The sequence below is a fragment of the Emys orbicularis genome, unplaced genomic scaffold (genome assembly GCF_028017835.1).
Source record: "Emys orbicularis isolate rEmyOrb1 unplaced genomic scaffold, rEmyOrb1.hap1 scaffold_78, whole genome shotgun sequence".
Classification (NCBI taxonomy): domain Eukaryota; kingdom Metazoa; phylum Chordata; order Testudines; family Emydidae; genus Emys; species Emys orbicularis.
The window spans coordinates 26,459-87,722 of NW_027045196.1; the positions used below are offsets into that span (position 1 = coordinate 26,459).

Genomic DNA, 61,264 nt, shown 5'->3' on the forward strand with positions numbered 1-61,264 from the left:
GCCTGGTGGAACCAACGGAGACCAAACAAAATCTGCGGGGCCAATGACTAGAAGCAGGGCGAGAGAGTGACACGGTACCTTTAGGAGCGGAGTTGGAGATTGAGTCTGAGGAGCCACAGGGAGACTCAGAAGAGGAAGCGAGCAGAGCAGAAGCTCCCGGCCGTCTGCAGGTAGGAAAGGAAGTCTCCGGGTGGCACCACAGGAGCTGGAGTTGAGTGTCATCATGGAGGAGGTGACTACTAATGTAAAGGATGAACAAAGCAAAGGGGGAGGAAATATCCTCTCCTCTGTTAGCGGCCGCCCCATTCAGGGACTAGAAGATGCAGTGACACGAATAGTTAGTGCATGTGATGTCGTAATCTCTAAATTACAACAGAGAGAGATACAACACCCAAGGAATAGAATTCCTGCTCCTCCACCCAACATTACATTAGCACCGTATGAAGTAGAAGATCCAGCCCCTTTGGGTCAACATTTATTGGTATTTGGGCAATCAACATTGCCTAGACCCCGAGAATTTTGTGGATATGAGTCAGTGGTGTGCCCTTGTTGCCAAGAAGGCTAACGGCATTTTGGGCTGTATAAGTAGGGGCATTGGCAGCAGATCGAGGGACGTGATCATTCCCCTCTATTCGACATTGGTGAGGCCTCACCTGGAGTACTGTGTCCAGTTTGGGGCCCCACACTACAAGAAGGATGTGGAAAAATTGGAGAGAGTCCAGCAGAGGGCAACAAAAATGCTTAGGGGGCTGGAGCACATGACTTATGAGGAGAGGCTGAGGGAACTGGGATTGTTTAGTCTGCAGAAGAGAAGAATGAGGGGGGATTTGATAGCTGCTTTCAACTACCTGAAGGGGGGTTCCAAAGAGGATGGAGCTCGGCTGTTCTCGGTGGTGGCAGATGACAGAACAAGGAGTAATGGTCTCAAGTTGCAGTGGGGGAGGTCTAGGTTGGATATTAGGAAAAACTTTTTCCACTAGGAGGGTGGTGAAGCACTGGAATGGCTTCCCTAGGGAGGTGGTGGAATCTCCTTCCTTAGAGGTTTTTAAGGCCCAGCTTGACAAAGCCCTGGCTGGGATGATTTAGTTGGGGATTGGTCCTGCTTTGAGCAGGGGGTTGGACTAGATACCTCCTGAGGTCCCTTCCAACCCTGATCTTCTATGATTCTATGACACTCTACACCCCCTTGGTATATGCTGGTATCACCTGGTGTACCGGTAGAACACCCTACTACACCAAACCTTAGCGGACTAAGTGATGTCCTGCGTCAGTGTGGAGATGCCTTGAGTGTCAGACGTAGAGGTTTTATGGAAAATGATCCTGCATATCCAGGATTCTCTCCAGTGGAAGGTTCTACTAGCTCAGATGAGGAAAATGTGAATTTGGGCAGAAGAAGTCAAAACAGAAATTATAAATTCAAGCTCAGATAAAAGTCCAAATCCTGATCCGGAAGGAGGCTCCTCAGAGTCTAATTCTGATTGTCTTGTAGCAGTTGTTACAGATATTAAGACCCTAGACCTGGTAGCCAGGGCCGGCTCTGGCTTTTTTGCCGCCCCAGGCAAAAAAGCCTCCCGCTGCCCTCCCCCCCGGCAGGGGAGGGCGGCGAGCCCCGCTGGGGAGAGCGGAGCCCCAGCGGCCAGAGCGCCGGGGGGAGGGCGGCGAGCCCTGCCGGGGCTCTGCTCTCCCCGGCGGCCAGAGCGCCGGGGGGAGGGCGGCGAGCCCGGCCGGGGCTCCGCTCTCCCCGGCGGCCAGAGCGCCGCGGGGAGGGCGGCGAGCCCGGCCGGGGCTCCGCTCTCCCCGGCGGCCAGAGCGCCGGGGGTAGGGCGGCGAGCCCGGCCGGGTCTCCGCTCTCCGCGGCGGCCAGGGGCAGCACTGGGGGGAGGGCGGCGAGCCCTGCCGGGGCTCCGCTCTCCGCGGCAGCCAGAGGCAGCGCTGGGGGGAGGGCGGCGAGCCCTGCCGGGGCTCCGCTCTCCGCGGCAGCCAGAGGCAGCGCTGGGGGGAGGGCGGCGAGCCCGGCCGGGGCTCTGCTCTCCCCGGCGGCCAGAGCGCCGGGGGGAGGGCGGCGAGCCCGGCCGGGGCTCCGCTCTCCCCGGCGGCCAGAGCGCTGGGGGGAGGGCGGCGAGCCCTGCCGGGGCTCCGCTCTCCGCGGCAGCCAGAGGCAGCGCTGGGGGGAGGGCGGCGAGCCCTGCCGGGGCTCCGCTCTCCGCGGCAGCCAGAGGCAGCGCTGGGGGGAGGGCGGCGAGCCCGGCCGGGGCTCCGCTCTCCCCAGCGGGGAGAGCGCCGGGGGTAGGGCGGCGAGCCCGGCCGGGTCTCCGCTCTCCGCGGCGGCCAGGGGCAGCACTGGGGGGAGGGTGGCGAGCCCGCCACGGCTCCGCTCTCCGCGGCAGCCAGAGGCAGCGCTGGGGGGAGGGCGGCGAGCCCGGCCGGGGCTCCGCTCTCCACGGAGGCCAGAGGCAGCGCTGGGGGGAGGGCGGCGAGTCCTGCCGGGGCTCCGCTCTCCGCGGCAGCCAGAGGCAGCGCTGGGGGGAGGGCGGAGAGCCCGGCCGGGGCTCCGCTCTCCGCGGAGGCCAGAGGCAGCGCTGGGGGGAGGGCGGCGAGCCCTGCCGGGGCTCCGCTCTCCGCGGCAGCCAGAGGCAGCGCTGGGGGGAGGGCGGCGAGCCCGGCCGGGGCTCCGCTCTCCCCGGCGGCCAGAGCGCCGGGGGGAGGGCGGCGAGCCCGGCCGGGGCTCCGCTCTCCACGGAGGCCAGAGGCAGCGCTGGGGGGAGGGCGGCGAGCCCTGCCGGGGCTCCGCTCTCCGCGGCAGCCAGAGGCAGCGCTGGGGGGAGGGCGGCGAGCCCGGCCGGGGCTCCGCTCTCCCCGGCGGCCAGAGCGCCGCGGGGAGTGCGGCGAGCCCCGCCGGGGCTCCGCTCTCCCCGGCGGCCAGAGGCTGCACCGCGGGGAGGGCGGCGAGCCCGGCCGGGGCTCCGCTCTCCCCGGCGGCCAGAGCGCCGGGGGTAGGGCGGCGAGCCCGGCCGGGTCTCCGCTCTCCGCGGCGGCCAGGGGCAGCACTGGGGGGAGGGCGGCGAGCCCGCCACGGCTCCGCTCTCCCCGGCGGCCAGAGCGCCGGGGGAGGGCGGCGAGCCCAGTCGCGGCCCCGCTCTGGGGCCGGAGCGCCGCGCCACCCCCCTCCAGGTGCCGCCACAAGCACCAGCTTGGTGGGCTGGTGCCTGGAGCCGGCCCTGCTGGTAGCTAAGCAAGTAGGAATGCATGCACAACGTGTGCAAAAAAATAGCAAGAGTGTTTGGCTTACCAAGGGATGATGGGTTAAAATCTTACAACCTAAACTGCTCAAGATAGTTAAGACCAAACAGACTGTGAAGAACTTCAGAAAGATCTCAAAAAAATAAGTGATTGGGCAACAAAATGGCAAATGAAGTTTAATGTGGATAAATGTAAAGTAATGCACATTGGGAAAAATAACCCCAACTATACATACAATACGATGGGGGCTAATTTAGCTACAATAAATCAGGAAAAAGATCTTGGCGTCATTGTGGATAGTTCTCTGAAGACGTCCACGCAGTGTGCAGCGGCAGTCAAAAAAGCAAACAGGATGTTAGGAATCATAAAAAAGGGGATAGAGAAGAAGACGCAGAATATCTTATTGCCCTTGTATAAATCCATGGTACGCCCACACCTTGAATACTGCGTGCAGATGTGGTCTCCTCATCTCAGAAAAGATATACTGGCATTAGAAAAGGTTCAGAGAAGGGCAACTAAAATGATTAGGGGTTTGGAACGGGTCCCATATGAGGAGAGATTAAAGAGGCTGGGACTTTTCAGCTTGGAAAAGAGGAGACTAAGGGGGGATATGATAGAGGTCTATAAAATCACAAGTGGTGTGGAGAAAGTGAATAAGGAAAAGTTATTTACTTGTTCCCATAATACAAGAACTAGGGGCCACCAAATGAAATTAATAGGCAGGAGGTTTAAAACAAATAAAAAAAGTTCTTCACGCAGCGCACAGTCAACCTGTGGAACTCCTTGCCTGAGGAGGTTGTGAAGGCCAGGACTAGGACAGGGTGTAAGAGAGAACTGGATAAATTCATGGAGGTTAAGTCCATTAATGGCTATTAGCCAGGATGGGTAAGGAATGGTGACCCTAGCCTCTGTCTGTCAGAGGGTGGAGATAGATGGCAGAAGAGAGATCACTTGATCATTACCTGTTAGGTTCATTCCCTCTGGGGCACGTGGCACTGGCCACTGTCGGTAGACAGGATACTGGGCTAGATGGACCTTTGGTCTGACCCAGTGCGGCCATTCTTATGTTCTTGAGTACTTTGCCACCTGAGTAGAGAGTAGGAGAAAAAACTTTTAATGACACAGTAGCCCTATTGGAACATAATCAGCATCTGGGGTGGCAATTCTGTCTAACCTAAAGCAGAGGTCTAATCATAGAATATCAGGGTTGGAAGGGACCTCAGAAGGTATCTAGTCCAACCCCCTGCTCAAAGCAGGACCAACCCCCAGACAGATTTTTGCCCCAGATCCCTAAATGGCCCCTTTAAGGATTGAACTCACAACCCTGGGTTTAGCAGGCCAATGCTCAAGCCACTGAGCTATCCCTCCCCCCTAAAAACACCAACCCAGGAACCAAACCCTGCTACAAACCCTGGTGCCAACTCTGCCCATGTATCTATTCAAGGGACCCCATCATAGGCCCTAACCACATCTGCCACACCATCCGGGGCAATGAGTCGAATGAGTCTCCACATCAGGTTCATCTGCGGTTAGGTGCAGCCTGGCACAGTCATATGAAAGAGGAAACAGATGGGCCACCACACGTTCATTTGCCGGTTAATAACGCTCTTCCCCATTGACGGGAAATGGTTAATGAGCATATACCTGATGGCACTTTGAAGGAGGCATTAGCCTTACTGGCCAAGGCATATGCTCAGGGAGGCCCTAAAACAGGAGCCCCTGTTGCAGTATTTCAGGAACCACGAACTAATCCCACTGTGAGGCTTGAGGGACCTCAACCTCAACCAGGGTTAGGCCGAGGGCTTCCCTGGGTACCAGCGTTGGCAAAATGACCCTAACCCACGTCATAAACCTGGACCTTCGAGCGGGCAGGCCCCTCGACAGGGTTATGTGTTTGGATCCCACGTCGGGGGCCGGGACCATGTTCCTGTCTTTTCAAATACCTCACAGAACAATTCGCGGCCGCACAGCCCCAGGTCACCGGCTCCCCACAAAGCTCAGTGGTAAGGATGTCTAAGACAACGCAGCAGATGCTTGAGGCTCAACGACAGGATGAGCGGATGATGGAAGGCCAAGGACCAGCACCCTTGGACCATCCAGTGGCCTCCGTTGACCCATTTCCTTCTCTCCGGTGGACAGCCTCTCCTCCTCCAGAGATGGCTGCCTCCGAAGAGATAGAGGAAGACCCCATAAATTACTTCTCTGCATATGCTGCATGACATCAATCAACCCCGAGTGTAGTCATAACCCCGTTAGGCAGGGATGCAAGGGGGAGACTCACAATATCTGCAGTGGTAGGGGGCCTCCACGGGAATTTTATTATAGATACTGAGGCAGCAATTAGCATTATCCATGTCAAGGATTGTGACGAACTGGGACTGTTCTTACTGTGGTCTGTGAGTGCTGACAGGGGAGTGTGGCTGGGATGGTCTGCATTGGGGGATGGGAGAATGACTGAAGGGAAATACCTGCGCCTGTAACATGAGAACCCAGGAGGGGGCTGGGGCGAGGTGACACCTTTGCCCGGGAAACTGAACAAAGGCTGGGGGAGGGGTCGCTGAAGGCAGGGTCTGGGAAGCTGGCTGGTGAGGTGGCTGGAGGCAGGGAGGGCTCTGACCTCTGGAGGGGGCTGGGGTGCCCGAGGACCCCAAGATGGACCTAACTGAGGGGTATCCTGTTGTCTGTGCCTGCAAGACCTGTCTCGGACTGTATTCCCATCGTCTAAATAAACCTTCTGCTTTACTGGCTGGCTGAGAGTCATGGTGAATCGCAGGAAGCCGGGGGTGCAGGGCCCTGAGTCCCCCCATACTCCGTGACAACTGGTGGCAGCGGTGGGATCTACTGCACCCCGTGGACGGCGCTTCCTGCAGTAAGTGACTGGGGAGCAGTAAAACGAAGGGGGATTGACGGGGACCAGGCGTGCTGAGGAGTCAGAGAGAGACGGTTATCACCCCTGGGAGTGTGTGACCAGCGAGAAGGACTTTTGCAGTAACAGGGTCCCCCGGGGGATCGCAGCGAGTGGTCCCAGGGGCGGAGGAGTCTGCAGCTCGACCCTGGCAGAGAGGTGGTGACCTCGAGAAGGGCTGGCACACTAGGGGTCTCCCTGGAAACTGTGGGGAGCGGTGAGCACCCAGGCCTGTGAGTGGCCAGCAGGAAGATGTATGCCAAGCGGCTTAAGAGCGACCTGGTGGAGCTGTGCAAGCAGAGGGGGGTGCGCATTGGGAAGCTCACCAAAGAACAGCTCATTGCCCAGCTGGAGAAGGGAGATCGCGCGAATAAACTGATCCCTGTCTCTGAGGGAAGCAGCCTGGCAGATGCAGCGCAGGCCCCAGTGTCTGTCCCATCTGGGAGTGGTCAGCCGGCTGCTGAGGGCTTCCCGAGACCCCTCCTTCCTATGCCTAGGGGAAGGGTGGGGAGGAGCCCAGCGAATACCGAGGGCACCGTGACCCCCCCGGCCAGCAGGGGATCCTCCCGGCCACACGCAGCATCCGTGGAGCGGAATGGGCTGGAATGGGAGATAGAGCTAAAACCGAGAGAGCTGGAGGATCGTGAACAACAGAGACAGCATGAACGGGAGGAGAAAGAGAAACTGAGGCAGCATGAACAGGAGGAGAAAGAGAAACTGAGGCAGCATGAACGGGAGGAGAATGAGAGACAGAGGCATCATGAACTGGAGCTGGCGAGGCTGAAGGGCCGCGAGCCCCCGGCTGCGGTGAGTGAGGGGGGACCCAGGACTGCACGAAGCTTTGATAAGTGCATCCTTGCCCCACGTAAGGAGGGGGAGGACATGGATGACTTCCTGGATGCCTTTGAGACGGCCTGCGAGCTGCACCAGGTTGATCCTGCAGACAAACTCCGGGTTCTCACCCCCTTACTGGACCCCAAAGCCTTGGCCTTGTACCGCCAACTGGAAGAGGCGGAAAAAGGGGACTATGAACTATTCAAAAAGGCCCTGCTACGTGAGTTTGGGCTGACTTCTGAGATGTACCGGGAAAGGTTCCGGAGTCAGGATAAAACCCCTGAGATCTCATATCTGCAACTAGCCGTCTGCATGGAAGGATACGCCAGCAAGTGGGCTGCTGGAGCCCAGACAAAGGAGGACCTGGTTAAACTGCTGGTACTGGAGCAACTGTATGAGCGGTGCCCATCCGACCTGAGGCTGTGGTTGAGGGACAAAAAACCAGAGAACCCGCGACATGCAGGCCGGCTGGCCGATGAGTTTGTGAAGAGCCGGTCAGGGGCTGGCCGGGAGGAGTCCCAGAGGAACAGTCCCAGTTCGTCACAGATACTGAGGCAGCAATTAGCATTATCCATGTCAAGGATCCTAGATCCTCTCCTCTGTCATCAGGGTGTACAAAGACACTTGCAACTTTGGCAAGTAATCAGGTTGTTACCACACTTCCTATACCCATTAAAGTACAGATAGGTCACCTAAAAAAGGTTTATTATGTCTTTGCGTTAATAAAATTAGCAAACCCAGGGAATTGTTTATTGGGAACTAATTTCCTATACAAACAGGGATGTGTTCTTAATTTGTGTAACCAATTATTGTGTCTTTCTGTAGACCAGGTAAAGGATGACTCTCCAGTAGTCATACCTGAGTGTCTCCAGTGGAGGACTCTGAACCCGAGGGGTAGGATTTGAACAAAATAGTGGCTAAGCATGCAGACCAACCTGAGTTACAGGCGTTACTTTGCAAGCATGCGGATGCCTTTGCTAAACACAAACATGATTGTGGCTGCACGGCAGTCACTATTGTTGTGGAAGGAGGAAAGAGTTCAACCCAAAGACAACATCCAAAAGTATGGGCTGGATGAACGGACTATAAGGTGGATAGAAAGCTGGCTAGATCGTCGGGCTCAACGGGTAGTGATCAACGGCTCCATGTCTAGTTGGCAGCCGGTTTCAAGCCGAGTGCCCCAAGGGTCAGTCCTGGGGCCGGTTTTGTTCAACATCTTCATTAATGATCTGGAGGATGGCGTGGACTGCACCCTCAGCAAGTTTGCAGATGACACTAAACTGGGAGGAGAGGTAGATACGTTGGAGGGTAGGGATAGGGTCCAGAATGACCTAGACAAATTAGAGGATTGGGCCCAAAGAAACCTGATGAGGTTCAACAAGGACAAGTGCAGAGTTCTACACTTAGGAAGGAAGAATCCCAGGCACCGCTACAGGCTGGGGACCGACTGGCTAAGCAGCAGTTCTGCAGAAAAGGATCTGGGGATTACAGTGGATGAGAAGCTGGATGAGTCAGCAGTGTGCCCTCTTTGCCAAGAAGGCCAACGGCATATTGGGCTCTATTAGTAGGAACATTGCCAGCAGATCGAGGGAAGTGATTATTCCCCTCTATTCGACACTGGTGAGGCCACACCTGGAGTATTGCGTCCAGTTTTGGTCCCCCCCACTACAGAAGGGATGTGGACAAATTGGAGAGAGTCCAGCGGAGGGCAACGAAAATGATCAGGGGGCTGGGGCACGAGACTTACGAGGAGAGGCTGAGGGAACTGGGGTTATTTAGTCTGCAGAAGAAGAGTAGAGTGAGGGGGGATTTGATAGCTGCTTTCAACTACCTGAAAGGGGGATCCAAAGAGGATGGAGCTCGGCTGTTCTCAGTGGTGGCAGATGACAGAACAAGGAGCAATGGTCTCAAGTTGCAGTGGGGGAGGTGTAGGTTGCATATTAGGAAACACTTTTTCACTAGGAGGGTGGTGAAGCACTGGAATGGGTTCCCTAGGGAGGTGGTGGAATCTCCATCCTTAGAGGTTTTTGAGGCCCGGCTCGACAAAGCTCTGGCTGGGATGATTTAGTTGGGGTTGGTCCTGCTTTGAGCAGGGGGTTGGACTAGATACCTCCTGAGTTCTCCTCCAACCCTGATAGTCTATGATTCTGTCCTTACCCAGACCAGGCAAACCCATACCTAGGAAAGACCATTCAGTCTTGACTGGCACAGGGACCACTACATAGATGTGCTTCCACTGCCAATTCCCTATTTGGCCTGTGAAGAAACCAGATGGTTCTTGGTGTCTCAATAAATTACGGACACCTGAAACAGGCCACACCCCTGGTGCCCCCATAGTGGCCAAGATGCCAGGTCTGATCAAGCCCGTTGATCCAGAGGCTGTGGGGTTTACTGTACTTAACAGCTTCATTGGCCTGCATTTCATAGAAGATCAGGGTTGGAAGGGACCTCAGAAGGTATCTAGTCCAACCCCCTGCTCCAAGCAGGACCAATCCCCAGACAGATTTTTGCCCCAGATCCTAAATGGCCCCCTCAAGGATTGAACAAGGTTTAGCAGGCCAATGCTCAAACCACTGAGCTATCCCCTTCCCCCGTACCATTTTGCATTTAGTTTCCAATATTCCTGGACACGTTTACCCCAGGGGTATAAAAATTCTCCAGCTTTATTCCATGCGTAAAATGAGGCGGGTACTGTCGCAATTTTCCAAACCAACTGTTTTATTTCAATACGTAAATGACCTGTGTTTAGCAATCCAGACCAAAAAGGAGCTTTTAAAAAAAGGTTTAACGAGCTCCTACAGATCCTAAAGGAAGCAGGGTTAAAATGCAGGCCGGCCAAGGCCCAGCTAATGGCCAACCGTCTCTCTTTCTTGGGCCTCACCTGACCAAATGGGGTAGAACAGAAAGATGCAATCCAAACATTGCCTTTACCACAGGACCCTTTAAGATCCTTTTGGAGTTTAACTGGGTACCACGGGGACTTCATCCCCAATTTTGCTTCCATTGCAGGTCCCTTGGACCAACTATTAACAACAACAACAAAAGTGGCCGATGTAAAAGGTCTGAGGAACACATGGAAGCCGTATCCCAGCTAAAACAGGTCTTTGTCACGGCTCCGGTGTTGGGTCACTCCAAATTTTGAGATTCACCCCTACCTTCAGATGATAGGGTGAGTGTTAATGCGTTAGCAACTGTGGCTTCAGAAGAAAGGCATGGGGAAAATCAAACCTGTGGCCTATGCCTCACGTTTAATGTCATCCATTGAACTTAAGTATGACAATTGTGAAAAGTACCTGTTGGCCACCAGTTGGGCCATCCAACATTTTTCTCCTCTAATTGGCCTCAGCCTGATCATATTACACTCATCGCACAATCCCCTTCAGTTCTTACTGTCCAACAGGGTAAAAGACGGGCAAGTCTCAAATGCTCACCTAGCCCACTGGGCATTGCTACTGCAAGAAAAAAATATTGCAGTAAAACCTATTAGGACACCATCTTTGTTACCAACAACCCTACTGTACCAAGGGGAGCCCGATCTTAACCATTGGATCTAAGGGGGGGAAGGAAAAACAAAAGCTTTTCCAATCATGGAGACAGTTTCCGTTAAGATGTATCCTTTCTTTGTTGACGGTTCTAGTTATTACCATCAAGGTAAATCTCGTACCGGATTTAAAAGAAATGTAGAAATCGGATAAAAACAGAGAGCATAACCCTAGAGCTTTCCAAAACAGAAAGAAGGATCGCTACCAATAGATCCTTTGTACAAAAGAAATGTGCCACTAAAAGTCTCAGGTGGATGAAGGTCCTTGGATGGCTTTGCAGATTGACTCTGTAGGTCCTTTACCAAGGACTCAAGGAAGTAACCAGTACCTATTAGTGGTTATCGGTCCTTTTTCAAAGTGGGTAGAGGCATTTTCCTCTTAAAGCCAATACTGCAAAAGCCACCACCCAGGTCTCAGTAGAGCAAGTCTTCTCTCGATGGGAGATCCCTCCAAAGGTAAAATCAAACCAGGGGTCACATTTCACTGGACAGTTCTTTAGACACTGTCTTAAATTAATAAAAGTCCTGCAGACACTACACATCCCACAGTCCTTTGGGATGGTGGAACGAACCAATCGGACAATAAAAATGATGTTGAGGAAACTGGTTGATGCTAATGGACGTAACTGGAACACTCTCATGCCTCTAATTTTAATGGCGTTGAGAGCATCTACTAATAAAACACCCTTTGACGTGATAACAGGCCGAACAATGCGATTACCAAAACATTTAATTTGGCCCACCAGTGGCCCTCAATTAAAAATAAAAACGGGTACCTACTTGCAAAAACATTTAAATCAAATCCACTTGAAGGTAGCAGCCAGATTGGAAAAACCCAAACAAATGGGCAAGGCTTACTTTGACAAACACCAGGGAGAGAATACTCGGAAAGTTAAAACCCAAGTCATGTTGTTATTGTATAAATCACCAGAACATGGGCTGTGTAAGCGACGGATCAGACCCTTTCCGAATCATCGATAAACTCAGTTCAGCCATGTATAAGATTAGGATAACAGGAGGCAAGTGTAATAGAGACAGAATCTATCATACTAATTAGGGAAAGTTGTATAGATCATCCAGGTCGCAGGAGCAACTTCCTCCTCAGACGTAAGTAAACAGCATCCAACAAAACCACGACAACTGGAGCCCAGCAAATTGCAACCATAAAATGAACATTGATATTTCTGATTTGCTACACCCTTATCGTTGCTCTAAGGGTAAAACCGAGCCCCAAATCACAAATTTGGAACAGAACTGTGACAACCCCATAAAACCAGACAACACGGCCATGCTCAATTCATAGAATCTCAGGGTTGGAAGGGACCTCAGGAGGTATCTAGTCCAACCCCCTGCTCAAAGCAGGACCAATCCCCAACTAAATCATCCCAGCCAGGGCTTTGTCAAGCCAGGCCTTAAAAACCTCTAAGGAAGGGGATTCCACCACCTCCCTAGGTAACGCATTCCAGTGCTTCACCACCCTCCTAGTGAAATAGTGTTTCCTAATATCCAACCTAGACCTCCCCCACTGCAACTTGAGACCATTACTCCTTGTTCTGTCATCTGCCACCACTGAGAACAGCCGAGCTCCATCCTCTTTGGAACCCCCCTTCAGGTAGTTGAAAGCAGCTATCAAATCCCCCCTCACTCTTCTCTTCTGCAGACTAAATAACCCCAGTTCCCTCAGCCTCTCCCCATAAGTCGTGTGCTCCAGCCCCAGCTCCCATGCCTGAGCATGGGAAACAGACCAACACAAAAGGAACCGACTATTATACTCAACCCAAAACTTATCCACAGGAAGAGCAATTTAGGGTTTATAATAGGTATGACATCACCCAACTGTTTAATGCGACCCAACGTAAAACGGATCAGCTGATCGCTTTAAACAAAGATCAGCACAGGGATCGACATTTTAAAAAGGAGCTTCCGGGCTCTGAATATGGGGAACACGTCGTCAATACAATCATGGATGCATCACGATCCTTAAGATTGGGACAGGTTCCTGACTTAATTAAAAATGAGCAACTATTAAGTCGGGTATTGTCCCAAGTGTTTTCAAAAGCTGGAAAAAGGAACGAGCCACATGTTTGAATTCATGCCAGCATTTATCAGTGAGTGCTATAAAAAAAATGGAATTTGTGAGACCTCACTCCAACCGAGACAGTTGTTTTCTTTCTGAAAATTGTATAGTGGCACGATCCTTGTATGTCTCATGTACAGTCTCGTTACCGGTATTTGACCCAGACAAGGCAACTGGTTGCTGTCCATTCTGTAGGTCACCTCGAAGACGACATCTAGAGGGAACGCATTAATGTACTTCCCCTAGTGGTCTATCAGACTTGAAAAGAGCCGCAGTACATCTGTAGGTGTACCGTGTTTGAAACAGTCATAGCTATAAAGGGAAGGGTAACAGCCCTCCTGTGGACAATACTATAAAATCCCTCCTGGCCAGAGGCACCAAAATCCTTTTCCCTGTAAAGGGTTAAGAAGCTCGGGTAACCTGGCTGACACCTGACCCAAAGGACCAATAAGGGGACAAGATACTTTCAAATAGGGTGACCAGACAGCAAGTGTGAAAAATCAGGACAGGGGGTGGGGGGTAATAGGAGCCTATAGAAGAAAAAGACCCAAAAATCGGGACTGTCCCTATAATATCGGGACATCTGGTCACCCTACTTTCAAATCTTTTGGGGGGGGGAGGCTTGTTTGCGCTCTTTGTTTTTGGTGGTGTTCGCTCTTGGGACTAAGAGGGACCAGACATGAGCTGAGAGAGAGGCTTCGAGGTGATCAGGCTCGGTTACGGGTGTACACAGGATACACAGGATTCGTTTTTCTTTCTCCTCTCCCTGCCTGCACATGGCAGGCAGCCCATAAAGTACCAACTATGACATCATAGAAGTGTCATAGGGGACGGGGCCCAAAACCTGTTTGTGTTCGTTTCTGATTGGCACAAGCAAAGTTTACACCAAGTAGGGGAGCAGGTGCCTCAAAGTCTGGCTTCGCCCCCAAAAGGTGAGGAAATGCATATTGCTTTAGAATGCGTGCAACACTGAATGACAAAAGAAGAGGCCAGGGCAATACCGGCATGGGCAAGTTTTACAGGATGCAGACAGGAACTCATCTCAACATGCCCCCGTGCCCTGGCCGAAATAGTTAGGCCGAAAACCTAAACTTCCGAGTCCGACTCCTCATCCCCACCTACGAGGGGATGCGCTTCGGGGGTGGAAGCGATGTAGGCCAAGGCAACAAACTTGTGAATGCAGGCTTTAATGAAGGCACATCCGAGACAGAGAAGAGCGAGCCCAACTAGAAGGGACACAAACAGGGATTGGAAATAGGATTTGTAGGGCGCAAGGCCAAGCCAATCGAGCCATGACCAAAACTGGAAGGACTCTCGTGACTCTCGGACAGTAGAGCTCAACGTTTGCAGGTCTTTAACAATTGAGGACAAATTAGGAGAAATAGAAGGCAAAGAAACGCAGCATTTATCAGCAAAGTCGGGATATACTTCAGCAAATTTAGTACAAAATGAGGAAGATTGTAACAAATATTGAATCATTAATCTATTTTGAATACTATACTGAACAAGGGAATTTAACTGCTGATTAATTAAGGAGAGGCCCTTGCCCGTAGTATTAGCAAGCATTTCAATAGCAAGGGATTGAAACAGCACTTGATCACGTAACATCATATAACCAACAGGGTTAAAACTAACAATAGAGGAGGCGAGGGAGGAAGCTGCTGTTTGCAAACGAGTCCAAAAAGAGTGGGTACTACGATGGTGTCGGTGGCTAGATGGCAAGGTATAAATACCTCCGCCCTGTAGATACAGGGTGCCAATGGTGCATATACCCCGGGGATTGGGAGGAAGCACAGCAAATGCAACATTACCACAAATCCAAAAATGACCGGGTCTTAAGGAAGAAACTGTGGTATGGCTCCACCCATTATTGGTTACAGAATAAAAGCTGGATGCACGATTGATACATGCAGCCTCAGCATGATGCATATGCTGGGCATGAAACAGATACGTATGTGTTATGGAGGTATAGAAGGTTCCAAAAAAAATATTATAATTAAGACGATAAGAACAATTAATGGGAGGGGGATAGGTAAAATTAAGAGTGGGTTTAGTTAGGGAAGTATTAGCATAAGAGAAACTCCACATAGAACAATTAGAATAAGTACCAACCCAAGTAGGGGCTGGGGTTAAACTATTACCAACAAAAACCCAACAATGAGATGCTGGAACTCTAATACTCTCAATTAAAGGAAAGCTATGATCACTTCGACCTGAAGCATTAAGAACTGGAAACACATAAGAATTAAATTGTGAAGAACAATTATTCCAAACACTAGAAGCAGCCCACTGCACATAGGGGGAAGAACAATTCACACTAGAAATATTAAATGAAGAAAAATTATAAACTATTGGTACAAATTGAAAGGGTAATGGATATTTAGGTGAGAGCTGAGTGGAGCAAACAAGACAATCTTCTGGACTCAGCGCTGACAGGGACTGGTTTCCGCTGACCTCCTGCACCCAGTAGGCGGCGAACCAGGTTTGTAGTCCACCTTCTCCTAAGGGCTCCGTGGGCAAAGATGTTGTGAGGGAGAGCAGCATAACCTGTAAAACAGAATAATACAAGCCCTGCTCAGGGGCATTAGTTTGTTTATTAAGAACTACATTTGCTGAGCCAGTTATGATGAACTAGCTTGTCACCGGGGGTACTTGTAGCCACTAAGTAGGTGTTAGGGTACTTGCCGGCCCGGAGAATGGTGGCTTTTATAGGTTCTCGATGGCCAGAGGCTTGGGGTTCTGTAAGCCAAACCAGTTGGCCGGTGTTAAACACGGGGGACCAAGGCGGCTTAGGTGTAGGTGAAATGTGAGGCCAGCGAGAGTAACTTTTGTTGAGTGCGATAAGTACCTGGGGTAAAAATGAGCTCCAGTTTTTAAAATCAGGGTTGGGGTTTGCTGTTCGCAGCATAGTCTTAAGGACTGCGATTTTTCGCTCCACCACACCATTGCTTTGAGGATGATATTTAGTATGGATGTGAAGGGAAGCCCCCCATCCAAAAATGAGCTGTTCAATGCTTTTGCTGGTAAAGGGTGGCCCACCATCTGCTTGGACTTCAGTGGGAGTGCCCCAGGCAGCTGCTGTTTGCTTAAGAGCCACAGCGACAGAAGCAGCATTGGTTTTAGTAAGAGGGACACAAAAAGTTTGCCGAGACCCCAGATCGACAGTAACTAAGGCTTTTGGGAAACGACGAGCACCTGGCAGGGGTCCTATTAAGTCAATTTGCCACGTACTACCTGGGGCAAAGTGTTCTGCAGCGTATGCAGAGCGCTCATATCGGGGACGATTCATAGTTTTTACCTGCACACACTGCAAGCAGGACTGAACAATGAGCTCGCACTGACTGCGGCTAACGTCAGGCTTTTGGTTAGAAAAGCCAGATAACAGGCCGTACAATTTTGTGGGTGGTAAGTGTCCCCATTCTTCGTGGAGCCAGCGCAACATCGGGTCGGCCTGTGGGGCGGGATTTGCCATATGAACTTGGGAGACCTCTCTCATTCTTTGATCAAGACTGGAATGCAGGGGGTTAGAGTCTGGTCGATGAGAGGGACAGTGCGTAACGAACCAAGGGTGAGAGAATTTACGAATTAGGGTAAAAATTTGGTCCCACATTTTAACAAAAGCTTGCTCAATTAAAATATCTAAACAAAATTGAGAATCGATACCTAAAACAACTTGCTTGTTGGCAGAGTGGGCATTAGCAACATGCTGGGCAGCTAAAAGAACGCCCTGCACTTCGCATTCTTGTGCGGAGCAGGAGGGGGGCAGTAACTGCACATTAAAGTAATTACATGTGGAACAAAGAACTCCTGCCCTGGGGGATGGTGAGGTGCCCCCGTCAGACACAACCCAGGGATCATATTTTGTTTCAATGCATAACGGTTGGTGAGGGGGGGGGCTAAGATGTTATCGCTGGGAGTTAGGGTCCATGCCTGCCAAGCTACCTCAGCCTGGACACATAGAAGCTGCCAGGTGCGAGTAGTGCCATGAAACTCGGGTGGAGGGGTACTTGTAAGCCACGGGATTAAATGAACACGTGGTCCAGACAAGGTACCTGGGATAGGGACTTGGGACCAGTGACGAGCACTGGACGCAGCCAGTAGCATTTTTCCCACCAGACCATAGTTATACTGGGGTCCAGACAGGCAATGGGCCCAATTGTAAATGGCATTACCATGTTGCAATACAGTGAACCCTACATGGTGTTTTGTGATAAACAAATTAATGTTGAGGGGTTCTTGGGAATTAAAACGGGTGAGGGGGGGGTTAGAGGCGAACCAGCCAGCTAGCTTCTCTAAGCTTTTTTGTGCTGATGCATTCCACACTTCTCGGGAGCGTTTAGAAGAGAGAGCTTTGTAGGATTTCTAGGTTAGAAATTAATTGCGCCGGAATATATTGGCAGTGATAATTAAGGAGACCTAGTAGCTGCTGAAGCTCTCGTTTATTTTTTGGAGGGGCTTCTGTCCAAGGGTCTAATACGCTGGCTGGGGCTTGTGTGTGAGTGGTGGGAGTGAAATGGAGTCCCAAGAATGAGAATTGCTGGCTGGGCTGCAGGTGGCTCTTTGTTTTGTTAATTTGCCACCCATCTGCTTCTAATGCATCTATTATCATTTGGGTGGTACTTTGAACTGCTTGTGGATTGGGCCCACAAATGACAATATCATCTACATAGGCTAACACGGACACATCCTGTAGGGGTTTTACCTTTTGTAATGTGATATTGAGATGGGACGATGCAAGTGCAGGTGAATTACAGAACCCCTGTGGGCAGACTTTCCATTTATATTGGACGCCCTTAAAAGCAAAATTTAAGATTCCTTGTGTGTCCTGGAGTGGGATTTGGTAAAACATATCTTTTAAATCAAGAGTACATGCCCACTGATTACTTGCATCGCTTAGTTGCCGCTGTATTTCTGGAATGGTGACAGAGCTGGAAAATGCGATAGGCTTTACACGGCTGTTAGCTTGTCTATAATCAATGACAAGGCGATATTTAGAGGGATCGCTGGGCTTGGGAATACCCCAACCCGCGGACAGAAAGGTGGATGCAGTAACCCTTTCTATCTTTTTCTCTTCTAGAAGCTGAGTGAGCAAAGCTTCAATAAGGGGAAGCCCTTCGGATTTTGTGGGGATAGGGGAAAATTTCCATGGCTGGGAGTTAACTACTTCGGGGGTATAGGGGGAATGATCGCCTACGGTTATAGGGAGGGCTTGCAGAATTTGATTATGCAGTTTAAATTTTTTAATATCTGAGACACCTAGCAGATTTTTTGATCCTAACAAGGCTTTTATTTTTCTTACGTATTTTTCGTGGGCAATTTTAACCCAAACCACGGGTTTTTCTTGTACTGCATTGAGGCCTTGAACAAACATAAAGGAGCCAGTAGGACAGTGGGGAACGTTGGGCTCAATAATGCTAACTTGAGCTCCAGTGTCTAATAAAAAGGAGGTGGGGGTGTCACCGTTAACTAACAGGGTGGCATATGGGTGTTCATCATTGGGTTCTTTAATTTGGGCCGGGCAGCATCCGGCCCCTATTCGTTTTTTGACCTAACATAGTCCTCCCAATTTTTCCAGCCCAGCTGTTCGGCTGTATTTTGCTGCTCTTGGTCTGACATTTTACGCAGGGCTTCTTTGGGGATTCCTTTGTTAAGAAGGAAGCCAAATCGTGCCCGTTCAGCTTTAGTTCGCTCAGGATATTTTTGGGGATTAAACTGACTCTTTGGATGGTCTTTTGGTGGCGAATCAACTGGGAGGACAACAGGCGGGGGCGGCAGTGACAACTTAATTTTACTAACTACTTCAAATAATGTTAAGATGGATCTGCGAACAGCCGCATGCAAGTGCAGCATGGCACCGGTGTCAGCTCCAGGGGCAGCTTCTAATGCTAAATCAACCGCCTCTGCTGAGACAGGAATTTGGGTGGGATCAGTAACATGTATAAAGGGTGTGGCCACCAATTGCTGTTGAACAGTTAAATTAAGTGGGTTTTGTAGTGGATCCCACAGGGCTATGGAAGCTCCTGCGATTGCCCATATTAAATCGTGTGGAGTAACTAAGGCTCCCGGGGGGATATACAATCCTTTCAAACTGCCTTGCATTGCTAAAATGGCAGCTGCCGGGGTGGTAAGTGGCCAAATGCGATTATTGAATAAAGCATGACCCGGGAAGCCTCGTGCCCAATTGGCCGTTTTGGCTAAGATGCCAGCCTCCTCACGGTCCACCCATTCTGCTCCGTGTTCTAAGGCTAGCCGCCCGCCCCAAACCATTGGTGCCTCATCGGCTTTTCGTTGCGTTTCCTTTAAAAACTCTCTAAGTTCGGCCTTAGTACGTGTTCGCAGTTCAGTAACCTGCGTGGTGTTGCCTGTTTGTGCATCTGTTTTAGTTTTAGTTATCGCAATAGGCAAAGCTTCCGCTACAGTTTCAGATTCAGTAAATTCTGGGGCTGTTGGCAGAGCTGGATACAGAGGAGTTTTAGGAGCTTCATATGGGGGTGGCAAAATTTTCTGAGAGGGACTTGGGGAGGGGGAGGTAGTGATGGGCTCTACCTTTTCTGTCTTCTCCTCATTATCATCTTTAGGAGAGCCTGGGGCTGCCTGTTTAGCTGCAAACATTGTGCCCCCGTGGAGGACAGAGCACAGATCGAGGGCCTTACATATCATGCTAAACAGGACGGTGGAAACATCCTCAGATTTATATTCATCGGGTCGCAATATTTTGGTTTTCTTAATTAAATTTAATTCTTTTATCATCTGGCATAATAATTTGTGTGCCGGATCAGCAGGTATTACCCGAGGTGGGGGAATCAATTTAGAAACGGTACCTCCGGATTTTCTAACAATGCGGCTACACTCTCTCCAAAGCTGAGAGGGATCTGCAGCACCGAGGTTCTCCACAGCCTCCGTGCACTGAGGCTGTAGGGAACAATCGGCTGGCTGACACCTAAAGCTTGGGTGGCACCGAAGGAGGCATCCCATATCTGCCAGGGTTAATGGTACAGTATAGCCTTTTAGAGTTTTACCCGAGCCAAGGGAACAGATCCATTCTATTTTTGGATCAGTTGAATTTTGGCTAGTAAAAAGGTGAAACTGCAAATGTTGGAACTGTTCAGTTTCATCATCTGCGCGGTCTGCAGCGTGCCACGGGCATGGCCCAACTCCCTTGCATCCTGTTCGTGATGCCATGTGGATTGCCACGGGCACGCAGGGGCGAAAGAAAATGCAGGCCTGTTATTTACCAGGCTGCACGTGGCAATAGACTATATTGGTAAGGGATGCAAGGAGAGTATGGGTCACGATGCAAACTGCAGACACACACACACACACACACACACACACAACTAAAATTAATCAATTTAAAGTTTTATTGGGGATAATTACAAGGGGTAAGGGAGCAGCGTTTGATTAGCTAATAGAGTTAATGAAACTTAAAATACACAATGACTAAAATATCTACTAACAATATTTATAAACAAAGATGCAGCAATTAGTAATAACTGATACTTACAAATACAAACCAACGCATAACGACCGGCAAACGTAGAAACTCTGTTTGAAACACGTGAGCTGAGAGAGAGGCTTCGAGGTGATCAGGCTCGGTTACGGGTGTACACAGGATACACAGGATTCGTTTTTCTTTCTCCTCTCCCTGCCTGCACATGGCAGGCAGCCCATAAAGTACCAACTATGACATCATAGAAGTGTCATAGGGGACGGGGCCCAAAACCTGTTTGTGTTCGTTTCTGATTGGCACAAGCAAAGTTTACACCAAGTAGGGGAGCAGGTGCCTCAAAGTCTGGCTTTGCCCCCAAAAGGTGAGGAAATGCATATTGCTTTAGAATGCGTGCAACACTGAATGACAAAAGAAGAGGCCAGGGCAATACCGGTATGGGCAAGTTTTACAGGATGCAGACAGGAACTCATCTCAACAGTTTGCGCTCTTTGTTTTTGGTGGTGTTCGCTCTTGGGACTAAGAGGGACCAGACATCAATCCATGCTCTCCAAATCTTTCTGAACAAGTCTCTCCTATTTCAAACTTGTAAGTAACAGCCAGACAAGGTGTGTTAGTTTCTTTGTTTTTCTCAACTTGTCAATGTTCCCTTTGCTAGAGGGAGGTATTCCTGTTTTGCTGTAACTTTGAACCTAAGGCTAGAGGGGGTTCCTCTGGGCTCTTTGAATCTGATTCCCCTGTAAAGTTATTTTCCATCCTGATTTTACAGAGATGATTTTTTTTACCTTTTCTTTTGAATAAAATCCTTCTTTTAAGAACCTGACTGATTTTTCCATTGTCCAGGGGTTTGGGTCTTTGCTCACTTTGTAACCAATTGGTGAGGATATTATTCTCAAGCCTTCCCAGGAAAGGGGGTGTAAGGGCTTGGGGGGGATATTTTGGGGGAAGAGGAACTCCAAGTGGTCCTTTCCCTGTTTCTTGTTAAACCACTTGGTGGTGGCAGCGTACCAGGTTTTTAACCTAAGCTGGTAGAAATAAGCTTAGGGGGCTTTCATGCAGGTCCCCACTTCTGTACCCTAGAGTTCAGAGTGAGGAAGGAACCCCGACAGAAACAAACATTGTTCTGGATGGACGGCAGGGAGAGAAAGTATGGTCTTCATCATTGGCATGCCCGGTGAGGCTGACCGAGTGGAAGACTCCGATGCCTATGCTGGAAATAACCAATTTTGCGTGGTCACCAACCAAAAGAGGTACCAATATGGTACCTTGCAGCGTCCTGTCACAGAACCAAATTTTTGTTTTACTCCAAAGCTACCTATTTTAATAGAGAATTAAGTTATTTCCCCATTCCCACTTCTGAAAACATTCCTATTATTCAGTCCGACCCAGCCTATCATCTTTATGAAAATGGTGTTGAGACGGTCCCCATAAATACGTAACCCCCTACATCCTACCGGTGTGACGGGGTTCACTGGTGCAGACCACCCCGTCAAAGGGGGGCATGTAGTCTACAGGACTAACCTAGTTGCATATATATATATATATATATATATATATATATATATATATATATATATATATATATATATATATATATATATTCTTATAGTTTAAGTATTTGGTTTATTGTAATAGTTTGATAGAGTTATATTAAAGTAACAACGTCATGCATCTGACCAAATGGGTATTCACCCATGAAAGCTTATGCTCCAATACGCCTGTTAGTAGGTGCCACAGGACGCTTTGTCGCTTTTTACAGATCTGGACTAACACGGTGACCCCTCTGATATTAAAGTAAATTTGGCTGTAATGCAAGGGACCTACAGGCCATATCCTGTTTGTTAACCTAAGGCAAAGTTAGCACATCTATATTAAGACCTTTTACCCAGAAAGCAACGTTGACCTATACCTTGTTACCTAAATAGATAAGTACCCACACCTATGTTGAGGACCTTTTATCTAGCCCAATAGACAATGGAGAATGGCATGGGTTTTTTTTTTTTTCCAATGTTGTACCCACAGACTTAACAGGTACACCACATAGGAAACATGTGTGCGTAGGTACATGTCATCAATACGCACATACCTACTAGCCTATGGGGTCAGCGTACCCTAACATTTTGTGGGTGAGGAATGAAATTTGGGCAGAGGAGGAAGGATTTCCGGCACCCACCTCGCTAGAGTACTCCATTCTCAGTCACTTCGCTCTAGCATTTGATTTCCACTCTCAAGTATCGGGGGGCAGCCGGGTTAGTCTGTATCCACAAACACAACGAGGAGTCCGGTGGCACCTTAAAGACGAACAGATTGATTTGGGCATAAGCTTTCGTGGGTAAAAAACCCACTTCTTCAGATTTCTACTCTATCTCTATTCTATCGATTTACGATGACTACTACTATCGGTCGGCTGTACTTGTTCTTCTTCAACTTTAAGTTTCAAGGCACTAGGCAAAGCTCGGTTTCCCCACGTTTTAGTCTTAGTTTATTAGGTTTTGATTTTAAGTTAAGTTAGTCAAGTAAACCTTCAGTTCATTGTGATAGCTCTGAGCAGTCGCTTTTTTATCAGCACGGCAACCGTCACTCAAGAACTGAGAACCCTGAACTGCCAGGCCGGTCCTGCCGGTTATCGAGGAAGGGGGTGAGTACATTAACCAAAGCTTTGTTGCATGTAATACTATATTAGCATATGTATCTTTTGAATCGCAGTTGTCACTTTGTAACTCTGGGTGTTTTACCATTGATTTACTATTTCATTAATTTGAATAAAAAGTCTTGAAGGCCCCATCTGTCTCAGCGTGAGCATCTGGTCATACCCCCCGCACCCCCCGAGGGTCCTTTGTAAATTCCATGGAGCCTGATTCAGGACAAGAACTTTTATCTTCTGATCAAACAGAGCCAAAAAGCCCATATGATCAATATTAAGAATTACTATTAATATTATTAAATAAAATTAATTTATTAATTTAATTTTCATTTAACTTCCTGTATTATCCAAATCAATCTTAGTACACCCTAAATCGGGCTACAGGTGTAGTGGGGTCTTTGGAGGTTGTGGGAGAGTGGAGGGGGGGTCTGTGTGTAGCTAGTGGGGTGGGGGGGTTCTGGGGAGGGGAGTGTGTCAGGGGAGAGGTGGGGGAATCAGTCTCAGGGTTAAATCAGTCCCTGCCTGCGTGACGAGGCATCGGGGTCCCCATGCCTGAGGGGGGGGGGTAACCCACAGTTTCTCCCAAACTCTCCTCCAACCCCCCGACTCCGGTTTTACCCCCCCGTACAAACCCCCCAACCATACCCACCCTGCGTGGTCCCGGTTCCCCCTGCACCCCACCACCAGCCCATTCCCCCCCCACCTGACCCACCCCATGACCCCCGCTTCTCTGTCACAGGAGCCGGGAGGAGCGGGGGCGCTGAGCGAGGGAGTGAGTCAGAGAGAGACCCGGGGGGCAGCAGGTAGGGGAGAGCAGGAGTCAACCTGCCAGCCTTCCTCCGGGGGCAGATACGTCCCCCCCGCCATCTGTCCCTCCCTCCAGCCCCATAGACACCCCTCTGTCTGTCCACAAATCCACCCCTTTACCTCCATCCGTCCCCCTGTCCCTCCCTCCGTCCTCCCCCATAGACACCCCTCTGTCTATCCATCCATCCACCCCTTTACCTCCATCCGTCCCCCTGTCCGTCCCTCCCTCCCTCCAGCCCTCTGTCTATCCATCCATCCATCCATCCATCCACCCCTCTGTCTGTACCTCTGTCCACCTCCATCTATCCATCCATCCACCCCTCCGTCCATCCCTCCGTCCTCCCCCATAGACGCTCCTCTGTCTATCCATCCATCCACCCCCCGGCCGTCCCTCCCTCGCTCCAGCCCCATAGACACCCCTCTGTCTATCCATCCATCCCTCTTTGTACCTGCATCCCCCCGTCTCCCCGTCCCTCCGTTCTCCCCCATAGATGCCCCTCTATCTATCCATCCATCCAGCCCCCGTCCGTCCCTCCATCCACCCCCATAGACACCCCTCTAGCTATCCATCCACCCACTCCTCTGTCTGTACCTCCATCCCCACCCACCCCAATGTCCATCCTTCCCTCCAGCCCCATAGACACCCCCTTCATCCAGCTGTCCCGCCAGCCCCATAGACACCCCTCTATCTGTCCATCCCTCCCCCCACCTCATCCACTCTGCGTTAATCCAGCCATCCCTACATCCCCATAAACTACACCTCCAGCCCCCCACCCCCTGTCTATCCATCCTCACCCTGCCACCCATCCATCTCTCCAGCCATCCCCCCATACATCGATCTATCCTCACACGCCCCCTCTATCCATCTCCCTCCATCCACCCCCTCTATCCATCCCCATCCACCCCTTCTATCTATCTATCTATCCCCATCCACCCCATCTATCTATCTATCTATCTATCTAATCTATCCCCATCCACCCCCTCTATCTATCCTCTCTCCCCCCTCACCCCCACCCCCCGGCTGGTTCAGCACATCAGAATGTGGAGAATGCAGAGGAAGAAAAGACAAAACCCATTTTGAGATCCCAGCCCAGGGCAGGAAACCACGGGAGCCCCACCCACGGCTAAAGCCAGAGCCAGCCTGGGCATGGGGCCAGGTGTTAGCCCAGCCCTGCCCCCCCCCAGCTCTGCTGGTGCCCCTCACTCCCGACCCGCAGCCCCTGCCAGCCCAGCCCTGCCCTGCCCCCCCCCAGCTCTGCTGGTGCCCCTCACTCCCGACCCGCAGCCCCAGCTAGCCCAGCCCTGCCCCCCCCTCACTCCCCGTGCACCCCAAGTGCCGGGATGAGTCATGGGGGGGGGCGGGGGTGGGGGGGGGCTGGGCGGCGATGCCGACACCGGGAATGCAGCCGAACTGGACCAGGGTGGAGGCACCGGGATGCCCCGGAGTCACTGCCCAGCCCCAGCCCCTGTCAGATGGGCTGAGTCCCGACGCGCTCGTTACAGAGACCAGCCCCTCCCCTCCGGTGTCACATTCCTGCTTTCCCGGCTCCCTCCCTTCCTTCCTCTCGGCTTCTCTCCCTGCTCCTCCGCCTCCCTTCTTCGCCCCCCCCCAGAGCCTGCGCCCGGCCTGGGGCCACTTTTCTGAGTCTGTCTGTCTGTCCCACTCAGCTCTTTCTTTCTTTCTTTCTGTCTTTAAAAGCGCTTTGGATAAAAGCGCTAGATTAAAAAACCCTTTATAACAATTAAGGTTTTTCTTTTGTTCTACACATAAAAGCCCACAACTCATATTTTAATATCAGTAGTCGTACCTTTCCAATGCGATGGTTGTGCCCTTTGTCCCCCGTAGCCCCCAAGCTGGGGCTGGGAAGGGGGGGGGGGATCTCTCCCCAGCAGCCGCAGCCCTGGAGCTGGGGAAAGTCGCCTCTTTCTCTGGCCGCCGCAGCCCTGCATGTCCCAAATCCCCCCCACCCCCTTTTCTCCCCCCACTGCCCCCTCCCACCTACCTCCTTGTAGCGAAGCGACGACTCACCCCCGCGGCACCTCCTGCTGGTCGTCTCAGGAATTCGCTTTTGTCCCGCTCAGGAGCGCCTCCTTCTGGCCGGTGTCACGCCTGCCTCAGGCCCCGTGTCCCTCCCGGACCCCGGTGCCCTTTTACCTCGGGGGTTCTGCCCCCAGCAGTACCCCCACACTCTGGGTCTCCCCTCCCAGGGGAACCCCCAACCCTCTAAACGCACCTTGCCTCAGTGGTTACTGCCAGTCATCATCCAGCCCCTGCTCCCTGGGGCAGACGGCAGTGTAATGGCCACTCATCATCGGCAAGGGGGGTTGGACCTGCTGCCTTTGCCCCTCTGCTGCCCCACTGCCTTTTGGCCTTAAACAAGGCCTCAGCCTGAGGGTTTACCAGGCTGGAGCTCCCCGGCTCCCTTGCCCTATTCCCCAGCCCTGCTCTGTCCACGGGACCCTTCGCTCCTTCAGGCAGCCGGGTCCAGCTCTCTCCAAAGCTAGAGAGAGACTCATAGACTATCAGGGCTGGAAGGGACCTCAGGAGGTATCTAGTCCAACCCCCTGCTCAAAGCAGGACCAATCCCCAGTTAAATCCCCAAATGGCCCCCTCAAGGATTGAACTCACCACCCTGGGTTTAGCAGGCCTATGCTCAAACCACTGAGCGATCCCTCCTCAGCTCCTGGCTCCCAGCCCTTTTATAGGGCCAGCTGTGGCTGCTTCCCCCAATCAGCCGAAGCCTTTCACAGCCGCAGCCTTCTCCAGGGCTGCTTTTAACCCTTGTTTTCCCAGGAGCAGGGCAGCCGCCCCACTACACACCCTCCCCCTTAAGACCACACCGGGGGGGTCTCTATCTCCCCAGCTTCCCTGTCAGCTGGGCCCGCAGGATGTCTCTCTCCCGCTGCGTGGATTTCCCTTCTTGATCTGCGGCCCCTCTGCCCCAGAGCATCTCCCTTCTGAGGCCTTGGTCCTTACCTCCGACCGAGCCCCATCCTCCAGCCTCCCCCTCCTTCTCTGGGAGCAGGGCCACCTTACATGGCCCTCCTTGTGGCACAGGAAGACCATCCAGTGCCTTCCTTTGGCCACCTCCAGGCTAGCCTGGGCCCTGCAAGTCACCTTGAGGCATCCCCTCTTCATGTGCCTCGGTTTCCCACAGGCCCAACACATTTGGAGCCCCCCCCGTTGACTTCACAGGGGGTGCTGTGGCAGTTCCCCATTTCCCCAGGTGGCGTCTCCTTGCCCTCTCCCGGTAGGGGCACTCCCTTTTAAAGTGTTCTGGTCGCCCACAGGCAAAACAGTCTTTAGGCCCCAGCCTCCAGCCCCAGGTGCCTGGCCCCCGTTGAGGTGCATGTGCCCTCCCCCACTGCAGCTGAAGCAGCCCCCCTCGCTGCTCGGCGAGCTGGGCCACGCAGGCCCTCCAGTACCCGTCCATCGCCATTTTTCTCCACCCTTCAGTGTCTCACTCTCAGATCCGGGCAATACTCCTCCAGTCCTTGCCCGGCCCCTTGTATTGGGGGTGGATCGCCCGTGCCTGCATTCTCCACCACATGTAGTGAGGTCGAGACTCACCGGCACAGCGCCTCCTGCTGGTTATCCTGGGAATTAGCTCTTCAGCCTCCGGAGCGCCCTCTGCTGGCCAATGTCTCGCTTGCCTCAGCCCCCCCGCCCATATGTCCCTCCCAGACCCCGGTGCCCCAGACCCTGGGGGTTCTGCCCACCGCAGCACCCCCACACTCTGGGTCTCCCCTCCCAGGGGAACCCCCAACCCTCTAAACCCCCCTTGCCTCAGTGGCTACCGCCAGTTGTCATCCAGCCCCTGCTCCCTGGGGCAGACGGCAGTGTAATGGCCACTCATCATCGGCAAGGGGTCGGACCAGCTGCCTTTGCCCCTCTGCCGCCCCAGAACCTTTCGGCCTTTAACAAGGCCCCAGCCTGGGGGTTTACCAGGCTGGAGCTCCCCGGCTCCCTTGCCCTATTCCCCAGCCCTGCTCTGTCCACGGGACCCTTCGCTCCTTCGGCAGCCGGGTCCAGCTCTCTCCAAAGCTAGCTTGTTTAAGGCCAAAAGCCATCAGGTTGGTTTGACCCGATTTGGTCTCCGTGCCGGCTGTCAGCTGGGCTCTTTTTAGCTCCCGGCTGGAAGAGGGGAGGGTTGCGGGGCGAGGGCTGCGCTGGCTCTTTAAGAGGGCTGCCTGGCCCCAAGGAGTTCTGGGACTTGTAGTTCCCAAGGAGCAGGGGGAGGGGGTGGTGCTGGTGGTGGGGGAAATCCACAGACTGGGCAGCAAAGCATGCTGGGAGCTCTTTATCGCCTGCTCCACTTTCCCAACATGCCTTGCTGCCCTGCTCTGTCCCCACCCCATAATCCCGAGGAACTACAAATCCCAGAATGCATCGAGGCAAGATTGAATCCCCCCCCAGGTGAGGGGGGTCCCTGTATAACAAGTCACCCCGCCCCAGAGGTAGCTGCATCTCAGGCCCGGCCGAGGTGTCCCCGTGTAACCAGCTGCCCTGCCCCAGAGATAGCTGCATCTCAGCGCCGGGCGAGGGGTCCCTGTATAACCAGTAACACTTGGGGGGGAATTTGATGGGGGGGGGTGGATTAATTTTTAACCCTGTCTTTCCCCCTCTTTCGTTCACAGGTTACCCCCAGGCTACTTACCCCTCCGCCCCACCCCCCAGTCCCCACCCCGGGATTCACCATCTACCCCTCCTCCAATCTGGACCTGGGGCAGCTGCTCCAGGCCCAGTCCCTGCCCCAGGCATATGGGGACCCCGCCGCACAGCACCCCCACTCGGCCATCATGCCCCTGCTGCCCATGTCCACCGGCATCCCCCCGGGGCGGGATTATCGAATGCAGGTGAGTGGGGGTCTAAATGGGAACCACGGCCCACCCCAGAGGTGGCCACATCTCAGCGCCGGGCAAGGGGTCCCTGTGTAACCAGCTGCCCCACCCCAGAGGTGGCCGCATCTCAGCGCCGGGCGAGGGGTCCCTGGATAACCAGCCGCCACCCCCCAGAGGTGGCTGCATTTTAGTGGCAGTGAACCTGAATGGTTATCCCTGAGTGGAGAAATAAACACATGGAGTGGGCCTGATGGGTCAGAGCAGGGGGAGCTGGTAGCCAGGACTCCTGGGTTCTCTCCCGGGCTCTGGGAGGGAGTGGGGGGACTGGGAGCCGGGACTCCTGGGTTCTCTCCCCAGCTCTGGGAGGGAGTGGGGGGACTGGGAGCCGGGACTCCTGAGTTATCTCCCCGGCTCTGGGAGGGAGTGCGGGGGCTGGTGGGTTAGAGCAGGGGGGGCTGGGAGCCAGGACTCCTGGGTTCTCTCCCTGGCTCTGGGAGGGGAGTGGGGGCTGGTGGGTTAGAGCGGGGGGGCTGGGAGCCGGGAGTCCTGGGTTCTTTCCCCGGCTCTGGGAGGGAGTGGGGGCTGGTGGGTTAGAGCAGGGGGGGCTGGGAGCCAGGACTCCTGGGTTCTCTCCCGGCTCCGGGAGGAAGGGGGGGGGGCTGGGAGCCAGGGGTGGGTGAGTTTCTGAGTCTCTCCTCCCCCGGCCCCTCTGGCTCTTTTCAGATCGACCAGGTTCTGATCCAGCAGAAAGTGGAGCTGGTGGAAGGTGAGCGAGGGCTGCGCAGCACCCCCCTCCCCCGCTACACCCCCCCATAAACACCCCCCCCATAAACACCCCCCCGCCCCACGTCCTCCCAGAGCCACACAACACAACATCCTCTCAGCCATGCACAATACACACACCGTGCCAGCCGTACACAGCACATCAACTACACACACATACTGTGCCAGCCATACACAACACCCCAGCTACACACACCATCCTCTCAGCCATACACAATCCGCCAGCTACACACACACACACCATAACTGCAGCCATACACAACACGCACACCGTGCCAGCCATACACAACACAGCAACTACACACACACACACACACACACACACACACACCCTCTCAGCCATACCCAACACACACACCACCCTACACTCTACTCAACAGCCACACCGCAACCGCCGGATCCCCTATACCACACAACCACACCCCCTAAAAAGAGAACACACACCCCTGTCACACACAACACACCCGGATGCGCACACACCTGCTCCCAGACCCAACCTCACAGAGCGCTGGGGTTACTGAAGATGGAGGAGTGGTTGGGAGGGGGGTGTAAGAGGCAGCCATGACGGTTGTGTCGAACCACTGAGGTAGCCAGGGCTGTTGGTGTTGGCGACAGTGACTGAGGTAACCATGACGGCTGTTGTCAGCGCTGGTTGTTGCCGGAATCAGTTGCTGAGTCACCTGAGACAGCTGTTGACAGTGACTGAGGCAGCCGTGACCGTCGGTGACGAGGGCAGCCATGATCAGGGCCGGCTCTGGCTTTTTTGCCGCCCTAGGCAAAAAAGCCACCCGCCGCCCCCCCCCAGTGCGGCAGGGGAGGGCGCCGAGCCCGGCCACGGGCCCGCAATCCCCGACCGGCCAGAGCGCCGGGGGGAGGGCGGCGAGCCCGGCCGGGGCCCCGCTCTTGGGCCGGAGTGCCCCGCCCCGCCGCGCGGCCCCCCTCCAGGCGCCGCCCCAAGCACATGCTTGGTGGGCTGGTGCCTGGAGCCGGCCCTGGCCATGATGGTTGTCATGGTGACGAGGGCGGCCACGACGGTCGGCGACGAGGGAGGCGATGACGGTTGGTGACGAGGGCAGCCATGATGGTTGTGATGGTGACGAGGGCGGCCATGACAGTCGGCAACTAGGGCGGCCATGATGATTGTGATGGTGAGGAGGGTGGCCATGACGGTTGTGATGGCGACGAGGGCAGCCATGACGGTTGGCGACGGTGGTGTCACCGCGGTAACCGTCTCCCCTCCCAGCTGGCATCAGCTTAGTACGAGCTGCGGGACGGGCTGGGCCGGCGGCTCTTCAAGGCCAACGAGCAGAGCGACTGCTGCACACGCAACTGCTGCGGGTCCCTGCGGCGCCTCCGGCTGAGCGTGGCCGAGCCGGGGGGCCGCCCCGTGCTGCGCCTCCTGCGCCCCCTCAAGTGCGCCACCTGCTGGTGCCCCTGCTGCCTGCAGGAGGTGAGGGACGGGCGCCCGCGGAGGGGCCCCCCCGGCCCTGGCACCACCCCGTGTCCCTCCCCCGTCCTTCCCCCGGCCCCGGCACCATCCCGTGTCCCTCCCGCACCCCACTGCCCCCCCATGTCCCTCCCTGACCCTACTGCCCCCCCTGTGCCCCACCCCCCTGGCGTCCTGCTGCCCCAATCCCTCCCCAGTCCTGTGGTATTCCCGTATCTCTCCCCCCAGCCCCCTGGCCCCAGGCACGGCTCTGACCCACCCCCTATGGCCACAGGTACCCCACTCCCCTCCCGGGACTCCCCCTCTGCCCTGACCCCTCTTTTCCCAGCCTAGGCTCCCCCAAACTGCTCAGCGGACCCACACCCTCCCCCACAGCGCCACCCTGGCCCCTGCCCCAGAGAGGGAAGCACCCCATGACCCCCCACAAATCTGGGCACCCCACTGCCTCCCCCCCAATCTCCAGGACTCCCAGCCCCACTCCCGTGCGTTGGCTTTGGCTGGCAGGGTGGGGACACGGGGCGGCGGGGGTCTCCCCCCCCCCCATTCTAACCCATGCCCGGTGTGTGTCTGTCCCCCTGCCCCAGCTGGAGGTGCAGTGCACCCCGGGCACCACCATCGGGCACGAGGTGCAGAAATGGCACCCCTTCACTCCCAAGTTCTCCGTCCAGAACGCCGAGAAGTGGACGGTGCTGCGTCTTTCGCTGCGGGGGGGACGTCAACTTTGAGGTAGCTGGGGGGCTGGGCAGGGTGGGGATTGGCGTCTCTTTGGAGGGGGGCACCTGGGGGGCAGGATGGGGATCTGGGACTGGGGTTGGCATCTTTCTGGAGAGGGGTATCTGAGGGGCAGGATGGGGGATGTCCGGGGTTGGTGTCTCAGTGGAGGGGGTGTATCTGGAGGGCATCTGGGCCTGGGGTTCGTGTCTTGGTTGAAAGGGGCATGTGGGGAGCAGGATGGGGGGGCATTTGGGCCAGTGTGACGAAGTGGGGGGTTTTCTTGTTTTCGGTGGAGTTTCAATGGTTTGCATGTGGAGGGGGTGGGACTCAGTTTCCCTGGGTGTTACTGGTTTAACGAGGTGAGGGGAGAGGGAGTGTGTTTTGCAGAGGACCGGAGAGAGGACGTGGGGACCCAGCCGATGGCCGGGAGGATGGATACCCCAGCGACCGGTGACCTGGCGACCTGGTGACCCGGAGGCCCAGCTGAGGAGACACAGCTGGTTCTGGCCAGTGGGCGGACAATGGGCTGCAGAGTGAGGACCCAGTGACCTAACCAGCCGGTTCCAGCCAGAGGACAGAAGCGAGGAGAGGAGGCCCCGGTTTACAACCCTGTTTACCTGGAGAGAAGACAATGGACAGAGGGGGCTTGGGGCCGGGGAGCTCAGATGCCCAGCTGGGAAGCAGGGGGGCTCTGGGCTGGAGAGGGGGAGCAGGCAGAGCCCACCTGGATGCAGAGAGACTGGGATGTGCTGGGCTGAGGGAGGCCAGGCCTGAGGTCCTGAGAGTTTCCTGTGCTGTGTTCAACTCTCAATAAACCCTCCTGTTTCATGCTGGCTGAGAGTCACTCCGGTCTAGAGAACAGGGTTGCATCAACCACTTCGGGGGTGGAGGCCCCGGGGGTCCAGAGCGAGTGGACTCCCTGAGGGGGCCCACGGCAGAGACAGGTGTGCTAAGGCTCAGAGAGGTGCGGCTCCAAGAGGTAGAGGGGCCTGACCCCGAGAGAGAGTGGACCCCCGAGAAGGGCTGTCTCACTAAAAGGGGCACCCCCCACGGACCGCACGGGGCCAAGAGTGGGCACGATCTGTGAGTCCGTGACAACGTGGTGTCAGAAGTGGGATGTTTCGTGGATGCACCCTGTAGACGTGGGCTGCGGGCGCAGGCGCTTTGCAGTGAGTGGCTGCCAGTGATAGAACGAGGGTATTGAACAGAACCAGCCTGGAAATGGCCTAGAACCAGCTCCGTAAGAGCGACCTGGCCCGTCTCTGCAGGGAGAGGGGGCTGAGCGTGGGGAGGCTCACTAAGGAGCGGCTGATTACTCAGCTTGTAGAGAATGACCCGTCTGAGGCGCAGGCTCCAGCCCCCAGGGGGGCTCCCGGGGTGCCCGGAGAGCCGGGGAGTAGCCGTGGGGGCAGTCTGTGTAGTGACCGGGAGTGGGTCAGACCTGACTCCCCAGTCAGTACAGGGAGACCCCAGTCAGGTTCCTCCCTAGAGGAGCTGCGGAGATTGGAGCTGCAGCTGAAAGCAAAGGAGCTGGAGCTGGAGGATCGGAGGCTGGTGGACAGAGAGAGAGAACGAGCGGACCGTGTAGAACAGCGGAAGCACGAGTTGGAGATGGACGAGAGGCGGGCCAAGAGGGCCTGCCGCGGGGTAAGTGGGGAAGGGCCCCGAGACGCCAGTGGTGTGGGGAATCTAGACACCAAACTGCTGCCCCAGTTCGAGCGGGGGCGGGGAGGGGATATTGATGCCGACCTCACAGCCTTTGAGAAGGCTTGTGAACTGAACCAGAGTGACCCCACAGACAGGCTCCGCTGTCTGACCCCCCGGCTGGGTCCCAAAGCCATACAGGCGTTCAGCCAAAGGGATGGTGTTGAGACGGGGGACTACGACCTGTTCAAAGAGGCTTTGCTGCGGAAGTTTGAACTGACCCCCGAGGCGTACAGGAAGCAATTCCGGGGTGTGCGCAAGGCCTCAGGTGTCTCTTAGAAGAAGGTCACCAACTTGCTGCGGGAATATCTCCGCAAGTGGGGGAAGGGCGCAGGGGCCACTACCACAGAGGATGTGTATAACCTGCTGGGGTTGGAGCAGCTGTAGGACATCTGCCCTCCGGACCTTAAGATGTGGCTAGTGGACCGGAAGCCCAAAGATCTGCGCCATGCAGGGGCACTGGCAGATGAGTTCATGGACAGCAGATCGGGGGCAGGGGGGAGACCCACATCAGGGACTCATAAGGGGAGTCACCCCAAGACCCCTCCAAGGTGGGACTCCAGGAAGCCCAACTCAGGGGTGCCCGGGACTGCCGGGGCGGGGCGACCCCCCTCGTGGGACTTGAGGGACATGAGGTGTAATTACTGTGGCCAAAAGGGGCACAAGGTGGCCCAGTGCCTGAAGATGAAGGAAATGGCAGCCAAGCAGAACCCGCGGGGTGTTAACTGGGTGGAAGCCCACCGAGAGGGGGCACCGCCGGGCCCTGGGGCTGCAGTCGAGAGGGCTGTGCCGGGGGGAGGGGACCGCCAGGCCAGGCCAGCAGGGGAAGGCGGGGCCCCAGGTCCAGAGCACCCGTACCCAATCCGCCAGGTGAGCGTGGGACAGGCCCCGGGGGACAATCGCCACATCATCCCCATTGAGGTGGGGGGAAGACGCGTCCAGGGGTTCTGGGACACGGGTGCAGGGGTGACGCTGGCGCGGTCCGAGGTGGTGGACCCAGACCAGCTAGTGCCCGATGCCTACCTGACCCTGAGGGGGGTGTTTGGGCCCCCCGTCAAGGTGCCTGTAGCGAGGATACACCTGAAATGGGGGCTAAGGAGGGACCCAAAGAGGTCGGGGTGCACGACCACCTGCCTACCGAGGTGCTAATGGGTAATGACTTGGAGAACTGGCCGGATGACACTCATAGCGCCCTGGTCCTTACCCGGAGCCAGAGCCAGCGAGGGGCGCGGGACCTCCCGAGGGGGGAGGCCGAAGCGCCAAGGGTAGGGCTCGACAGGGCTGGGCTGGAGCCTCCGTCCCAAGGTGGGGAAACTGAGGCGCCACCAGCCAGGGCTGTAGCCTCAGACCCAGCAGCTGAATTCCAGCCGGAGTTGCAGGTGGATCCCTCCTTGGAGAAACTGAGGGCCCTGGCTAGCCACGACAGTGCAGGGTCCCTGTGGGAGGACCGCCGGGAGCGATTCCTGTGGGAGAGGGGATTCCTGTACCGGGAATGGACTGGTTCAGGGCGAACTGAATCTTGGAAAGTCAGGAGGCAGCTGGTGGTTCCCCAGAGGTACCGCCGCAAACTGTTGTTCTTGGCCCACGATATCCCCCTTTCGGGGCATCAGGGCATCCGGCGCCCCAGGCAGAGGCTGCTGCAGAACTTTTACTGGCCCGGGGTCTTTGACGCTGTCCAACAGTATTGCAGGACCTGTGACTCCTGCCAGAGGGTGGGAAGGGCCCGGGATAAGTGTAAAGCCCTGCTGAGACCTTTGCCTATCATAGAGGAGCCTTTCCAGAAGGTGGCCGTGGACATAATGGGGCCCCTCAGCAGAGTGACTCGGTCAGGGAAGAAATACATCCTGGTGGTGGTAGATTTTGCTACGCGCTACCCCGAGGCGGTGGCCTTGTCCTCTATCGAGGCAGACACTGTGGCAGACGCGCTGCTGACCATCTTCAGCAGAGTGGGGTTCCCCAAGGAGGTCCTTACAGACCAGGGGTCTAACTTCATGTCAACCCTGCTCCAGCGTTTGTGGGAGAAGTGTGGGGTCCGGCACACCTGGGCCTCAGCCTACCACCCTCAGTCCAACGGGCTAGCGGAGAGGTTCAATGGGACCCTAAAGAGGATGCTGAAAACCTTTATGGACCAGCACCCGCAGGACTGGGACAAGTATTTACCCCACCTGCTGTTCGCATATAGGGAAGTGCCCCAGGAATCCACAGGGTTCTCCCCGTTCGAGTTGCTGTACGGAAGGAGGGTGAGGGGGCCCCTGGACTTGATGAGAGCCGAGTGGGAGGGAAAGGCCTCTCCCGATGGGGAATCAGTGGTAGAGTATGTACTGACTGTGACAATGCGGTTCTGGCGGAACCCAACTGAGAGTGCCAACTCAGGACAAATTGCTCAAACAGGGCAGTTACAGCCCAAGGCTGGGGTTTTTCCACCTCTAAGGCAAACCAAACCAGCCAGACTAAGGGGACTTCGGTCTCACCCCACTGGCTAACCGCAAGTCACACAAGCAATTTCCTTAGACACTCCAGTTTCCCAGTATCACCACCAGTGCCACTCGTTATGGGGACAAGTGGTTATGAAAACCAATGCCCCAGTAAAAGAAAAAGGTTCTCCTGATCCCAAAGGACCAAGCCCCAGACCCAGGTCAATATACAAATCAGATCTTACCCACAAATCACGCTGTTGCCAGTCCTTTAGAATCTAAAATCTAAAGGTTTATTCATAAAAGGAAAAAGATAGAGATGAGAGCTAGAATTGGTTAAATGGAATCAATTACATACAGTAATGGCAAAGTTCTTGGTTCAGGCTTGCAGCAGCGATAGAATAAACTGCAGGTTCAAATCAAGTCTCTGGAATACATCCCCCGCTGGGATGGGTCCTCAGTCCTTTGTTCAGAGCTTCTGTTTGTAGCAAAGTTCCTCCAGAGGTGTGAAGCAGGATTGAAGACCAAATGGAGATGAGGCATCAGCCTTATATAGTCTTTTCCAGGTGTAAGAACACTGCTTTGTTCTTACTGTGGAAAATTACAGCAAAATGGAGTCTGGAGTCACATGGGCCAGTCCGTGCATACTTTGCTGAGTCTGAAGGCATATTGGCCTTCTCGCAATGGGTCCATTGTATAGCTGATGGTCCTTAATGGGCCATCAAGCAGGCTAGGCAGAGCTAATCCCAGTTTGTCTGGGATGTCACCCAGAAGCATAGCATAAGTTTGCAATACAGACAGTATAGAGCCAATATTCATAACTTCAACTACAAAACTGATACACACATACAGACAGCATAATCATAACCAGTAAACCATAACCTTGTCTTAGACACCCCATTTGACCCCCTTTATACAAGATTTGGTGCCACTACAGGACCTTGGTTGCAACAATGATCTATATGGTCCCAGTTTATGTTAATAACGTCACACTGACTTTCCGGGAAAAGCTCGTGGAGCTCATGGGCTTGGCTAGGGGGAACCTAGCAAGGGCCCAGAGGAAGCAGAAGGTCTGGTACAACCGCTCAGCACGTGCCCGCTCATATGCTACCGGGGACCAGGTGATGCTCCTCATCTCCGTGAGGAAGAACAAGCTGCAAGCGGCCTGGGACGGCCCCTTCACGGTCATCAGACAGGTAAACGAGGTGAACTATGTAGTGGAACTGTCCAACCGGGCTCACAGCCACCGGGTGTATCACGTCAACATGATGAAGCCGTACTGGGACAGGGAGAAGTTGGTGCTGGCTGTGTGGGGGCAGTGGGAGGAGAAAGGAGAGGACCCCCTGGTGGGTCTCCCACCTGAGGCTGGGGCTAACCCCTCGCTAGAATCAATTCCCCTCTCAGACCAGCTAACCCCTGCCCAGCAGGCAGAGATCAGAGCCGTGCTGCATTCATACCGGCAGCTGTTCTCCAGCCGGCCTGGGCTCACTAACCTGGCTGTCCCCCGGGTGGAGACGGGAACCAACCCTCCCATCAGGTGTTCCCCATTCAGGGTCACTGGGAAAACAGCTCAGGACCTGGAGAGAGAGGTCGGGGACATGCTGGCTTTAGGGGTGATCCAGCTGTCCGCCAGTCCCTGGGCCTCGCCCGTGGTGCTGGTCCCCAAGAAGGACGGGTCGATCCGGTTCTGTGTGGACTATCGGAAGCTCAATGCCATCACCGTGTCCGATGCCTACCCCATGCCTAGGACCGATGAGATCCTAGACAAGTTGGGGGGTGCCCGGTACCTCACTACCCTGGATCTTACCAAAGGCTACTGGCAGGTGCCTTTGGACCCGGAGGCCAGGGTGAAGTCTGGCTTCACCACACCAATAGGGCTCTTCGAGTTCCTGGTCCTGCCTGTCGGCCTCAAGGGGGCACCTGCCACCTTCCAGCGCCTGGTGGATCAGTTACTAAGGGGGATGGAGGGCTTTGCTCTAGCGTATATTGACGATATCTGTGTCTTTAGCCAGACCTGGGAGGAACATGTGTCCCAGGTGAAGAGGGTGCTGGGTCGCCTCCAGGATGCAGGACTGACCATAAAAGCTGAAAAGTGCAAGGTGGGGATGGCAGAGGTTTTATACCTGGGCCACAAGGTTGGGGGCAGCCACCTGAAGCCGGAGCAGGCCAAAGTGGAGGCAATCAAGGCCTGGCCCGCCCCCCAGACTAAGAAGCAGGTCCAGGCTTTCATTGGGATGGCGGGTACTACCGGAGGTTTGTGCCCCACTTTAGCTCCCTGGCAGCACCCCTCACGGAGCTGTGTCGAAAGGGAAAGCCGGACAAGGTGGTCTGGACCGAGCAGTGCCAGAGGGCTCTCTGTGCGCTGAAGGGGGCACTTCCCCAGGGCCCGGTGCTGGTAAACCCGGATTTTAACAAACCCTTCCTGGTGTTCACCGACGCCTCAGACACAGGGCTGGGGGCGGTACTGATGCAAACTGATACTAAGGGGAGAGACACCCCATTGTGTACCTGAGCAAGAAGCTGCTGCCCCGGGAGCAGCACTATGCGGCCATAGAGAAGGAATGCCTGGCCATGGGGTGGGCCCTTAACAAACTGCAGCCGTATCGATTTGGGCGGCGCTTCATCGTGTACACCGACCATTCGCCCTGACGTGGCTGCACCAAATGAAAGGGGCTAATGCCAAGCTGCTGAGGTGGGCCCTGCTCCTCCAGGGGTATGACATGGAGGTGGTCCATGTGAGGGGGAGCGCCAATGTTATAGCGGATGCTTTATCGCGGGGCAGGGACCCTGAACTTCCCCAGGTCACTGGCTAAGTGACCCTGCTCCGTTCAGCCTTGAAGGGGGGAGAGATGTGACGAAGTGGGGGGTTTCTTGTTTTCTGTGCAGTTTCAATGGTTTACATGCGGAGGGGGTGGGACTCAGTTTCCCTGGGTGTTACTGGTTTAACGAGGTGAGGGGAGAGGGAGTGTGTTTTGCAGAGGACCGGAGAGAGGACTTGGGGACCCAGCCGATGGCCGGGAGGATGGATACCCCAGCGACCGGTGACCTGGTGACCCAGAGGCCCAGCTGAGGAGACACAGCCGGTTCTGGCCAGTGGGAGGACAATGGGCTGCAGAGTGAGGACCCAGTGACCTAACCAGCCAGTTCCAGCCAGAGGACAGAAGCAGGAGAGGAGGCCCCGGTTTACGACCCTGTTTACCTGGAGAGAAGACAATGGACAGAGGGGGCCGGGGAGCTCAGATGCCCAGCGGGGAAGCAAGGGGGCTCTGGGCTGGAGAGGGGGAGCAGGCAGAGCCCACCTGGATGCAGAGAGACTGGGGTGTGCTGGGCTGAGGAGGCCAGGCCTGAGGCCCTGAGAGTTTCCTGTGCTGTGTTCAACTCTCAATAAACCTCCTGTTTTACGCTGGCTGAGAGTCACTCCGGTCTAGAGAACAGGGTTGCATCAACCCCTTTGGAGGCGGAGGCCCCGGGGGGTCCAGAGTGAGTGGACTTCCTGAGGGGGCCCACGGCAGAGACAGGTGTGCTAAGGCTCAGAGAGGTGCGGCTCCAGGAGGTGGAGGGGCCTGATCCCTGGAGAGAGTGGACCCCCGAGAAGGGCTGTCGCACTGAAAGGGGCACCCCCCACGGACCGCACAGGGCCAGGAGTGGGCACGATCTGTGAGTCCGTGACAGCCGGGGGTTGGCGTCTCAGTGGAGGGGTGTCGGGGGGCTGGATGGGGGAGAATTTGCATCATGGTGTGGGAGGGGAGCGTTGGGTACTTGGTGGAGGAGGTGGTTGGGTGTGGGGAGGAGATGGGGTTGGGTGTGGGGGGAGTCCGAGATGGGGGGGCTGTGGAGGTAGATGGGTTTGGCATAGGTGAGGGACTAGGGGCACTGGGGCTTAGTCAGGTGGGAGGGCATTCTGGGGCAATTCCTGTATTGGTGCCGCCCAGGGGGAGGAGCTTTGGGGGCACTTCCTGTATGGGGAATAGGGCATGGAGGCAGGACTATGGGTGTGGAGGGAAGGGAGGATTGGCATCTGAAGCACTTCCTGTTTAGGCACTGCCTAGGGGGGCAGGACTTCCTGCATTGGGCATGCCCCAAAGGGCATTGCCCTGGGGGGGCAGTGGGGAGGGTAATGGTCTCTCCTGGGCCCCACGGGGCAGCGTTTGACTCACGTTCAGTGCTGCCCCCCCCCCCGCAGGTGAAGATGAGCGGCGGGGCGCGGGCCAGATCAGTAAGCAGTTGGGGAGGCTGCCCCAGGAGGTCTTCACCGACACCGACGTCTTCGGCATCGAGTTCCACGTGCACCAGGACGTCAAGATTAAGGCCTTGCTGCTGGGGGCCTGCTTCCTCATTGTGAGTGCCCCCCTCCCCCCACATCCCACCGCTGGCAGCAGCAAGCGCCCACCCCCCATCCCACGGCTAGCACCAATCAACCCAACCTCGCCATCCCACCGCTAGCGCCAATCAACCCAACCTCGCCATCCCACCACTCCCGTTGAAAAATTACCTTCTTCTGTTTTGCCACCAGTTGACCTCTGCCCTCATCCGATGTGTGACACCAACCAACCAACCCACCCACCCTCTCTCCCCATCCACCGACCCATACAGCCAGTTTCTTCCCTTTCCACCCCGGCACCCAAGCACCAGAGAGTCATAGAGTTTAAGGCCAGAAGGGACCATCAGGTCATCTTGTCTGACCTCCTGTATCTCACAGGCCAACAACCCCATCCAGCATCCGCACACGAACCAACAACCAAAATAGGCCAACGGATTACAGCCCATGGGAAACTCACCCTCTCCCCATCCTATTGGTCCCACCAGTGAGCACCCCCCCGCCCCCGCCTGCCACTGGCCACCCTAACTTCTCCTTCCCACAACCCGCATCAACAGTCACTTTGTGCCTCTTTGCCATCCTCATCCCACTGCTTCCACCAATGAATGGCCATCCCACTTCTCCCACCAAGCACCTCACTCAACCTCTCCCCCATTTCCACCCCAACCCACATGCTCTTCCACATCCCATTGCTGCCACCAGCCAACCTCTTCTTCATGCCACCAGCCCACCCTACCTCCCCCTCCACCCCATCTCTCACCCCACCAACCCACCTTGCCCTCTTCTGCCGTTCCACCACCACCCAACCTTCTCTTCTCATAGCCGGAGCCTCCAGGGTGCAGGGGCCGTGACCTTTCTTTCCATGGTGATCCCACCCCGAGATTGGAAATCTACCAATTTGGAAAGCACTAGACTATGTGTCTGTTCCTCTCTCTCCTCTCCCCAGGATTACATGTTCTTCGAGAGAGCGGGCAAGACCAGGCAGAGGAGCCACGGTGCTGAGCAGCTAGACGCATCTGGACCCCCGCACCTCCCGCTCACTGCCACTTACAGGGACCCCCATCCCACCGCTGACACCAAGAGGGGTCTTTGTGAATAGGATAGCATATTTAGTGGCCGTCAGGGCTGGTGTGGGTGTCAGGGCAGTGAGATTGTTTGCAGAGGTGGCAAGGAGGCCTGCGGGTGTGGGTGCATCCCGTGCCATGGGGCTCGGTGGACAGTGTTGTGTGCACAGCATGATGGGGGCTCCTTCGGTTGTATCTGAAGAACCTCAAACCCTGGGCCTTCTCCCACCAAGGCATCTTTAGGACCTTCACCCAGACAGGAAACTCTGGCCTCCATTGGCCACCAAATTCCTGGGGCCTTCATATCCCCTGCCCCCACCATGCCGGGAGCCCCTCCCTGTTGGCTGGGGGATCCCTTCAACATCAAGCCAGTGGTGGCAACATCCCGAAAGCAAATCTCTGCCTAATGATATTTCTCATTCTGTATTTTGTGTATTTATCACTTATAACAAAGTCTCTTGTGCTGAACCTTAAAGGGGGCTTTGTGGGGGGAGCAACATGGTGCTTTTTAATGGGGTTCCCCCCCCCCGGTTCCTCTGAATTCCTGATGCTGAGGGAGGGGCATCAAGCCACGGTGGAGGAATGGTAGGGTTGGCTTGACCCACGGAGGAGCTGTGGCCAGCGTGAAGTCATGCGGGCCAAGAGGGAGGCGAGCCAACCCAAGGTGGAGGGCCGTTGGCCACGATGGATGGAAGCCAACCCAAGATGGAGGAGCCTTGGCTAAGATAGTCATGGCAACCGTGGAGGCATGTTCACCAAGATGGAGTCAAGCCAACCCCAGATGGAGACATATTGGCCAACGCGAGAGAAGACAACCTTGGCCAACTCTACTGTATCTTTCTTTTGTGGAGGGGGGCAGAGACTGGAGGGAAGGTGAGAGGAAGGGGCAACTCCCCGTCACAGTCACAGTAAAATTGCCCCCCCCCCCCCACGGCTATATAAGCATAAGCATGAGAAAGGATTTTGGGAGGGGTTAAAAATGTAAGTGTGGAGCAAAAAATTCCGTTGCAGATTGCAAGAGGCCGAAGGGGGAGGAAGGGAGAAGGGACCGAGTTAACTCGATGCTCCAGCTAGGGCCAAAAATAAAAAGCTAACTCCAGCCGTCCAAGGCCACGGCCCGCAACCAACGCTCGGCTGCCTGCCAAGAAAGATGGGGGCCTGGATTCCGACCCGGACCAGCCGCGAGAAAGGAGGATTCAGCTAAACAAAACCGCAGGGGCTGCAAAAACTAGTGAGACAGCAAAGGCCAGCAAGGGGGGGAAACAACAGCGTCGCGTCCCTGAAGCCGTTATGTTTTGGGAAAGCTGAGGGAGGCCGGTTTGGACTGGTACAGAAAGCACAGGGGACAGAGGTCCCTAAACAAACCGCCCCCCAAAAGCCCCAGGACGTAAAACCCTCCTGAGAGCTGAAGCAAATCGGAGACCAACAGCGGATCCTAAACGGCCTCTGCACAGGACAGAACGCTCGTCCACCCGTGCCCCTCTTCTTACGCTACATCCGGGCTTGGCCGGCCTCGGGTCGTGCGTGTGTGAGTATGAAAGTGGGTTAGGGCTCGGGGCACTAACGCTTTCTCCCTCCCTCGGGTCGTGCGTGCGTGAATATGAAAGGCTCGGGGCACTAACGCTTTCTCCCTCCCTCGGGGTGACGTGGGAGCGGTCCCAGCACTCACCGCTGTGATTTTATTACTAAAGCTTTAAAACTTTATAGACTCATAGATTTTAAGGTCAGAAGGGACCAGTATGATCATCCAGTCTGACCTCCTGCACAACGCCTCTGCCAATCTACCCTGGAGGGAAATTCCTTCCTGACCTAAATCTGGCGATCAGCTAAACCCTGAGCATGTGGGCAAGACTCACCAGCCAGCACCTGGGAGAGAATTATCTGTAGTAACTCAGATCCCACCCCATCTAACATCCCATCACAGGCCATTGGGCAGATTTACCGCTAATAATCAAAGATCAATTAATTGCCAAAATGAGGCGATCCCATCATACCATCCCCTCCATAAACTTATCAAGCTCAGTCTTGAAGCCAGATATGACTTTTGCCCCCACTGCTCCCCTTGGGAGGCTGTTCCAGAACTTCACATCTCTGATGGTCAGAAACCTTCGTCTCATTTCAAGTCTAAACTTCCTGATGGCCAGTTTATATCCAGTTTATATAGACCCTTGGGGTGCTCCTTCATCTCCTCCCCTAACGATCCTGCGGCCTCAGCCTGATCACCTGACGCCTCAGGCAAATCACACCCCACAAGCAGGAGATGAGGGGAATGGACCTCATGTCTCGAGGGATGGTTGTGCTGAGCATTCCTCCAAACCCAATAAAATGCTAAGACTCCGGCTATCCTTGGGTCCTCTGTCCGGGCTCCTCGTCCTACTCTGCAGCTATCGTCCTCTCTGCCCTACATGGGGGGGATAGCTCAGTGGTTTGAGCAGTGGCCTGCTAAACCCAGGATTGTGAGTTCAATCCTTGAGGGGGCCATTTAGGATTGGCCCTGCTTTGAGCAGGGGATTGGACTAGATACCTCCTGAGGTCCCTTCCAACCCTAATCTTCTAGGATATCCTTCCCCCCACCCCTCATTCTCCCCTGAAATCCAGTTCCCTCTTCCCCCCACAACTCCCTTTCCTCCCGCGCCCAGTACCCCCTCCTCTCCCACCCATCTTGTCCTGCCCCACTTCAGGGAGGTGAAGGTCACATGGCCCATTCCAGGTGGGGTGAAGAGCTCCTGGGGAGTCCTATTTGGGGGGGATGGGGAGGAGGCCCCAATCACGCCACCTGGGACGCTGGTCTCTAGTTCACCTTTATTGCTTTGCACAATATATACAACACCCGTAACAACTATACACTAGGTACACACAGGGCCCGGCTCGCAAGCCCCCCACCCAACCCCTTCATGTGCAAGTCACACACCACCTCCCACACGGACAGCTTTGCACATTCATCACACCCAATCCACGCACAAACCTTGTGAAATATCCCGAGCCCTGGGAAGGGGGCGGATACACCGCCACACCCGATGGACGCACAAGCCTCTCCCAAGCGGTGTGCAGACACACACCCCACACCCACAATCGTGCCTCCCCTCCTAAATGCACACACAATAGTGCAAGCTCCACAACCACACACGTGGGAACAGGCAAAAACGGTCGACGCGCACAGTCACACATACACAACACACACACCCTCAGGCCCCTCCCTAAATGCACACACAACCCCAGCAAGCTACAGACACACAATCAAGGCACAACCAGCCGCAGGATGCCTGGGTTCTCTCCCCGGCTCTGGGAGGGGAGTGGGGGCTGGTGGGTTAGAGCAGGGGGAGCTGGGAGCCAGGACTCCTGGGTTCTCTCCCAGGCTCTGGAAGGGGAGTGGGGGCTGGTGGGTTAGAGTGGGGGGCTGGGAGCCAGGACTCCTGGGTTCTCTCCCCGGCTCTGGGAGGGGAGTGCGGGGCTGGTGGGTTAGAGCAGGGGGGGCTGGGAGCCAGGACTCCTGGGTTCTCACCGGCTCTGGGAGGGGAGGGGGGGCTAGTGGGTCAGAGCAAGGGAGCTGGGAGCCAGGACTCCTGGGTTCTCTCCCCGCCTCTGGAAGGGGAGTGGGGGCTGGTGGGTTAGAGCAGGGGGGCTGGGAGCCAGGACTCCTGGGTTCTCTCCTCGGCTCTGGGAGGGGAGTGCGGGGCTGGTGGGTTAGAGCAGGGGGGGCTGGGAGCCAGGACTCCTGGGTTCTCTCCCCGGCTCTGGGAGGGGAGTGGGGGCTGGTGGTTAGAGCAGGCGGGGCTGGGAGCCAGGACTCCTGGGTTCTCTCCCCAGCTCTGGGAAGGGAGTGGGGGCTGGTGGGTTAGAGCAGGGGGGGCTGGGAGCCAGGACTCCTGGGTTCTCACCAGCTCTGGGAGGGGAGGGGGGGCTAGTGGGTCAGAGCAGGGGAGCTGGGAGCCAGGACTCCTGGGTTCTCTCCCTGGCTCTGGGAGGGGAGTGGGGGCTGGGAGCCGGGACTCCTGGGTTCTCTCCCCGGCTCTGGGAGAGGAGTGGGGGCTGGTGGTTAGAGCAGGGGGGGGTTGGGAGCCAGGACTCCTGGGTTCTCACCAGCTCTGGGAGGGGAGGGGGGGCTAGTGGGTCAGAGCAGGGGAGCTGGGAGCCAGGACTCCTGGGTTCTCTCCCTGGCTCTGGGAGGGGAGTGGGGGCTGGGAGCCGGGACTCCTGGGTATTCTCCCCAGCTCTGGGAGGCCGGAAGGTCGAGGCCAGGCGGAGGCCGTCACTGGGCCCTGCTGGGGTGGGCGGGACGTTGCCCCCTTCAGGCCCGGAGGCCACGGCTCAGGACGTAGCGCGAGGCCATGGCCAGGTTCCAGCGATGCTTCTCCAGGATGCGCCGGCACTCGACCCGGGAGTGTGGGCTGATGTGGAACAGCTGGTCAACCTGCTGGGAAAATGGGCATGTCAGGGGCCTGTCCCCTCTAGGGGGCGCTGGCTCCCACCCGGACACAGGGCGGGGACTGGCTGGCTCAGGGGGGTGAGGCATGGGGCAGGGGCCTGTCCCCTCTAGGGGGCGCCGGCTCCGACCTGGCCCCAGGGCAGGGAGGGGGGTTCTGACTGCCACCTTCAGCGTCTCGATGGCTCTCTGGGTGTCCCAGCCGTGCAGCCTCAGCGCCTCGCGACACTCCTCCACCGTCACCCCGTGGACCTTCTCCTCCACCTGCGGCGGGACGAGCAGACGAGAGGCTGAGACCCTGCCGGGGCGGGCCACCGGCCCCCCAGCCTCCGCCCCGCAGCCCCCCCACGATGCCTGGGAGAGGGATGGTGTGTCAGGACTCCTGGGTTCTTTCCCCGGCTCTGGGAGAGGAGTGGGGGCTGGTGGGTTAGAGTAGTGGGGGCTGGGAGCCAGGACTCTTGGGTTCTTTCCTCAATCACTCACCTCTTTGATTTTCCACTCCATGTCACTGTTGCCTTTCTGCCCCCCACATGGGGGCCCCATGACCCCCACTGCAGCCCTGTGGGCCCCCCCAGAGGCCCTGGTGCCCCCTGTCTCCCTCCTGTCCCTGGCCCCAGGTTGCTGGAGTGGAGCATCGATCCTGCGGGGTAGGCAGGGCCGAGGGGCAGGCCGTGACTTCGAAGGTGTCTCCAGGGGCTGCAGCCCCATTTCCCCTGGCGGGCGAGACGGTGGGTGGCCGAAGTGACGAGGCAGGAAGGCAAGATTGTCACCCGGACGCCTGGGTTTCGCCCGAAGGACGCTGAAATCCGACACTGAGTCCAGACTCTTAGAGAGACCTAGGAAGGGGGAAAGGGAAACTGAGTCACAGTTGGACTCCTGGGTTCTCTCCGCGGCTCTGGGAGGGGAGTGGGGGCTGGTAGGTTAGAGTGGGGGAGGGGCCGGGAGCCCGGACTCCTGGGTTCTCTCCCCATTCCCTTCCAGCCCATATGGTAGCAGCAGAGCCGTGCCCCCCCGGCCCCCCCAGCGCCCCTGCCAGGCTGGCTGGATACTCACGCGTCAGCCGGAGAAGCTGCTGGCTCCCCGGCTTGATCCCGCCTGGCTCTTTAGGGTCCCGGGGCTTCCCCTGCGGCCTGGGAGGGGGGCAGACAGGGGCGGGGGGAGAGAGGGAGGGTTAGTTGTGTGGGTCCTTGGGGGTAATTCCTAGATCCCATCTGGAGGGGGGCACTTTGGGGTCCCTGCCCCAGGTCACAGCCCACCCCACACTTAGGAGTTGTCATGGAAACCCCTGGGGGGAGATGGGTGAGCTGGGAGGGGGGCAAAGGAGAGGACTGGTAGAGCACCGCCTCCTTTAGAGCAAGCCACGCCCCTTCCCCATCACACACAGCCACGCCCCCTCCCTTCCCCACCTGCATGGCCACACCCCTCCTCAACAGCCACGCCCCTCCCTCAGAGACACGCCCCCTTTCTTCCATAACCACGCCCTTTCCCATCCGACACGCCCCCTCAGCCCACAACAGCATCCCCACCCCGCCCACCACACAGCCACGCCCCCTCCCCAAGTGACGCGCCCCTACCACACAGCCACACCCCCTCCCCAAGAGACACGTCCCTTCCTTCCATAACCACGCCCCTTCCTATCCGTCATGCCCCCTCAGCCCACACCACCGCCCAGCCCTCCCTAAGAGGCACGTCCCCTTCCCCGTAGCCACTCCCCCTTTCCATCAGCCACACCCCTCCCCAGGCCACGCACCTCCCCCACAGCTACGTCCCCTCCCCCCAGCCACGCCCCTTCCCCTCAGCAACGTGCCACGCCCCCTCCTTCAGCCACGCCCCCACCACACAGCCACGCGCCCTCCCTCAGCCACGCGCCCTCCCACATAGCCACGCCCTTCCCCGTCAGGAACATGACACACCCCTCCCTCAGCCATGCCCCTTTACCAGCCACTCCCCCTCCCTTAGCCACGCCCCCTCCCCTCAGCAATGTGCCTCTCCCCCTGCCCTCAGCCACGCCCCCTCCCCTACACTCACTCCTCGATGCAGTCAGGGGCTCCCCAGCTGCGGCCGGGGTCCAGGTCGCCGTGCCCTACGTGCTGGAAGCTGTTGCGGATGGGGAGGCTGATCCGGGGCACCCCAGCAGTGGGCGATTCCTCCGGGCTCACCACCGACGCCGGGAAGATCCCGACCCGCAGAGTCCGCCTGTTCTGGCCCCGCCAGGTCGAGGACTCAGGGCTGCAGGGGGCAGGAAGTGGTGTGAACCCAGGAGTCCTGGCTCCCAGCCCCCCTGCTCTAACCCACCAGCCCCCATTCCCCTCCCAGAGCCAGGGAGAGAACCCAGGAGTCCTGGCTCCCAGCCCCCCCACTCTAACCACCAGTCCCCACTCCCCTCCCAGAGCAGGGGAGAGAACCCAGGAGTCCTGGCTCCCAGCCCCCCCACTCTAACCACCAGTCCCCACTCCCCTCCCAGAGCAGGGGAGAGAACCCAGGCGTCCGGGCTCACCTGCCCTCAATCACCGTGATGAGATCGTTGGTTTCCAGTCTCAGCCACCCCGGTTCATTCAAGTCCTGAGAGGCTCGCACCTCCCGGGGACGGAGCTGAGAACAGAAGGGAAAGGGTTAATCCCATTCATAGGTCTGGGGTGTGTGTGTGTCTCTCTCTCTCGGCCCTTCCAGCCCCAGCCTCTCCCAAATGGGGGCGCCGTGGGAAGCAGATCAGGGGGGCTGGCTGTGGGGCAGGGGTCCCCAGCAGGGGGCACCATGGGGAGAAGGCAGGGAGGCTGGCTGTGGGGTGGGGGATCACAGCAGGGGGCGCTGTGGGGAGCAGAGCGGGGGCCTGGCTGTGGGGCGGGGGATCCTGGCAGGGGGCGCCATGGGGAGTGGGGCAGGGGGCTGGCCGTGGGACCCCGGCAGGGAGCACTGTGGGGAGCAGAGCGGGGGCCTGGCTGTGGGGCGGGGGATCCTGGCAGGGGGCGCCATGGGGAGTGGGGCAGGGGGCTGGCCGTGGGGCTTGGGACCCCGGCAGGGAGCACTGTGGGGAGCAGAGCGGGGGCCTGGCTGTGGGACAGGGGATCCAGCAGCCCCTGGGGTCTCTTACCTCGTGCAGCAGGCCGACGATGTCCCGGAAGTGGGGTCTCTCCTCGGGGTTGGGGGCCCAGCAGCGCCGCTGCAGCCCGTACAGGCCGCGGGGACAGTCCTCGGGGCGCTCCAGCCGCGCCCCCTCCCGCTCCACCGACAGCATGATCTGGGGGGGGGGGGGGCAAACCAGAGGGTGAACGTCCAGCTCCTCGGCGCCCCCTGCGGGAGGGTTAAAGCATCGCAGACCCCCGGACTGCATTACCAACCACAACCACTAGATGGAGTTCAAAGTCCTTCCCATAGCACAGGGGGATGGGTTCGGGGGGTGGGGGGGGGGGGGAGGGAGCCAGGACTCCTGGGTTCTCTCCCCGGCTCTGGGAGGGGAGTGGGGGCTGGTGGGTTAGAGCATAGGGGGCTGGGAGCCAGGACTACTGGGTTCTCCTGCCCCCTGGCTCCGGGACGGGAGTGGGGGCTGGTGGATTAGAGCAGGCGGGCTGGGACTCCAGGACTCCTGGGTTCTCCTCCAACCCCCGCCCCCCAGGCTCACCTGGCGCCCCGAGCGCCCCATCCAGGGCTCCTCGCCGTAGGAGAACATCTCCCAGAGGGTGACCCCGAACATCCACACGTCGGACGCGTGGGAGAAGACGCCGGAGCGCAGGCTCTCGGGGGCGCACCTGGGGTGCAGGAGAAGACACGTCAGAGAGAGAGAGAGAAACCTGCAGGACAGTGCCCCCTAGTGCCAGCCCCGCCTGCCAGGGGAGAGCGCCCCCTGCTGAGCCCCCCCGCCCCGCTCCCTGCCCCACAGCGCCCCCTAGTGCCACCCTAGTGCCAGCCCCGCCTGCCAGGGGAGAGCGCCCCCTGCTGAGCCCCCCCGCCCCGCTCCCTGCCCCACAGCGCCCCCTAGTGCCACCCTAGTGCCAGCCCCGCCTGCCAGGGGAGAGCGCCCCCTGCTGAGCCCCCCCGCCCCGCTCCCTGCCCCACAGCGCCCCCTAGTGCCACCCTAGTGCCAGCCCCGCCTGCCAGGGGAGAGCGCCCCCTGCTGAGCCCCCCCGCCCCGCTCCCTGCCCCACAGCGCCCCCTAGTGCCACCCTAGTGCCAGCCCCGCCTGCCAGGGGAGAGCGCCCCCTGCTGAGGCCCCCCGCCCCGCTCCCTGCCCGACAGCGCCCCCTAGCGCCGCCCTGGGGCCAGCCCTGCCTGCCAGGGGAGAGCGCCCCTTGCTGAGTCCCCCCGCCCCGCTCCCCGCCCCACAGCGCCCCCTAGCGCCGCCCTGGGGCCAGCCCTGGCTGCCAGGGGAGAGCGCCCCCTGCTGAGGCCCCCCGCCCCGCTCCCTGCCCCACAGCGCCCCCTAGCGCCACCCTGGGGCCAGCCCCGCCTGCCAGGGGAGAGCACTCCCTGCTGAGCCCCCTCAGCCCCGCTCCCTGCCCCACAGCGCCCCCTAGCGCCACCCTAGTGCCAGCCCCGCCTGCCAGGGGAGAGCGCCCCCTGCTGAGGCCCCCCGCCCCGCTCCCTGCCCGACAGCGCCCCCTAGTGCCCCGTGGGGGTCTCACCAGGCAAAGGGGATTTTGCGGTGGGCGGACATGATGTACCGGTCCCCCTTGCTCGAGAGCGCCCGCATGAGGCCGAAGTCACCGATCTTGGCGTGCTCCTCAGAGGCCAGCAGGACGTTGCGGGCGGCCAGGTCACGGTGGATAAAGAGTTTGGACTCCAGGTAAGCCATGCCCTGGGCCACCTGAACGGCGTAGAGCCAGAGCCGGTGCAGGGGGAAGGGCGGGCACAGCTGGTCGTACAGGGAGCCCAGCGGGGCCAGCTCCGTCACCTGCCCAGAGCATACCGGTGACGAGCCGGGAGAGAACCCAGGAGTCCTGGCTCCCAGCCCCCCCTGCTCTAACCCACCAGCCCATACTCCCCTCCCAGAGCCGGGGAGAGAACCCAGGAGTCCTGGCTCCCAGCCCCCCCTGCTCTAACCCACCAGCCCCCACTCCCCTCCCAGAGCCGGGGAGAGAACCCAGGAGTCCCGGCTCCCAGCCCCCCCGCTCTAACCCACCAGCCCCCACTCCCCTCCCAGAGCCAGGGAGAGAACCCAGGAGTCCTGGCTCCCAGCCCCCTCTGCTCTAACCCACCAGCCCCCACTCCCCTCCCGGAGTCGGCGAGGGAACCCAGGCGTCCGGGCCCTGCTCACCATCTTGAGGGGCTGGCTGAGGACGACCCCGTGGAGCCGCAGGAGGTGGGGATGGTCCAGGCCGCTCATGGCGTTCACCTCGTTGAGGAAATCAACCAGCGCGAGGGGGTCGGTGCTGACGTCAGAGCGGAGGGATTTCACTGCCACGGAGAGCTGGGTGGGGGGGCAGGGCGAGGGTCAGTTCCTGGTGGGGGGGCGGAGGATCTTTGTGGGGGTGGGGGGCCGGAGGGGAGGACAAACGGAGAAATGGAGGGGGGAGGAGAAAGGGAAGCAGCAGCCAGAAGAGAAGGAAGAGGGGGTAACAGGTGGGTCCAGCCCCACACCCCCTTCCCCCCACCCCTCCAGCCCCACATCTCTCCGTCCTCCCTTCCCCCTTCCATCCATCCATCCGTCCCTCTCCATGCTCCTTCCATCTGTCCCCCCCTTTCCAACTCCCCTCTCTGCCTTGCCCGCCAGCCCGTCTTCGGGCCCCCGGAGCACAGGTGGGAGTCAATTCGGGCTCCGGGAGACGCACCGGGCCCCTGGCTAAGAGGGCGAGGCCCCGGCCTTGCTGGGGGGGGGGGGGGGACAAGACACGGCCAGACGTTGCCCCGGGGACCTTCCCGCCCCGAAGCCGCCTGGCAAATCCCGAGGTTCAAACGATCATGTGATCACCAGCGCCAATCTCGCGATTTTCAGATCTCGGCTCTGGGTCTGTCCCCCCCACTCCGCGGTGTGAGATTCCCAGGCCATTCCTGGGAGATGCCGGACCCCACCCACGGTCCCCCACCCCCCGCGAGGCCCCCCGGACAGCTCCTCCCCCCCTGGGACCACTCACGGTGCCCCCGCCGGGCGGGGTCCACTCCCCCCGGTGCACCACCCCGAAGCAGCCGTCGCCCAGCCGCTCCCGCAGGCGCAGGTCCCATTCGCTGATTAGGCATTTCAGGGGGGGGTCCGAGTCCGGGTGGGGAGGTGGGGGGGCGGGAGGGCCCCTCCCCCGGCTCCTCGGTCCTCGGGCCACCAATCATCTGACAGAGAGAGAGAGAGAGACATGTGTACACTGCCTAATTGTCAGCGAACTCAGGAGTCCTGGCTCCCAGCCCCCCGCCACGCTCTCACCCACTAGCCCCCACTCTCCTCCCAGAGCCGGGGAGAGAACCCAGGAGTCCTGGCTCCCAGCCCCCCCTGCTCTAACCCACCAGCCCCCACTCCCCTCCCAGAGCCGGGGAGAGAACCCAGGAGTCCTGGCTCCCAGCCCTCCACCCCATGCACCCCTGGCTGGCACGAGGGGGCCTCTGTTTTCTGCCCCCAAACACCAGGGTTCCTGTGGCAATAGGGGAGGGGGTGAATCCAAACCTTATAAACCCAGGACTTGGGACGCGGCCCCTGCTGCTTCCTGCGCTTGATGGCGTCTTCCAGCCGCCGCTGACCTGAATTGGAGGGGCTGGCGGTTAGAAAGGGGGAACTCTGCTGGTGCCCCTCACTCTTGACCCGCATCCCCCTGCCAGCCCAGCCCTGCCCCCCCCCCCCCAATCCCTGCCGGTGCCCCTCACTCCCGACCCGCAGCCCCTGCCCCCCCCAGCTCTGCCGGTGCCCCTCACTCCCGACCCGCAGCCCCTGCCCCCCCCAGCTCTGCCGGTGCCCCTCACTCCCGACCCGCAGCCCCTGCCCCCCCCCAGCTCTGCCGGTGCCCCTCACTCCCGACCCGCAGCCCCTGCCCCCCCCCAGCTCTGTCGGTGCCCCTCACTCCCGACCCGCAGCCCCCTGCTAGCCCAGCCCTGCCCCACCCAGCCCTGCCGGTGCCCCTCACTCCTGACCCGCAGCCCCCGCTACCTCCCCCCCTACACCCACCGGGGCGTCCCATGCCGATGTGGTCGAGGTCGGCGGGTTTGACGTAGTCGAAGTGGCCCAGGCGGGTGACGTGTAACTCGTCCCGGATCTTGTGGTAAAACTGCTCCAGCTGGATCTCGGCGAGCAGCGCCAGGAGCCAGTCGGTGCCGCCGTCCGGGGCCATTGGGGTGGGGGGGCCCGGCTGGGTGAGCCCCGGGGCTGTCCCACAGAGACGCAGAACTGAGATCGGGGCGCCGGGCGATCCAGAGACAGTCCCCGCCCGGTTACAACCTAAAGAGAGGAAAGACCCTCGTTGTAAGATAGGGAAACTGAGGCACAGAACAGCTCCCTCGGTGACCGTCTCTCTCTCTGTGGGTTATGCTCTGTCAGCACCCAGGAGCTGTTTTCCGCCCTCTCTCAGGGCAGCTTCACTGTCTGGTCTTGTCTTCGCCACTCCCACTGGCCCCCTGCGGGACTCCCTGCCGCTGCGCCAACCCGCCCGAGCCCCAGGGGGACACACAGCGCCCGCCCCCAGACCACACGCACAGTTCTCAGCCTGGGGCGGCTAGTGGATTAGAGCGGGCGGGGCCAGGAGCCAGGACTCCTGGGTTCTCTCCCCGGCTCTGGGAGGGCAGTGGGGGCTGGTGGTTAGAGCGGGGGGGGCTGGGAGCCAGGACTCCTGGGTTCTCTCCCTGGCTGTGGGGAGAGAAGCGGCTCAGGACATGTGTAAACCCGCTCTGATCCCCGACCCCTCCCTGCCCCCCAGCACCCCACTCCCTGGGCGGGGTGGTGGGATGACACCATCACCCCAGGAGTTGAAACGCTTCGACACAGAGCAGCCTGTGACCCGGCCCCGGGACTCCTCCCTAAAGCCAACGGGGTGGGGCTGCGGAGAAGAGGAGTGGGGGTTGGGGGGAGAATCGGATGAATTTGGGCGGGGTTGGGTTTGGGGGGAAGGTTCAGGAGAATTGGGGTGAGTTTGGCGAAAGATTTGGGGATCGTGTGAGGCTGGGGGGGGAGATGTGGAGGGTCCCAGGGGATGAGTTAGGGGAAGGTTTGGGGGATCCCTTCATTCCCTGCCCCCCATTTGTGGGGCTATTAACCCTTTCCTGGCTTCATGCGTGGATTGCTTCCCTCTCCCCCCCCCCGTGCTCCCCCAACTGATGACAACCCAGGGCAGAGTTCGGGCGGCGGGACAAATATTGACACAAGAGGGTGCCAGACATAGGGACCCACCCTGTTGGGGCTCCACCCCCCTAATATAGGCCCTCTGGGGGGCGCCGGCTCCCACCCGGCCCCAGGGCGGGGACTGGCTGGCTCAGGGGGGCGGGGAATGGGGCAGGGGCCTGTCCCCTCAAGGGGGCGTCATATCGGTTTCTGGGACCCCAGGGGTAAATCGTGGGGCTTGCTGGGCTGGGGGACATGTTCACTGCCAGGAGGGCTAGAGGGGAGGGCGGGGAGGGAAGGACCCGAGGAAGGAAGGGAACATGGAATGGGGCGAATGAAGGAAGGGAAGAGTACGGGAGCGGGCTCAAGAGAGAAGGAATGGGGAAACGAGGAGATAAAGGTGGGGAGGGAGGGAGTGTAACAAAAAACTAAAGAAAGCGACGAGTGAAGAAAAAGGAAGGACGGACGGAAGGGGGGCGAGTGCAAAGGGGGGATAGGGGAAAGGGGGGAAGAAGGGACCGGGGAGAGAAGAAGGAAGCCGGAAGGAGGGAAGGGGGAAGGAGCCCAGGGAGGAGTGCAGGGCGAGCGGCCGAGGGAAGGCGGGACGGGCGCAGGGGCTGGGGAAAGGGAATTGAAAAGGGAGGAAGGAAAAAGCGGGAGGGGGGGGGGAGAACAAGGGGGAAGGGAAGGAACAGGACCCGCAAGAGGGAGGCGGAGGAAAAGGGGAGGGGGCCTTGTGTTCCCCCCCTCCAGCCGGGGCTTACTGGGATGGGGGAGGGGGGTCCCTCTCGCTCGCTCTCTCCTCCGCGTCCCGGTAGACTTCCGCCCCGCCAGCTCCTCCCCATCCCACTCCTACCACCAATGGCGGCCCAGCTCCCGGCCGCTCCCTTCCCCCTCCCGCACACACCTGGGCGTGTCCCGCTGAGCCCCAGGGGACACCTGATACCTGGCCAGGCAGGCGCCGCGCCTCTGGGTGTCACGTGGGGCACACCAGGCATGGGACACCTTGGGGAGGCGGAGGGGGGGCATGTGCCGGCCGGGCACCTGCACCCTTGTGCCAATGTGCCATGGGGTGTGTGGGAGGGATAACATGGGCCGGCGGCGATGAGTCACACGCTCCCGACACGCGGTGCCGTTCTGACACGCCAGGCCACGGGCACCCCCACACCCTCGCACACCCACTAGCCTGCTCCCATATGCATGCACGCCCGCCACCCTGCTCCCACACCCTCGCACTCCCGCCACCCTGCTCCCCACACCCTCACACCCCCACCACCTTGCTCCCATACCCTTGCACGCCTGCCACCCCTGCCCCGCCACCCTCGCACTCCCGCCACCCTGCTCCCACACCCTCGCACTCCCGCCACCCTGCTCCCATTCCCTCACACACCCACTACCCTGCCCCCCACACCCTCGCACACCCACCACCTTGCTCCCATACCCTTGCACGCCTGCCACCCCTGCCCCGCCACCCTCACACTCCCGCCACCCTGCTCCCATCCCCTTGCACGCCTGCCACCCTGCTCCCAAACCCTTGCACACCCACTATCCTGCCCCCATACCCTTGCACACCCGCCACCCTGCTCCCACACCCTTGCACACCTGCCACCCTGCTCCCACACCCTTGCACGCCCGCAACCCTGCCCCACCACCCTCGTACTTCCGCCACCCTGCTCCCATACCCTTGCACACCCGGCACCCTGCTCCCACACCCTCGCACGCCCACCACGCTGCTCCCACACCCTCGCACACCCCCCACCCTGCCCCCACGCCCTTGCATGGCCAACGCCCTGCCCCCCCCACCCGCGTGTGCACCCCCAGAGATTGCCGCTGCCAGCACGAGGCCTGGAGGGGAAGCCCATTTATTGTGGATCCAGGCGGCGGGGGCGGGGGCGGGGGTCACTCGGGCAGCGGGTAGAACCGGAACCTGCCGAGAGAAAGTCCAGACGTCAGCCCCATGAGTCACCCCCCCACACCTCGGCCGGACCTCCTCCCCCCCGCCAAAAGGGGGCGGGCCCCTCAGTGCCAAACCTCCCCCACTCCCTGTATTCCCCTTCCACCCCCGCCTCCCCCCTCCCCACCCTCTGTGTCCCCCACCTGCCCCCTGCCCTCCCTATGTCCTCCCCCCTCAGATCCCGCTATGCCCCATCCGCCTTCCCCCGCCCAAAAAAACCCACAGCCCAGGTCCCCCTTCCCCCAGCTCAGGCCCGACCCTCTCCCCTATCCCCAGCCCAGGCCCCGCCCCTTCCCCTAGCCCATCCCCTATCCTCAGCCCAGGCCCCGCCCCTTCCCCTAACCCCACCACGCTCCCAGCCCAGGCCCCGCCCCTTCCCTATCCCATCCCCTATCCTCAACCCAGGCCCCGCCCCTTCCCCTATCCCATCCCCTAGCCTCAACCCAGGCCCCGCCCCTTCGCCTAACCCCACCCCTATCCCCAGCCCAGGCCCTGCCCCTTCCCCTATCCCCTCCCCATCCTCAACCCAGGCCCCGCCCCTTCCCCTATCCCATCCCCTATCCTCAACCCAGGCCCCGCCCCTTCCCCTAACCCCACCACCCTCCCAGCCCAGGCCCCGCCCCTTCCCCTATCCCCAGCCCAGGCCCCGCCCCTTCCCCTATCCCCGCCCCCAGGCCCCGCCCCTTCCCCTATCCCCGCCCCTATCCCCAGCCCAGGCCCCCCGCTCACTGCAGGGCGCAGGTGATCACCCCCACGAGCAGGCTGGAGGCGGACAGGAAGCTCAGCAGCAGCACAGAGTCCCGGAGATCCCTGCGCCCTGGGGGCGGGGGAGCAATAGAGGGATGAATGGGGGGAGGGGAAGAAAGGGGCAGTCTGGGGGGAGGGGGCGGGCTGTGACGGGGAGGGACTCCAGGAATACCCCTTCCTCCCCCAACCGGGCGGCAAAGGGGGTCGTGTGTGGGGGGGAGGAGGTCAGTGCTGGAGGGCTGGGAGCGGGCAGAGGAGAGAGGTGGGCCCAGGCCCCCCCACTGGAGGGGGACTCACCGGGGTAACATTTTTTCAGGGCCCAGCAGGGCACCTTCCCCTTCTTGCAGCTGGAGCAGTTGATGGCCAAGGCCGAGGCACCTGGAGAGGAAGAGGGGGCCAGCGTCAGCGGGGGGGGGGGGGGCTGGGGTACCCCTCAGCTCCCCACCCCCACCCCAGGGTGCTGCGGAGGGGAGACCATTCACTCAGGGCTGGACAGACCCGGAGAGGCCAGAGGTCGCAGGTGGCCAGGCTGAAAAGCAGCCACCTCTGTGGTGGGGCACTCTCTACTGACCCCCCCCCCCGTGGTACAGCGCCCCCTAGCGCCGCCCTGGGGCCAGCCCTGCCTGCCAGGGGAGAGCGCCCCCTACTGAGCCCCCACTCCAAATCTGCCCTCCAAGCACCAACCCTGCGCTGCCCAGCATGGGATTAGGGAGGGTCTGGCTGGGCCGTGTCCGGCGGGCTGAGACAGTGGGTCCCCCAGAATAATTTGGGGGGACTCTGTTCCCCCAAGACTACAGTGTTGGGGTCACCCCTCCCAGCACCCGTCTCCCGAGGGCCGGTACTTACGGCAAGCTGGCGGGCACAGAACTGTGGGGGGCAGAGAGAGAGAGAGAGAGAGACAGTGAGGGGGTCTGCCCCCCTGCACCCCACATCCCACCCCAGCTCATGGGGCAGAGGCGGCTCTCAGCTACGGACGCACCCCAAAACCAGCTGTGGGGGACAATAAGGGAATGGGGCAGACACCCCAAGAAAGGCCCTGAGGACTAGGGAGGGCAGCGCCTTTACCCTAAGTGGGGCCCTGGGAACCCCCCCTCCCCATAGCCCCCCCCCTACCCTCCTTGCTGTACTCCAGTAGCTTCACTTCCCGCAGCCAGTCCCAGAACTTGGGCAGATCCGAGAGGGTCCGGTTGATCTCTGGGGGGACAGCGACGGTGCCCATTTGATGCCATCCTGCTCCCCACCCTGGGCTCCCTCTGTCGGGGCGCAGGATGGCCCCCTTCAGTCTATTCGCCCCCCCCCTCCGGGGGGCGGTTCTAGGGGAGGGGGTATTACCAATGAGACGCAAGACTCGGTGAGTTTTCTCAATCACCCCATCCATGGCTTGCTCATCTGGAGGAGGAAGAGGAAGGGTTGCAGGAGGGGGTACGGGGTGGGGTTCGGGGGGGGGCTGCTGGAGTTAATCTATGGGGCACGCAGGGGTTCCGGCTCCCGAGGGGGCAGTCTGGTACTCTGGGTTCAATCTTGCATCCAGGACAACCGGCTCATGTGAGCAGGAAACATCGGTTGTCAGTAGGGACCAGAGTTAACAGCCCGATTTGAGTCAAGACAGGGCAGGCCATGCCCCCTACACACTGTGAAGGTTATGAGAAGAACCCAGGCGTCCTGGCTCCCAGACCCCCCCCCCCCACACACACACACTCCCCTCCCAGACCCGGGGCTAGAGGACAGGACCCTACCCAGGGCGAATCCCTTGAAGGACTCCGGGCCCCAGGGGCGGCTGGGGCAGCCCGGGCGGGCGTGAACCTGGCGGTAGCGGGCACAGAGCCGGGCGAAACGGGCCGGGATGTCCCGGTGCCCCGCCCGGCACTGAACACAGCCCTTGGCCGGTGGGGCCAGGAGAGCGAGGGCCAGCAGCAGGGTGGCAGCCAGGGACCAGGGGAACAGAGCCAAGTGGGCACCCCAGGGGGCAGCCGCTGCCAGGGCCTGCTGCGGGGCACCGGTTTCCCAGCCTGGCCCCATAGAGGGGGGGAGTGGGGCCAGACCCAGGAGCAGAGGTTCGCCGGGGGCGCCGCTAGGGGGCAGCAGAGGCGGGAGCCACCCAGTGTGTGTGTGTGTTGGTGGGTGGGGGGGCTGGCCAGCAAGCCAGGTGGGCGTGGCCTTTGGAACGCGCTGTAGCCAGTTGTTTGTCCCCAGCGTTCTGAACGCCCCGCCCCAACGCGCGCGGCTCTTAAAGGGGCGACGCCCGGGCAGAGGGAGGGAGGGGGCGTGGCCTTTGGAACGCTCCGCCCCCCCGCCTGCCACGAGGGCTACTCTTAAAGGGGCAGCCGGCGGGAGAGGGAGGGGAGGGCGCGCCCCTGTGGGGTCTCCCCCCCCCCGCCTCTCGGGGGCCCACCAGGGTCCAAACGTTGCCCTTGGCAACAGTCCCACCCCATGACTCACCGTTCTGCTCTTAAAGGGCCACCCACCCAGAGGCTTTAGGGCGGCGCTTCTCCTGAGGGGGAAGGGCTTCTCCTCCTCCCAAGCAAGCCACGAATCTACCCCCTCCCCGCATTGAAATGAGGGAGGGAAGAAAGGAATAAAAGAGCCCCCCGCAGTGTGATATCTTACAAGCCCCACCCCCTTCCACTGATCGCCCTGCCCCCCCATAGGTGTGTAGCTTGGGGGGGGGGAAGGGGGCAGTGTGATATGTGCACAGAGATCCCCGCCTGTGGCAAAGGATTAGTGGGGGGGGGCACCCCCCCATATGCATGCAGCTACTACAGAACCTTCTAGCCCTGGGGGGAGGGGGCAAGACACACACATACCAGAAAAAAGCCAACTCCCACACCAATGCCTTCAGGACATTGCGTTGTTCCATGCAACTTTGCACGGACAGAGGTTACAGACAGGTGTGCAAAGGGGCCCGGCCCCCACATCAGCTGGCGCTCAGCACCGCTCCCCCCCCCCCCGAGCCCAGTGGCCTGGCCCGCTAAACGTGGGTGCAAAGCCACTGGTGCAAACGGACGGAGGCCCCGTGGGCACGGACCCACTCAGCAGGGGTCTGCAAATGCACCAGGGAGCCAGGTCCGTGCAAATACACAAGGGGCAGATGACTTGTGCCAAGACCCCCCGCTCGCACGAGGGCCCTTCCTGGGTCCCCACTTGCAATTCCCCAAGCTCCTAGGCCTTGCCCCCGGCCGGGGAAAGTCACACCCTCTTACAGAGACAGCCATAGCGAAGTCCCACACCGGACACAGGAGACTTGGCCTTGCTAGAGATGGGGTGGTTTTTTTTGGGGGGGGGGCAGTGGCAGCCTACCCCTTCCCTCCCCATGCTACCCAACAGAGATCACTGGAATGCTAAAAGGTGCAATCCTGGTTCCCTGCCCCCCCTGTTCTAACCCACAAACCCCCACTCCCCTCGCAGAGCCAGGGAGAGAACCCAGGAGTCCTGGCTCCCAGGCCCCCCCCGCTCTAACCCACTAACCCCCACTCCCCTCCCAGACCTGGGGAGAGAACCCAGGAGTCCAGCTCCCAGCTGCCCCCATACATGCGGGGGGGGGGGAAGGTAGGGCCACGGGGGGGGGGGAAGGTAGGGCCATGGGGGGGGGGGGAAATGAAATGTACAATAGCAACATAACCTTAAAGTGCAGATACAGGCATTAATCAATAAGTCACCCCAAAAGGTCACCATCCTCCCCCCCTCGCCCCCCACAAGCAGCAGCTCAAGCTCCGGGCAGGGCAGCTGGAAGTCCCTTGTGATCCACCCCCGCCCGTCGGGGGGCTGGTTCCAATCCCAGGGTCTTCATTTCCCAGCTGTGGGGGAAGTGGGTCAGGACCCCGGCTGGGCTCTGCTCCCCAAAACCCAGGGCGGCAACGGGGACGCAGGACCCATCGGGAGGCAGAGAATTGGTTCTGGAAAGGAGCCGGAAGGGGGGGAGAGAGAGAGAGAGAGGGGGGGGAATTGGTGAGGATTAAAACACAGTCGTCCTGCCCCCCCACCCCTCCCAGAGCCAGGGAGAGAACCCAGGAGTCCTGGCTCCCAGCCCCCCCTGCTCTAACCCACCAGCCCCCACTCCCCTCCCAGACCTGGGGAGAGAACCCAGGAGTCCTGGCTCCCAGCCCCCCTGCTCTGACCCACCAGTTCCCACTCCCCTCCCAGAGCTGGGGAGAGAACCCAGGAGTCCAGGCTCCCAGCCCTCCCCCGCTCTAACCCACTAGTCCCCACTCTCCAACCCAGCCCCATAACAAAGCAGGGCATTATAATACCAGGCACCAGGGTACAAAGCCAGCTTTGTTGTCCAGGCCTGTCCGAAGTGAGAGACAGATTCAGCCCCGTTTCCCTCCCCCTAGGCGCTGGGGGGAGCCCCCCCGAGCACCCCATATCTGTGAGGCAGGATCCATTCACCTCCTGGGGAAACAGTCAGTCCCCCTCCCCAACATACACAGCCTGCCCATGAAAGTCAGGAGACCCTACCAAAATAAAGGGTACCCTTGCCAGCACCCCCAAAATAGACAATGATCCATTCTATATAATCAGAACCCCCCCCCATACTCACCCTCTCATAATAAATCCAGGGACCTCCCCAGAAATATCCAGGGGGACCCCAATGCTCAGAGGTAAATGAAGGAAAGCCATGCACCCCCCCAAAAATCACACTTTGCCCCCCCCAAAACCCAGGATTTGGGGCGTGGTTATGAGTTATCCAATGCCAAGTACCCCCAGTGGCCATTCAGGGAGTTGCAGGGCTTCTTGCCACAATGCCTCCCCACAAACACACTATAGACTTGCAAGTATCCCATTCTCACACCAAGATATAGGGGAGAAACTATTTCTCCCCCCCCCCCGCCACTCCCTGCCTGGGATCCAGCCACTGCTCCCACCTCCCTGCCCCCCCCCCCCAATTCCAGGACCCACCCTCCTTGCCCCCCCAATCCCATCTACCCCCATCGCCTTCCTACCACCAGAAGTGATTTTCTTGCCCCCAACAACCTCCACTAATGGACCCCTCCACCCCCTCTTAGCCTATCTGCCTCGCCCCTGCTCCAGCAGTCACCCTCCCTGTTCCCCACCTCACCAACCCCACTATCCTCTTCCTGCCACCAACGTCACCAGTCAGGATCCTATTTCATACCCCAACACCCACCAGGAAG

The 61,264-nt window shown here is 58.4% G+C and overlaps 2 protein-coding genes and 1 pseudogene across 2 annotated transcripts; 1 reads left to right on the plus strand and 2 right to left on the minus strand.

The window, feature by feature from the left end:
• The first annotated feature begins 28,078 nt into the window (after nucleotides 1-28,078).
• LOC135895089 (phospholipid scramblase 3-like) lies at nucleotides 28,079-40,816 on the plus strand (annotated as a pseudogene).
• A 4,253-nt stretch (nucleotides 40,817-45,069) lies between these two features.
• Nucleotides 45,070-52,448, minus strand: TNK1 (tyrosine kinase non receptor 1). Its single transcript, XM_065423161.1, has 13 exons — nucleotides 52,286-52,448; nucleotides 51,751-51,864; nucleotides 51,273-51,445; nucleotides 50,456-50,608; nucleotides 49,824-50,092; nucleotides 48,824-48,950; nucleotides 48,296-48,442; nucleotides 47,702-47,796; nucleotides 47,233-47,433; nucleotides 46,258-46,334; nucleotides 45,688-46,040; nucleotides 45,367-45,468; nucleotides 45,070-45,192 (listed from the first exon to the last, which is right to left on the minus strand). The coding sequence occupies exons 1-13, from the start codon at nucleotides 52,446-52,448 to the stop codon at nucleotides 45,070-45,072; spliced, it is 2,097 nt and encodes a 698-aa protein (XP_065279233.1).
• Nucleotides 52,449-55,330: 2,882 nt separating this feature from the next.
• Nucleotides 55,331-58,151, minus strand: TMEM95 (transmembrane protein 95). The gene is made up of 7 exons (XM_065423162.1): nucleotides 57,869-58,151; nucleotides 57,465-57,521; nucleotides 57,246-57,326; nucleotides 56,979-56,999; nucleotides 56,430-56,510; nucleotides 56,115-56,202; nucleotides 55,331-55,358 (listed from the first exon to the last, which is right to left on the minus strand). The coding sequence occupies exons 1-7, from the start codon at nucleotides 58,149-58,151 to the stop codon at nucleotides 55,331-55,333; spliced, it is 639 nt and encodes a 212-aa protein (XP_065279234.1).
• Between the last annotated feature and the right edge of the window lie 3,113 nt (nucleotides 58,152-61,264).

Coding starts and splice junctions, on each gene's coding strand:
- TNK1 (XM_065423161.1), bottom strand. CDS start 52,448: ATGGCCCCGGACGGCGGCACCGACTGGCTCCTGGCGCTGCTCGCCGAG. Junction 50,093..50,455: donor TCAGCCAGCCCCTCAAGATG/GTGAGCAGGGCC, acceptor TGCTCTGGGCAG/GTGACGGAGCTGGCCCCGCT. Junction 48,951..49,823: donor CGCAAAATCCCCTTTGCCTG/GTGAGACCCCCA, acceptor CCTGCACCCCAG/GTGCGCCCCCGAGAGCCTGC.
- TMEM95 (XM_065423162.1), bottom strand. CDS start 58,151: ATGGGGCCAGGCTGGGAAACCGGTGCCCCGCAGCAGGCCCTGGCAGCG. Junction 57,327..57,464: donor CCGAGTCTTGCGTCTCATTG/GTAATACCCCCT, acceptor CTGTCCCCCCAG/AGATCAACCGGACCCTCTCG. Junction 56,203..56,429: donor CCTGAAAAAATGTTACCCCG/GTGAGTCCCCCT, acceptor CCCCGCCCCCAG/GGCGCAGGGATCTCCGGGAC.